The sequence below is a fragment of the Schistocerca americana genome, chromosome 2 (assembly GCF_021461395.2).
Source record: "Schistocerca americana isolate TAMUIC-IGC-003095 chromosome 2, iqSchAmer2.1, whole genome shotgun sequence".
Lineage (NCBI taxonomy): Eukaryota > Metazoa > Arthropoda > Insecta > Orthoptera > Acrididae > Schistocerca > Schistocerca americana.
In genome coordinates, this window is record NC_060120.1 from 488619359 (window position 1) to 488691447 (window position 72089).

Sequence of the window (72089 nt, forward strand, 5' to 3'; positions counted from 1 at the left end):
TCGTCTTAATACATGCTTCATTTGTTCTCTTGAATGAGATGAAATGCATATTCCTGTCACGAAAAGGTATGAAAAATCAGTCATTGCACAACATATGTTGGAAACGAAACATGTCATCAACAATCTATACAACAATTTGGTAGTATTACATAAAGAAGCCAATGGTAAGACCCTAAATCTGTTAGAACAACTGGAGATATACCTACACAAAATCAAAAAACCAGAATTGATGTTAAATGAACCAACAGATTTCGCAAGCCACAGCTATTTCAGTAGTTTCATAAATCTGTTCCAAAGTTATTTCCTGTGTATGTCAGTTGTTTCCTGAATATGTCGATTGTTAATAATTATATCTTTAGCACTATGAAAAATTCATCTTTGACCACACCATGTACAAAAACATCTGTGAAGTGTTTACAAATATGCGTTTGCGAATGTGCCTCTTGAATGAAGTGATATGTTTGAAAACGATGGAAGAAAAAACTTATGCTGTCACTAAAGCGTTAAAAACGCTTCTCTTGGATTATTTGGTAAGTTTACACTATTCATCTTTTCCACTATTTCGCACATATTTTCCGCGTCTGACTTAAGAAATTCTTAACTTAACATCAAGCCTTTTTGTGACGGGGATATGCATTTCATCTCATTCAAGAGAACAAATAAAGCATGTATTAAGACAAATTACACCTGAGATGGACCCACAGGGTCCGAAATGCATCGTGTACTGAATAAAACACGAAAAATTGTGACTGAAGGCGTTTTTTAATTCATACCTCGAGTGTACTGAGCACAGTCACGTTTGAAATTGCAAGATATGGATAAAATTAAACTAATTCTTTTGTTTGTTTGCAAACAGCTGCGAAATAACGATGTACCACCTTTGCTACCGTTATTTTACTAGCAGTTCTTCGTAATGGATAGAATTTATCATATTCAGAACCTACCTGCAACACTACCAGAGCTTGGGTAAAATTTTCCGTGCTTTTAGCAAAAGCCTCAGTAAGTTAACAGGAACCATATATTTAATTCCCTTCGCTAAAATCGACCGCATTTTCCTTTATGTCTGGCTGTCGCTGTCACAAGTATGATATACCTTTCACATCTACCAAGTCTTGTCAAAAAATTTCTTTCAGTTTTTCATTGTGCTTATCAGTGCTAAAATTTACGTTGATTAACTGGGTGTGCCAGATTAATTTTTCTATCTCACGCTCAGTAATATACACTTGCAACTCTTCTTTTTTTACTCATCCAAGTTTCAGTACAAAATGTGAAGCATGAAATAGTTTTTGAGCAGGTTCTCCTCGCCTGTACGTCAATATTTGGTTCTAGCAAGTTTCAGTGCTGGATCCAGATTTTGTTGACGTCATGAGTTCTTTAATACGCTTCTCACATAAGCTTCCTAAGGCACACCTTTATTGCGTTGATTCTCAACTCATTTCCTTTTGGTTCACTCACGTTAATAGTTCCAGTACCTGGTGCATCCTTAAGAAAGTGTTTAGGATGGTGTTTTGAATTCTCTCATTATACATTGCATGTTCAATAAATTCTGAGACTGATTTTATTCCTGGCGTATATTACTGTAATGGATAAACGGTAATGGGTATGAATTACTAACTTCTGTCTGTCTTTAGTCAAAAAACAAAAACAAATTTTATAAATGATCAGCATGGAGGCATATTTAAAAAAAAAAATATGTTAATACAAAATGACCCGTTCCACATCATAACAATTTTTCGTGCAAATTATACATGGAGCATGAAATTAGCTATTGGTATATTGGCATTGGCTTATATTCTCTGAAAACTTCAAAATGAAATTCAAAAGTAAAATCAAACAGATGATCAGAGTAGACATACCAATTGTGGTATGTTTGTTGTTCCTAAAAAACTGACAGCCTTACTGGCGAGAAATATTCCGGTAAAAGAAGCAAATGGGTTACTGTTGGAAAGGTCGGCCTACTTGTTACGCAGTTCAGCCTATCGTTACTAAAAATAATGACTTACATATATATTGAAGCAAAATATCCATTTTACAGGGTCTTCAGATTTTGAGACAATTCCCTTAATCACATTTATATAACTGCACAATGCTGAAACATGTTTAAAAAATTATATCGTTTTTTTAACCTATAAATAGCTGTTATTGGCCACACACTGAATGACGCAACATAGCTAAAATTTCAAAGTCTGAAAATGGGTAAACTTTAGTTAGAGTAATGCGGTGACAGTCTAATAAAACAAGAACTCTATTCTGCATGGTGATATACCCCTATGCAGTTCTGTTTCTTTAACATTTCAATAAACGTTCACTTTGTTGACATGCACGAGATACGGTAGCATACCTTGCTTCTTTCGTCATTGCACGCATTTATGGACTAACAAAGAATACGTAGTTAATTTTTTTGCAAACGTGAACATGAAAAATGTACCTCTTACAAGTTGAAAGCTGTAAATTTGATGAACAAGAAGCAGTACCAATAATAAATAGGCACTGGTTTTGGAGTTTCAGCTTCATTTTCTATCGATAAAAATACAGCAAAAGTGGAAGAAAATGCTTTGCGAAAGTATCCATTTCACCTCGTATCCGTCTCTTCTTGGTTATTCGAAATATATCAACAAAAAACAAGTTACTTTACCGAGGCCAAATGCGTCGTATTATTACAGCAAAAACGCATTCAGGAAAGGAAAAACGCTCGAAATTGCCTTTCTGAAACTATGTTATTCATTTAACCACTGTAATTTTAGTATTTAAAACAGCTCTTTCGTGCACGTGACGGGAATAAGTTGGAGTTCCAGCTTCATTTTCTATCGATAAAAATACAGCAAAAGTGGAAGAAAATGCTTTGCGAAAGTATCCATTTCACCTCATACCCTTCTCTTCTTGGTTATTCGAAATATATCAACAAAAAACAAGTTACTTTACCGAGGCCAAATGCGTCGTACTATTACAGCAAAAACGCATTTAGGAAAGGAAAAACGTTCGAAATTGCCTTTCTGAAACTATGCTATTCATCTAAACACTGTAATTTTAGTATTTAAAACAGCTCTTTCGTGCACACAACAGAAATAATGAACATCAAGGAATTGTAAACAGTAGTCTGCTAATGTTTTGAGCTATTTAAGATGGCAGCAGGTCCCTCCCACGTACAACTCCTGCCAGCCACTTGTCCTGCAGTACATATACAGGATGGAGACCGAGCGAGGTGGCGCAGTGGTTAGACACTGGACTCGCATTCGGGAGGACGACGGTTCAATTCCGCGTCCGGCCATCCTGATTTAGGTTTTCCGTGATTTCCCTAAATCACTCCAGGCAAATGCCGGGATGGTTCCTCTGAAAGGGCACGGCCGACTTCCTTCCCCATCCTTCCCTAATCCGATGAGACCGATGACCACGCTGTCTGGTCTCCTTCCCCAAACCAACCACCCAACCAACAGGATGGAGAAAAATTCGCTCACTCGGACTTCGCAGCACGATTCCTCACATATTAGCAATTCAAAAATGTCTTTCACAAAATGTCGTCCTGCTCATTTTTCGGGAAATAATTTGACGTTAAAGACTGGCAATCTGGCAACACTGTTATCACGTTTACGGTATTATAAACTATAGAGTGCAGCAATCAGTCGTCCTTTTATAGATTTTATTACGCAAATCCAGATTTCGGCTAGTGGATAATCATTCTCAATGCACTATTTTCTCATCTCGATACTTGTAAGTCCCTGCTGTTCGGGCGTCAGTCACATTTCTTTGAATACTATACCCAGAAAACGACCTTGTACCCCGAAAGGTTTACCAATAGCTATGTAATCCAGTCGTAAAAGCCTTCAGTCTGTGCGTGGGCGCCTGATATGACTAGATTGAAATATATGATGTAGACAATTCTTTTCTGGAACAAATCATCATGAGTGATGAAACTTGGTTTTATCAGTAAAAACCTATCGCAGAAAAGACAAAGTGCACAAATTCACATGAAGGGTCAACGCTTTGGTGACATAACCAAAATTCAAGTCAATGCGATTCGCGATCTGAACAACATCATTCATTCATAAAAATGTTTAGGCGATTGTTCTAGTCTTTGTGGTCTGTGGTCTGTCTCGTTGTGGCAGTATTATTCTGTGTACTGGTCAGGCAGGTATCTAATGCCACTGTGACATCACCATTCTTCTTCTCTGTAATGTTGTACTGTCATCTTGATGTTTCTATAATTCCTATCTTTACCATTTTCTTTGTTTCTATATCTACATCTTCTCGTCTTGCCTTTGAAACTGATTAAGGTCGTACAAAAAATGGTTCGTCCTTCGTTACTTCTAGTTTACGTTCTGTTGATTTAATTATGCCTCCTTCACTTGAAAACACTCGACTGTGCTTCTTTAGCATGTGGATGAGACTTTATTTTCTTCATGATTAGCTTGCTCTGTTGATACCATTTTCTCCATGGCAGTTCATGGTTTTCGGTTTTAATTTGGTTTTCCCATCTCCTCTCCTTCTTGTTCAGTGCTGTAGTATATGCTCTGTGTAATTATTGCTGTAGAATCTACACTGAAGCGCCAAAGAAACTGGTATAGGCATGTGTATTCAAATACAAAGATATGTAAACAGGCAGAATACGGCGCTACGGTCGGCAACGCCTGTATAAGAAAACAAGTTGTCTAGATTTAGGCGAATTTGAACTTGGTGTTATAGTTGGCGCAGTAGCGATAGGACACAGCATCTCAGAGGTAGCGATGAAGTGGGGATTTTCCCGGATGGTCATTTAACGAGCCTACCGTGAATATCAGGAATTCTATAAAACATCAAATCTCCGACGCCGCTGCGGCCGGAAAAATGTCCTGCAAGAATGGGACCAACGACGACTGAGAGAATCGTTCAGCGTGACGGAAGTGCATCCCATCCGCAAATTGCAGATTTCAATGCTGGGCCATCAACAAGTGTCAACGTGCGAACCATTCAACGAAACATCATCGACATGGGCTTTCGCAGCCGAAGGCCCGCTCGTGTACCCTTGATGACTGCACGACACAAAGTTTTACGCCTCGCCTGGGTCTGTCAGTACCGACAATGGACTGTTGATGACTGGAAACATGTTGCCTGTTAGGATGAGTCTCCTTTCAAATTGTATCGAGCGGATGGATGTGTATGGGCATGGAGACAACCCCATGGATCTATGAACCCTGAATCTCAGGAGGGAACTGTTCTAGCTGGTGGAGGCTCTGTAATGGTGTAGGCCATGTGCAGCTGAAGTGATATGGGACCTGTGATACGTCTAGATGACACATAAGCATCCTATCTAATCACCTGCATCCATTCATGTTCGTTGTGCATTCCGACGGACTTGGGCAATTCCAACAGGACAATTCAACACATCTCACAGCCAGAATTGCTACAGAGTCGCTCCAGAAATACTCTTCTGAGTTTACACACTTCCTCTGGCCACCAAATTCCCCAGACATGACTGTTATTGAGCGTATCTGGGATGCCTTGCAATGTGCTGTTCACAAGAGATCTCCATCCCCTCGTACTCTTAAGGATTTATCGACAGCTCTGCAGGATTCATGGTGTCAGTTCCCTCCGGCACTACTTCAGAAATTATTCGTGTCCGTGCCACGTCGTGTAGGGGCAATTTTGTGGGCTCGGGGGAGGGGGGGCACACGATATCTGGCAGGTGTACCAGTTTCTTTGACTCTTCAGCGCATTATTCCATATTATAGCATAACCTTGTCGCTTCCATTGATTTCCGTGTGGTCACTACACCCATAGATGCGATAACATCTTCTTATTTATTTACAACATTTTAACTCCCACTACAAAAATGTATGTATCTGTGCTGATTCGCTAACTTGTCCATATTTTAAACTATGGGCAATCACGGACAAGGCACTACCAGTGCCGCAGTATTATAAACCCCCCCTCAATCCTCATAACGACTAAAATTTTATCTTTCACAGCTTTACTCTTCGTTCCTGCGGCACCAGTAATGTAGACTCCATTCACTGGAAGAGTTGGTGTAACATTACATGAGTATGTCCGATATAGTCGGATCTACTTTGCGTCACGTAAGTGTAGGGGAGTCGAAACAAGTAGTGACCCATGACGTCATATCAACTTTAGATCTTTTTGTAGATGTATTTCATTTCTATATTTTATTGATTATTTGCAGAGTAAAAAATTTAATTATGTACAACATTTAATAGGTTATGAGTTTTAATGAGATAGATTTGATTTTACATAGCAAATAACCTTGTTGCATTATGCATGATAAGTTTTTTCTTTGTAAGAAGAAAAACTTCCGTGTTGCTCGAGAGAGCGATCAATTAGTCGTCGAGTGCGGATCTTCTGTAACTTTCACGAGTGGGAACAGAATTGCTAATTTACAACCTGTAGTTGATTTAAAAATTATTCTAGGGAACCACGGCCCGACTTTGGTGCAAAAAAATCGCGCTCGAATTCTCAAATATCGGATCGGAGTTTTAAGATACGCGACTGCATATCGGACTTATCGTCGCGTGTAGGATTCAATAACATTAACCGCATTTTACGGACATTAGCTTGATAATAACTAGCAAAGACTTACATGAGCTGCGTAGTAATCGTCTTCATGCTTAAAGCAAGCGAGAGGCGATTTACTGTCTGGATACGACAAATATTAATCATTGCATAGTCAGCTTGATCATACGTTGCTTCCGGGTTCGATTCCCGGCGGGGTCAGGGATTTTCTCTGCCTCGTGATGACTGGGTGTTGTGTGATGTCCTTAGGTTAGTTAGGTTTAAGTAGTTCTAAGTTCTAGGGGACTGATGACCATAGATGTTAAGTCCCATAGTTCTCAGAGCCATACGTTGCTTAGCAACTCATAAACGGACAGTGATAGAATTACTGAAACGATCTTTTAAGTATCAATGACCACTACACACACATCAGAAACTAGTTACTCTAACTGTGACTTCTGGATTGGATTAGTTTTTTTTCTATTTCAGCTAATTGGTATTAATAAACTTCTTTCGAGGTTGAAACTTCATCAATGGTGTTGCGCTCATTCAGTTTAGTAGAGTGATAGACAGTACTAGCCACGCTACTATTTATAATTTTAAAAGAAATGAGAGCAGATACGTGTTTTTCTTTTGAAACATGTTCGTACTTCAGTCATCAGTATTCTCAAACCAGACGCACGGGTGACGCTCCCTCACAGCACTACGATATCGTGAACCACCACACACATGTGCCCCCTTCTCACTACATTTCTGCATTGAAAATCGTGAGATATAGCCGCGGTACGAAGAAGGAAGAAAGAAGAGGAAAGACCAGCGAAACAAACGGAGCAAAGAGAGAAAGGGAGGTCACACTGGTATTTCCTTTGGTAGCTCCAACTACTTCGTATATGATTCTCGTGGTATCTCCTTAACAGGACTCTCTTAAGTCTAGTAAAATGTCAACCTCCATATCAAAAACATCGCTCTCTGTAAAGGACTGGAAATTCCTTCAGGCTCTCTTCCATTTTCGCACAGTAAACCATCCACTAAGATCATCCACTTTCTATCTTCTTCACATGTTACCAACATTAGTGGTCCTGTTTCCATAATTTCCCGTCCGACTTCATTTTCAGTTTTCCTCGTGCTACTTCTGCTGCTCAACGTCTGTCTCCTCTTCAAGTCAGTTCACTCACTTCTGTTGCGTCGCGCCCAGCGTTTTAGTGAACGAAGCCGCCATCTCTATCTCTTCAGCCGCTGTTTCTTCCTCAGAAACCATCACCACGTGCTCCTCTGTTATTGCCATTCCATCTTTGGGTTACTGTTCCTTCTACTTTCGTTCGGTATCTCTTCCATGTTCCTGACATTGTCCCTTTATTGTCGTCTATGTTTTTTCGGATTCTGCGTCTTTCCGTCTTCCTTTCAACGTACCCAGCTGATATAATGCTGCCTTAATAGATTCTAGTTGTCCTTTGAGACAAAAAATGTTCAAATGGCTTTGAGCACTATGGGACTTAACATCTGAGGTCATGAGTCCCTTAAACCTAACTAACCTAAGGACATCACACATATCCATGCCCGAGGTAGGATTCGAACCTGCGACCGTAGCAGTCGCGCGGTTCCGGACTGAAGCGCCTATAACCGCTCGACCACCGCGGCAGGCCCTTTGAGACAGTTATAAGTTTCTCATGTACTGGCACTGGCAGTTTGCGTGTTGAAACTTCCTGGCAGATTAATACTGTGTGCCGGCAGTGAGATAAAACGGTCTCCAGAGCAGGGGAGGATCAACAACGTCCCATTTATTGAGAGTGCGGAAGAGTTAAAGGGCAGGGTAGACCGAGCCCCATACCGGAGAAAGGCTGTCCGTCTACTGGAAAAAAACCATAAGTAAAAATTACGCGGTCTTCCAGGATGGAGCTTGGGGCATCTGGCCTACATCCCGTCACCTATAAAATAAATACAAGGCAAAATTTCACGTTAAAATAGCTTCGGATAAACGGGTTGGTCTTTTTGATAAACGAAACTTGGCATGGACAAGGACAATGAATATCGATACGCAGAATATCCAAGGAATTGCACTAAAATTGAGGAAATATTTCATGAAATAAAGAAATATAACATGGACGTGATGGACGTGGAAGCTTTAACTCAAACGTAGAAAAAGGGCAAAGGTAAGGAAGAGCGGAATGGTTATATCCATTTCTACAGGGGGTACCTAAAGAGGAGATCCACAAGTGGCTATTAGGAAGAAACAAAAATAAGATATAAAACCCTGGGATCAGATTAGTGGAAATAAAATTTTGAGCCACTCAGTCGTGAACATGACATTGTATGCCCCAAATGACGACGTGAAGTCATTGGAAAAAGAAACATTTTGTGCCAAACTGACGGGATCACTGTAGAAGATAATCGAAAAGAAATGTTAGTTGTTGGTGAGGACTTGAATGCACGTACTGGATGGAGAACTAATGAACCCATTGTTGGTTAGTATGGGTAAAACGTGTTAAATGACAATGGGGATAGGCTGATAGACTTACGTCAACAAAATGTTTTGAAGACGATGAGCGCATGGTTTAGGCATAAGTCAATGCATCAATATACGTGTGAACAACGGCCTTGTAAGTTAAGGAGGACGACGGTTTAAACCTGCGTCTGACCATTTAGATTTAAGTTTTCCGTGACTTCCCTAAATTGCTCGCCGGCCGGAGTGGCCCTGCGGGTCTGGGCGCTACAGTCTGGAACCGAGCGACCAATACGGTCGCCGGTTCGAATCCTGCCTCGGGCATGGATGTGTGTGATGTCCTTAGGTTAGTTAGGTTTAATTAGTTCTAAGTTCTAGGCGACTGATGACCTCAGCAGTTAAGTCGCATAGTGCTCAGAGCCATTTGAACCTAAATTGCTCCAGGCAAAAGTCGTGATGGTTCCTTTGAAACGGCAAGGCCGATTTCCTTCCCCCTCCCTGACATGATCCGAGCTTGTGCTCCGTCTATAATGATCTCGATGTTGATGGGACGTTAAACTCGATCTTCCTTCCATAGCAAGTTAAGATCAATGATACTACATGATAACACGTCAGAAAACAAGGCTGTTTATTAAGTGTATGAGGATTTTATGGGGCTCCGAATGTGGATCAGACCATTACGTAATGGTTTCAAAATCCTACTTCCCCTTTCGACGAAAAGAAGTATTAGGTGAAGAGTTGGCAAGTGTGATGTCTTCGGAGGTTCGGCATAAACTGTTAAGTTTTCAGTAGGATACGACACACTTCCTCTATCAACTTAGACTGACAGCGAAGGGATCACATATCAAGGGCTGTAGCGAATAACAATTAGTTAAGGCTCTGGGGTAAAAATCAACACTGGGTAGAGAGAACTGTGGAATGAGGAAGCAGAGAAATTGCTGAAGATGAAAAAGCACTCTCTGTTCTGTCCAACTTCTTGCACACTGAGGTGGTTAGTAATAATAAAGTTAATTAGAACACTCTAAATAACGCATTATTAATTACAGCAAAACATATCTTTGCTCGCCAGGCTCGTTTGTAGCTACGAAACTGCACACGTGCACTTGCAGTTCAGAACACACTTACTGAGCCATGAACCAGGAGTGGCGTATTGGTACGAGTTCAAAATGGCCGTATTGTGGCTTCACTACAGTCGCTAGAAAACACAAGTTTTGAGATACGTGTTTACACATTTCAGAAAGCGTTGGAATATAGGCACAGTTCACAGGAGACGGAAGTCTCTTCACTCCCCGACAGTTGACACGGGCTGTGTCACGGCGAGTAGGCAGCACAACGACGTTACTTTCACAGGAACTTCCTGGTAGTGGGTAGGATCCGACCTCGAACAGATCTGCCCTCCTGGCTTCTGGCGACGCTGTTTCAGGGCAGAGGCTCACCGATGGTGCCTCGGAACTACAGGAGCAACGGCTTCTTCCTAGCATCTCATTGGCGCCTCGTGATTGCGCTTTGCTATGTAGTATCTCTGAGTTTGTCGATACGTTTTGCCCCGCTCTCGATACTCGACGACACTTCATACCTCTCACCCCCAAACATCCGCTTGGCGTCGTGTACGGAGATTGGAGAGCGGGGAGCGGGAGAGGGGGGAAAGTACGGAGCTCCGACGCAATTGCGGAGGTAGGTGCCGAGAAATTTATAAAGTCGTGAAGTATACGAAAAATATGAAATCACTGGGTCCAGGTGGAATAAACATAGAATAAATAAAAGCAGCTCCTATGGTAGTGTGTGGTATCTTGGCCCAGTTGTATAATAAATGTTGAGAAGAGGACTGGGTACCAAGAAGTAGAAAAAGTCTATTACTACTTCAATCTATAAGAAGGGGGATAAGCAGGACCGTGGAAAACAACGGAACATTAGTGTCACACCATCACTAGTACAATTATGTGAGAGAATCTTAAAAGATGGAAAAGAGATGGAATTTTGAACAAAACTGTTTAAGACCAGGACACTCATGTATTCATGGAATATTCACATTACGGTATGTAATAGAGAAACAAATTGCCAGAGGGATAAAGACCTATTTACTCACAGTGGATTTGGATGATATGATACCACAAAACAATCTGTGGATGAATATGAAGAATAGTGGCGTCTCAACTACTTAGATCAAAACAGTAAAACAGTTCTGTACGGACTGTGTGAGTAGCGTCAAAAGTAGAAAATTCCGTTTTATCGGAGTTCCATGTTACAAAAGGACAACTTCAAGGGTGTGGTACAGCATCGAAGCCATTTAAAAGCCATGTGGAGAAAGCACTTAAATCCTGGAAGAGCAAATGCATAGACATGGGAGTCCATGTGGGAGACAAAATCTTGTACACGCTTCGCTGATGACCAGGTCATTGTAGCAGCAGTACAGGATGGTGCCGAGTACATGCTTGAGAAGGTAAAGGTGGAATATGATAGACGGGACTTCTTATCTTTATTTCATTTAACTCATGATAATTATTATTAAAATCTCAAGAAATATAAAAGGCTAGTATACATACATGAGAACAGACAAGGATGAATAATCGCAAATGATTTTATTAAACAGTATAACACAAAATCTCCAATTTTTGCAGGGAGGAACTGAAGTACTATAACTTACGAATATTAACAATATATAACAATATCAGAGTAAAATATATCAGTAAAATTGTCAAAGAATGACACATTTTACTCTGATATTGTCTTATATGGTTCATATTCGTAAGTTATAGTACTCCTTCTGTTCCCCCTGGAAAAATTGGAGATTTGTGAGATTTGTGTTCTACTTTTTAATATGATCGCTTTCTGATCATTCAATGTTGTCTGTTATTATGCATTTGTATTTATTGATAATTTTATTGCTACATTTTATTTTGATACCATTATATATGGCTTATATTGAAAAGTTATTATACCTCTTCGTGCCCTCCGGTAGAATATGAGATTTTATATTTATTCTACTTAACAGAATTGCTTTGTGATGGCTAGATGGCATACTGGAGTTGAGGTACTTTTGTCTTTGTTGTGATGGTTTCCCGTCATCATAGCGCAGAAATATATATTAGTTATTTAAGAATGCTAACGAGTAGTAATAGTTTAAAATTAATTACATTTTTTTTAAATGCACAGGCACTTTCCAAAAAATCTACTGCTTAAGTTATTCATCTTTTGTTCAAATGTCTCATTCCATTCAACGCAATGTTCAGTTACCTGATGCAGTTGACCCTGATTCTCCTCTGTTTTTAGTATATTTTATAAGCTCATATGCTCTTTATCTCATGTTCCATGTTGGCTGTACACATTTTGAGACTGTGTATTGGTCCCTCTTGGGACTATAAGTTGAATGCCATGTGCTACAATATTTTGGCCACACACGTGGACATGAAATAAGGCTTTTATTGACAGGTCTCCTGCATGTTATCACTAAGCTACCTCTTATTAAAATATTGAGTGTAAACACTATGTACCTTGCATTGCTTAACCCTGGTTGGTTTTTCTTATCTCCAAGTTGATGTAGCTTTTCAATAATTTACTGGGAACATTAATCTTAACCATTTGTTCCTGCGCCCCTGTCTGTTGCGACATGTGATACACTCAATTGTAAATTGCAGTCACAATTCGGCACTTTCGTTTCAGTTATGTTTCAAAGATTTTTGTCACAAGTTACACTATTTACGTTAATATCATGTAACGCCTATAAACCGATAGTACACTGTGATGTGCATATACATTAATTGTATTTAAAAAATGAAAATATTTGTGATAATTCATGATTGTGATTTTTGTACAAGTATTACTTACGACTGTACAGCAATTGTTGTAATTACGGTTCTTTTTCATCTTAAAATAATCATTATGTGTCTTGATTTATATCTATTAGAAATTTTTTGTGATATTACCTTTGAAGATACAGATAATTTGTCTACTCTTGCTAGGCCCAGGATACATATTTCCAATTCCCTATTATGTGAGCATGACAGGGAAAATGCTATAATATTTATTTACAATGAACACATTACTGCACTGAAATTGTACAGAAGTTATATTGTACTTATATACAAATAAGTTGGTTTTACTGAGAAATTCATCAATGGAGTAGAAGGAGTTGGCCACCAATAAATCCTTTAGGCTTCTCTTAAACTGAATTTAATTGGTTGTTAAGTTTTTTATGGCTGCTGGCAAGCTATTGAAAATGTGTGTTCCTGAATAATGCACACCTTTTTGTACAAGACTAAGTGACTTTAAATCCTTGTTAAGATCATTCTTATTTCTAGTACTAATCCCATGAATTGAGCTGTTGGTTTGAAAAAGTGGTATATTTTTGATGTCAAATTTCATTAGGGAATAAATATATTTGGGAGCAGTAGTTAGTATCCCTAGTTCCCTAAACAGGTTTCTGCAGGATGTTCTTGAGTTCACACCACATATAACTCTTACTGCACGTTTTTGTGCCTGGAAATCTTTAGCTTGGCTTGATGAATTACCCCAAAAAATAATCCCATATGACGTTATGGAATGAAAGTAAGCATAGTAAGCCAGTTTTTTCATTTTTATATCCCCTATGTCTGACACAATTCGCATTGCAAATAGAGATTTCTTAAGACGCTTCAGCAGTTCTGTGGTGTGCTCCTCCCAGTTGAATTTATTATCAAGCTGTAATCCCAAGAATTTTACACTGTCCACTTCTTCTATCTGCTTGTCATCATATCTTAGGCATATACTCGTGGAACACCCCTTACAAGTTCTCAACTGCATGTAGTGTGTTTTTTCAAAGTTTAGTGACAAAGAATTGGCTAGGAACCAGCGATTAATGTCCACAAATATTTTATTAGCTGATCTTTCTAAGACTACACTTGATTTGCTATTTATTGCAATGTTTGTATCATCGGCAAACAAAACGAACTTGGCATCTGGTAATGTTATTGATGAAAGGTCAGAGATATACATAAGAAAAAGTGTTGTTGTTGTTGTTGTTGTCTTCAGTCCTGAGACTGGTTTGATGCAGCTCTCCATGCTACTCTATCCTGTGCAAGCTTCTTCATCTCCCAGAACCTACTGCAGCCTACATCTTTCTGAATCTGCTTACCATATTCATGTCTTGATCTCCCTCTACGATTTTTACCCTCCACGCTGCCCTCCAGTACTAAATTGGTGATCCCTTGATGCCTCAGAACATGTCCTACCAACCGATCCCTTCTTCTAGTCAAGTTGTGCCACAAACTCCTCTTCTCCCCAATTCTGTTCAATACCTCCTCATTAGTTATGTGATCTATCCATCTAATCTTCAGCATTCTTCTGTCTAAACTATTTATCGTCAACGTTTCGGTTCCATACATGGCTACACTGCATACAAATACTTTCAGAAACGACTTCCTGACACTTAAATCTATACTCGATGTTAACAAATTTCTCTTCTTCAGAAACGCTTTCCTTGCCATTGCCAGTCTACATTTTATATCCTCTCTACTTCGACCATCATCAGTTATTTTGTTGATGTTCATCTTATACCCTCCTTTCAAGACACTGTCCATTCCGTTCAACTGCTCTTCCAAGTCCTTTGCTGTCTCTGACAGAATTACAATGTCATCGGCAAACTCAAAGTTTTTATTTCTTCTCCACGGATTTTAATACCTACTCCGAACTTTTCTTTTGTTTCCTTTACTACTTGCTCAGTACACAGACCGAGCGAGGTGGCGCAGTGGTTAGACACTGGACTCGCATTCGGGAGGACGATGGTTCAACCCCGCGTCCGGCTATCCTGATTTACGTTTTCCGTGATTTCCCTAAATCACTCCAGGCAAATGCCGGGATGGTTCCTCTGAAAGGACACGGCCGACTTCCTTCCCCATCCTTCCCTAATCCGATAAGACCAATGACCACGCTGTCTGGTCTCCTTCCCCAAACAACCAACTAACCAATTAGTATACAGATTGAATAGCATCGGGGAGAGGCTACAACCCTGTCTCACTCCCTTCCCAACCACTGCTTCCCTTTCATGTCCCTCGACTCTTATAACTGCCATCTGGTTTCTGTACAAATTGTAAATAGTATTTCGCACCCTGTATTTTACCCCTGCCACCTTCAGAATTTGAAAGAGAGTATTCCAGTCAACATTGTCAAAAGCTTTCTCTAAATCTACAAATGCTAGAAACGTAGGTTTGCCTTTCCTTAATCTTTCTTCTAAGAGAAGTCGTAGAGTCAGTATTGCTCACATGTTGCAACATTTCTATGGAATCCAAAATGATCTTCCCCAAGGTCAGCTTCTACCAGTTTTCCCATTCGTCTGTAAAGAATTCGCGTTAGTATTTTGCAGCTGTGACTTATTAAACTGATAGTTCGGTAATTTTCGCATCTGTCAACACCTGCTTTCTTCGGGATTGGAATTACTATATCCTTCTTGAAGTCTGAGGGAATTTTGCCTGTCTCATCCATCTTGCTCACCAGATGGTAGAGTTTTGTCAGGACTGGCTCTCCCAAAGCTGTCAGTAGTTCAAAGAAAAAGTAAAGGCCCCAAAATGGAACCTTGTGGGACCCCACATGTAATTAGTTCCCAGTTGGATGATGCCTGATAGCTTGATACATGTCTCTTTCCTAATAACACCCTTTGTTTCCTGCCAGCGATATAAGATTTGAACCATTTTGCAGCATTTCCTGTTACACTATAATATTCTAATGTACGTAAAAGGACATTGCGATTTACACAGTCAAATGCTTTTGACAGATCACAAAATATACCAGTTGCCTGCAATTTTTTGTCTAATGAATTAAGCACATTTTCACTGTAAGTGTAGATAGCCTTCTCAATATCAGAACCCTTTAGAAATCCAAACTGTGACTTGGACAGTATGTTATTTGAGATAAGATGGTTATAAAGCCGAATGTACATTACTTTTTCTAAAATTTTTGAGAATGCTGGCAACAGTGAAATTGGACAGAAATTTGATGCTATTTCTTTATCTCCCTTCTTAAACAGTGGCTTAACTTCAGCATATTTCAACCATTCACGAAATATTCCACTGATAAACGACTGGTTACACAGATAGCTTAATATGTTACTTAGCTCAGAATCGCATTCTTTAGTTAACTTTGTTGATATTTCATCATATCCACTAGATGTTTTTGTTTTTAAAGATTTTGTGATGGACATTATTTCTGCTGGGGCAGTGAGGGTCAAATTCATATTGTGGAAGTTACTTGAAATGTCTGGTCTGAGGTATTCCACAGCAGCATCTACCGAACCTAACAACCTCATCTTTTCAGTAATAGTTATAAAATGTTTGTTAAAAAATTCTGCAACACTGTACACATCTGTCACTAACGTATCATTTACTCTTAATGCTATTTGTTCCTCTTCATGTCTGGTTCTACTGGTCTCCTCCTTCAGTATATCCCATACTGTCTTTATTTTGTTATCTGGTATGACTATCTTTTCCTTGTAATATATTTGCTTTGATGTTCGTATTACAGTCTTTCATATTTTGCAGTATTTCTTGTAATGTGCTATAGCATCAACATCAGAACTGTTTCGGATTGACGGATACAGTTTCCTTTTTGTTTTACAAGATACCCCTATTCCTTCAGTAATCCATGGCTTCTTTGTAGACTTTGATCTTACCTTGGTAAGTTTTTGGTGGAAAACAGTTTGAGCCGGCCGGGGTGGCCGAGCGGTTCTAGGCGCTACAGTCTGGTACCGCGCGACCGCTACGGTCGCAGGTTCGAATCCTGCCTCGGGCATGGATGTGTGTGATGTCCTTAGGTTAATTAGGTTTAAGTAGTTCTAAGTTCTAGGGGACTGATGACCTCAGAAGTTAAGTCCTATAGTGCTCAGAGCCATTTGAACCATTTTTGAAAACTGTTTAAATAAGGTAAGCACTTTATTAGCAAAAGTGTTATATTTTTCATTCATGCCATGAACATTGTAAACAGCAGCCCGGTTTGACAGCTAATGCGATATTATGGTTCAACATGATTGACATGCGAAGGGCTTATTTCAGTTGTGGTACAAGTGTATTCTTGTTCATTCTGAGATACAGAGTCTTAAAGTTAAATGAGCGCTGAAAAATCTGCAGTTGAGATACCAGAAATATTCAAGTATATATACTTGAAACTGCAGATTTTTCAGCGCTCATTTGACTCTAGGACTCTGTATCTCAGAACGAACAAAAATGGACTTGTACCTACTATTGAAATAAGCCCTTCATGTGTCTTGCATGATCCAATTTTTCGTAAGTTACGTTTTGTATTTTCGTGTCTTTATGACGTTATGTACATTGAGGTTTTGTTGTCATTTCAATTTTTTATTGTGGATTCAGGTGCTAGATGACGGCCGCTGACCGGAACTGATAGCAAATTAATAAATAATTCAAATTCAGTGAAGTGTTATGAGTTTCCTGAAACACATATCCGCTGCTGACAATTGCCTTAAGAAAATCCTTCATGCACTGAAGCGCTAAAGAAACTGATATAGGCGTGAGTATTCAAATACAGAGATATGTAAACAGGCAGAATACGGCGCTGCGATCAGCAACGCCTATATAAGACAACAAGTGTCTGGCGCAGTTGTTAGATCGGTTACTGCTGCTACAGTGGCAGGTTATCAAGACTTAAGTGCGGGCTCGGGGGGCGGGGGCACACGATATCTGGCAGGTGTACCAGTTTCTTTGGCTCTTCAGTGTAATTAGGTTGGCAAAACCGGCGTATCTGAGTGTTAGTGACAGTACCATAGTTGACCCGAGGTTGAAACTTATAGTAGCGAGGGACGTAAGTCTTGTAAATATCTGGACAAAAAGGACCAAACAAATGATATATCGCTCAGTTGCTGAAAACATTGCTACGTACTGAGCAGAAGCATGGGAAGCAAACAAGCGTCAGATGAACAAGTTGCTTGAAATTGATATGGACGTTTGGAGGCGACGCTGTGGCATCTTCAACATGGACCATGTATCAAATATTAAGCTAATCAAAGGTATGCGCGTCGATAAATCGGAAATAGACATGGCAAAGAAGGACTACAAAAAGCAGATTAATGATAGCAGATAGTGGAAAATGGGAAGCGAGAAGCGGCGAAAGCTGTAGAATACTCGCAATCTGATTATGATGATTACACTGGGGTGATAAAACCCAAGGATACCTCCTAACATTGTGTCGGAGCTCCTTCTACACGGCGCAATGCAACGACTCGACGTGGGATGGATTCAAAAAGTCGTTTGAAGTCCCCTTGCAGAAATATTGAGCCTTACTGCCTCTATAGCAGTCCGTAATTGCGCAATTGTTGCCGGTGCTGTAGTATTTTGTGCACGAACTGATATCACAGTTATGTTCCACAAATGTTCGCTGGGATTCATATCAAGCACTCGATTTGTCCAGAATGTTCTTCAAACTAATCGCGAACAATTGTGGCCGAATGAAATGGCTCATTGGGAATATGAACTCCGTGGGTGGCTGAAAATGGTCCCCAGAAAGCCTAACATAATCAGGGGACCCAGTCCATTCCATGTAAACACAGCCCACACTATTATGTAGCCACCACCAGCTTGCACAGTGCCTTGTTGACAACCTGGAGACTGTGCCACACTCGAACCCTACCATCAGCTCTTACCAACTCAAGTCGGGACTCTTCTGTCCAGCCACTGTTTTCCAGTTATCTAGAGTCCAACCGATATGGTCAACAGCTATGGGCGATGTCGTGCTGTCACCAAAGGCACTCCTGTCGGTCGTCTGCTGACATGACCAATTAACGCCAAATTTCGCCACACCCTCGTAAAGGATACGTCTGTCGTACGTCAACATTGATTTCGGGGGTTATTTCCCGCAGTGTTGCTTGTCTGTTAGCACTGAAAACTCTGCACAAACGCCGCTGCTCTCAGCCGTTAAGTGAAGGCCGTCGTCCACTACGATGTCCGTGGTTAGAGGCAATGCTTGAAATGTAGTATTCTGGGCACACTCTTGATACTGTGGATCTCGCAATAGCGAATTCCCTAAAGATTTCCGAAACCCAGGGATAACTGGATGTCCCATGTGTATAGCTCCAATTATCATTTTGCATTCAAAGTCTGTTAACTCCCGTCCTGTGGCCACAATCACATCGAAAACCTTTTCATATCAGTCACCTGAATACAAATGACAGCTCCACCTCTCCTCTATCTTTGTATCTTGTGTACGCGATACTACCATCATCTATGTATATGGGCATACCGCTGTCTCATGACTTTTGTCACCTTAGTATGTACCACAACCATGGTTCTCATAACGCCTGCTTTCGACAAGATAGCGTGTTCATTTACCATTCAGAAATGTTCAATATCCCCTTCATCCAGACAATAGTCAAACTAGCATCACACTTTTGCGAGCACTTCTAGAGTTACTGCATTCACTTCTCTTGCTGTGCAGCAGCGCATTTTACACAAAGTTGTTGATAGGTGTGACACGTAGACGGAGAGTCTCACAAACTCTCACATGAAACTTGCATATCATGAGATCACACGATTGTGGAGTCTAGTAAAACTGCTGCTCGAACGCTTTGTGCTGTAGGGCGTACGTGCCGTACTCTCGACGAAAATCACGCCGCACAGTTCTAACTCAATTGCACTTGTTGAAACTGAAAACACAAAACATCTTTTTGTTGGTTTGTTATCGCCATTTGGACTCGATGCTTATTGAGTAATGAAAGAGTGAGGAAGCTGCACAGGGGAAAACTCTACCGGTAACCACAACAGCGAGCAGCTTACAACTCTTTGTTTCGATGCATAACAAGCTCCTTTTATCAACCATGAATAGTCTTGTGAAATGGGATGAATCTTTTTTAAACAGGCTATGTTCAGTAACGACCTTCCATCGATAATTTTGACGTTAAACATACTGAGTGCCCTAGATAAGAGGGATATAAAGTAGGTGCGAAATGGCAAATCGCTGGTGCAAAGAAAACTATTGTAATGGGCGAACAAATTCAATTTTTGCGCTGTTAGTTATGGCACAGAGTGCGTTGCTAGGGTAGCGAGGAGTAGACTGCACCGCTCGGCTACGCAGGACCACTCTCCACACTTTGGCCACGCACACGCACGCACACAGGCGGCCCTCTCCGCCCGTTTCAATACCGGGCCGCCTGCAGCGTGATTTAAACTGAGCCGGCCCAGCCCGGCGCGCAGCTGCCTGCGTTTGACATGTGGTACGTGCTAGCACGGGCAGGCCACAGCGTGTGATGGAGCAGACGGCGAGGCTGCGCGGGTTGCCTGCCGCTCACGGGTTGGCCTCTGACCAGAATAGAGTGATTACCGTGAGCTGAAACTGTAAACGTGCCGTATGGTGAGCTGTGTAATCCAGCTGCGGCGACAGCTTCTGCAGGCCACGGGGTTAACCACCACTGCATGAAAGACGCAATTAATTCATTGTGTATTCTGCACTGTGTGTGTTATGACTGGTATCAGTTACAGCTGTATTTAATACCGCAGGAGAAACGGTATGGAAGTTATTAAATTGTGTCTTGTCACCATTAAATTGTGAACGTGATCCTCCACTGGTCGGGTACTAATATTAAGTTACGTCGAGTGGAAGGTCAATATATTCTGAAATGTGCCGACTGGAAGCTGTATAACATTTTTTAATTATAATGAGAAGACATAGAACGAAAAGAAAGTTTCAGGAGTGATATCAAAATTCAGGGAGGAAAAGGATACCAATGATAAAATACGCGTATGACATTACTGCCCTTAGTGAAAGCAAACAAAAATTGCAGGATGTGATGATACACGTTATTTTGCTGTATCATTATGAGTCTGATTGTACCAACCATGTATGATAAGTATTAGTATTTGCCTAGTAAATTATGTATGAAGCACCAAATGACATTTTTCTGAAACTATAAAACGTGTGTATTTTTTTAATGTGTTGGCTTTTGGGACGTGCTCAGACAGCCATCTCAACACAGGAAATATGATTCTACAGTTTGTTTTGACAGTGCAGAGTATACATTAGTTTAAGTCGTTCACTGGTATGAAGTTATATAGGCTTAAAAAAGAACAGAGTCCTCCATAAAACAAATTTTATATCCACAGTGTACTGAAGCGAGTAAACAAGAAGAAAATGTAACACAGGATACACAGAGGTGGTATGCTTTAAAAGTCGTGCTGGTAACACAATAAAAACTGATAAAACGCCGTTGGTACACATTTTGGATATTTACTGTTGAATCTATTTTAATTACTATGCATCTAAATTAATAATAAAATGTTTTCATGTACTTGAAGGATTGTTTCAAAAGTTGCTGACAGATAATTGAAAAGTCTAAAAGTACCATCTACACAGAACACGAGAACTGTATACAATAACCTGATTAGAATAGTATAGCCATACGTGAAGTTACTCCTATATTCAGACACATACATGTTGGTGGAATATAGTGACATTCATGTATGAGCTGAGTGTTCCGCATCCTGCCGAGTAGAACGTGGAAAAAAAGTCATTTTTTGTGCTTTGGTCTTCTACTGGCATTTTAATTACTAAGAGCATTAGATTAGCAGAGCAGGCAGCTATTTTTGGATATTGGCACTGTTAACGAACTCGTACAGTATTTTATACGTTGCTGTATCGTTCGATGCTAAAAAGGCTCGAAAGCTGCTTCGGAACTGATGACAAAGCGTCTGAAGATTACTTGTAAGGATGTTGATGCGATACATTTTCCGACAACATTGTAGGAACATATGCTTTGGATCTTGTTCCTCTCCGCAAACACAGAGGGGCAGGGCTTAGGTTGAGCCGATGCAGATGTTTGTTGAACACCTAGTGAATAAATTTCAGTGTGCTCTAACTGTCGCGAAGCTCCTCGGTGTTTGCGTCTTATTACAACATGGTGTTCTTGGAACCGTGGCATGAATTAGTGGGAAGTTACTGCCTTTGATTTTAGATGTCCTTGACCAATCTTCTTGGCAGTCCGATGACAACCGCTTTCTGAGCATGGATATCATTTCGGTCAGAGGGAGTTAATAATATTTTACAGCTCCGCTCCATGTAGAGATTCTTGCTTTGCTAGAACATCTGTCTGCTCATTTCCAGGTATCCCAGATTGGCCTTTCATCCATAAGATTAGATTAGATTAGATTAGATTTACTTTCATTCCAATTGATCCGTAGTGAGGAGGTCCTCCAGGATGTGGAACATGTCAGAAAAACAACAATACATGACAAATATTTAAACTAAAACAAATAAGCTAATGTACCATTCCACAGGTCCCAAGTGGAATGATCGTCATTTTTTAATGAACACTAAGAGTCATTTTACAAATACTATTGCACTGAATTTAAAATAAAAAAGTTTTATATTTATTTATAAGGTAAGAAACATGTAATACAACTACTGTAATACTTATTTACAATGAATACATTACTGCACTGAAATGGTGCAGAAGTTAGATTATACTTACACACACACACACAAATTTTCAGTGAACACATTACTGCACTGAAATTGTGCAGAAGTTATGTTGTACTTATAAACAAATCAGTTGGTTTTCCTCAGAAATTCATCAATGGAGTAGAAGGAGTTGGCCACCAATAAATCCTTTAGGCTTCTCTTAAACTGAATTTCATTGGTTGTTAAGCTTTTTATGGCTGCTGGCAAGTTATTGAAAATGTGTGTTCCTGAATAATGCACACCTTTTTGTACAAGACTAAGTGACTTTAAATCCTTGTGAAGATTATTCTTATTTCTAGTATTGATTCCATGAATTGAGCTGTTGGTTTGAAAAAGTGATATATTTTTAATGACAAATTTCATTAAGGAATAAATATATTGGGAAGCTGTAGTTAGTATCCCTAGTTCCCTAAACAGGCTTCTGCAGGATGTTCTTGAGTTCACACCACATATAATTCTTACTGCACGTTTTTGTGCCCGGAAAACTTTAGCTTGGCTTGATGAATTACCCCATCAACATCACGATGTTGCGATAGTTCCGCTGCACCCAAAATACAACGTCGACAATTGCTCAATATGGAATTGGTACAGCCATTACGGTGGTTTCTGATCATCTGCAGGGCTGACGCAGTATCAGAGATTATTACTGTTTTGTCTGCTGTGGTCGTCTATGCGAATAGCAGGACTTCCAGAATGACTATCAGTTCGATTGTCATAACAGTGTAATGTGGATCCAGCTTGTATAGGTCTTGTCGTCTGCTTCAGGGCACCCAACAGGCACTAACGGCGCGGCCGCTGGACGTCGACCCATCTGTATATGCATTGTGATAGTGAGACAGGAATTCCTCGCCCATTGCGTTATTTGGTTCCCGGTTTGCAAACGTTAAACTGGTCCTGGCATCAGTCTGCAGAGTCGATATTGTTCAGAGTCGATGTTTCGTATGGCCTGTTTTAAGGCGATATGAGAGGTATCTTCCACGCCTTGTGCCTTAATGTCTACATCTTCATATATTCAGACGTGACGAAAGGAAGTTGCTCCTTAATCCATTGTAATCAGCTCGCACAGTAGGATATTAATTCCCTGATTTTGTCATCGAGGAACTCATATTTGTTGAGAAAGAATTTCTTGCGGCCGATTTCTCGTACCACCTTTAAAGGTGGTCCATTCGCTTCAACCAGTAATGCGTTGGTTGGGGTTGATATAAACGCTTCAGTAGCACATGTGTCCATAGTCGAAGTGTGACCTTAGGAGAGAATGCTATAAGGTCATCTCGTCAACGAGTCAGAGCCTCACCATACTCCGGTCGTGGCTCTGGTGAGAATCCATACCTCTTCACCTCTAGTAATGATATGCTGGACATGATGCGCCCATCTTAGTTTATCGTCGACAATCCTCCCAAGATACTGTGTCGTTTTCGCAACCGGAAAATTGCGTTGTCCCAGTCGCATTGTTTGGGGAAGTCGAATCCCGTGGCGAGTAAAGATCATTAGAGTAGACGTGCTATCAGATATTTCGAGACCACGTTCAGTACGTCACTCATGCAGACGTATGAGAAAGGTGTGCATTTTCGGTCAATAGGACTGAAGAGTATTGTCTCAGGAATAGATGCATACGGCGTTTCCGTATTGCAATATTTGGATGTCGCTCCCAAAGAAGTCATGAAGGTCTGCAGTATGAAGATTGAATAATAACAGAGCTAAGACTTATCCCGGCGGGAGTCCTCTGCTAGTTCCTCTGGGTCCTAGTGTATTTCCGTGTTTCAAAATGATTGCCTTCTTATTGCTGAGGATGTCTAAAATGTTAGCAACGAGTGGTTCTGGACTCTGCAGTTTCTCCAATTTTTTTCTTAAGACTGACAAGATGACAATGTCGTATGCTTTCGTCAAGTCTGTGAAAGCAACTATCACATGATTATTTCGGGAGAAATTTACCAGTACGTCAGTTACTAAGCTGTTTTTCTGGTAAAATTTTCTTTTTTTCAGAACAACAGTCCATGCGCCTTTTGATAAGGTGATAGGCCGATACGACTCAGCTTTACATGCTTTTCCCGATTTGCTGATAGGGACCACACGACTTTTTTCAGCCAGTCGATTTGTATCTTTTGAGCCCATATGATATAGTAAATTTTGAGCAGCATCGGTATCCCTTTGCGTGGAATGTGTGGTAGCATTGGGAAGTCGATATAACTTGGGCTAGGTGAAGTATCCATCCCTTGGGAGTGCGAAGTATTCAGTTCTACCAGTGAAACGGGTTGTCTAATCACGCTGTTGTCCTCTTCTTATTCCGCCTCGTCTTACTTGTCCATTACGTCAGACGAGGCTGCCATACACAAGATCGATTCTAAAAGTTCATAGAGGAGGCCTGTGACATCGGCGGTGAATCCACTGGAGACACCGTTCCTGACGGCTGCAACATTGTCGTCGTGGCACGCGTTGGTTGCTGCTGAATGCAGATGATACTGTTCAAATTAAGCCTCTATCGAGTCGCAAGCGGGAGGAATTTTTTACCTTGTCTCGTAATGTTTGGGTGAGAAAAACCTGTATTTGCGTAAGGCCTGTTTTAAAACATAGCTGCTGCTTCTCGGAAGGTAATATTATTGAGAGACATAATTCTGTTAATTTCCATGTGTTTTAGATACATTGGACAGGTTCGAGATAGGGCACTGTGACCACCGGTACAATGAATACATGTTGGTTGGTTGACCCTCCCACAGGTATCACTTCGGTGTGGATCTCTACAACATACACATCTTGTGTTACTTGTGCACTGTTTGCTACCATGTCCAAATTGTAAACAATTATAGCATTATAAGTCAGAGTGTATATATAGGTCCGCTGGACATCCAGCTCTATGAATATAAACAAACTGTGGGAGACGCTGTGATATTCAGATATTCCAGCTATGTATGAATGCGATATCTATGTTACGCTATGCGCTGAAGGCGGCATTGGTGCGGCATTACTCCTATGGGAGGGGATCGTCGTCGACGATGTGGTTTATCTGCCTTTGGTAAAACCATCAATGGAAAAACGACGAGAATGGTCGCGGTTTTATTTGGAAGAGGTCGCGCCTTCTTTGCAGGCCACTGCGATCATTCTATTCTTGGCGGAGACTTCAACTGTATGATATCCTAGAAGAATCAAAAAATGGTTCAAATGGCTCTGAGCACTATGGAACTTGACTTCTGAGGTCATCAGTCCCCTATAACTTAGAACTACTTAAACCTAACTAACCTAAGGACACCACACACATCCATGCCCGAGGCAGGATTCGAACCTGCGACCGTAGCGGTCGGGCGGTTCCAGACTGTAGCGCCTAAAACCGCTCGGCCACACCGGCCGGCCCTAAAAGAATCATTTTCTCCTTTATACCCCATGTTAGGAACTACAACAACTGGCGCAGGACTTGAATCTCGCTGAAAGTGGGAACATGAGCACGGTGATCGAAGTGGATATATCTATGTTACGAACATTCGGCGAATCGCCTTGATCGTGTCTATGTTTCCCACGGTCTCACAGCTGTGGCAGTTGACAATGAGCTGTGCCTATAGCCTTCTCTGGACACATCGTGTACATATGCACTGTCTATATTCAACGGCAGAGAGTGCGGCGCAGTCGAGGCACGTGGAAGTTGAATGTCAGACTTCTCCGGGATCCGGAGTGCAGGCAGTTAATAGAGGCAACATAGACCACCTGCGAAACACGCCTTCCAACATACCCTTCAACGCTTTAGTGACGGCTCGAATGTGCTAAGCCTGCATTGAGTCACACAATTATATAATACGGTAGATAAAAGATATATTGACATCGAAATACGATGGGATTTTATTTCACACTGCCACTGGAGCTCTCTGGCCAAGCACCATCTCTTGATCGACAGGTTGAAATTCAAAGGGTAGAGGTGCAGTTTATTTCGCTTACACATCGCCGCCTTGAGGGAACAATGATGTGGGGAACCCCGTCAATGCACTACACTGCCAGAGAGAAACAGCAGTGTCGGAGAGTACTGATGCGTACCTTTGACAGGGTAGATGGTCGGCAGTTGAAGTCCCAAAGAGATATTGGTTCAAATGGCTCTAAGCACTATGGGACCTAACGTCTGAGGTCATCAGTCCCCTAGACTTAGAACTACTTAAACCAAACTAACCTAAGGGCCTCACATACATCCATGCCTGAGGCAGGATTCGAACCTGCGACCGCAGCAGCGCGGTTCCGGACTGAAGAGCCTAGAACCATTCGGCCACAGCGGCCGGCGAAAGAGATATTGCGAGCACCTTCGTGTTCTACTATTTAACAGTAGAGGCTAAAACCTATAGTGAAGACAGACATTGGGATACATCCAGCAGATGATTGGGGGTGTATGTTGGAATTGAAGTTCTGAGATGAAAACTTTGACACAGAAGAGGAATTCATAATGAGTCGCATCAACCAGTCAGAAGACTGAAGACTCAAACATAATGGTGCTGTTCTATGTTGAACTAGACTAGGATGCTACGACAAGGGATATGTTCTGCAGTCTTTGCCTGATGTTCTTGGTGGAATGCTGTAGGGATCCTTATGGCTGTGGTTACGGCTGTTGTTACAGCTGTGGTTACGACTGATGACTTCAAGGACACTCTCCATAAGAGAGCACTAAAAAAGTCCCCGCGTCCAGTTGGTTTCCCGCTGGAGTTTTATCGTGCTTTCCACCACATAATGGCTCCTTGTTGAGTTGCTGTGTACCAAGAACTGACGTTCCACTCCCTCCTGTCTTTGTGGAAGAACTGATTACTCCAGTCCGTAAGCTATCTGGGAGACGAGGGGTTGAGCGTTATCAGCCAGCGTTATCAGCAACAGATAAATGTGTGGGGCTGAAATTTTTGCTCTCTGCTAGATCCATTTTTTTTTTTTTTTTTTTTTTTTGAGTAATCAGTCATCTGACTGGTTTGATGCGGCCCGCCACGAATTCCTTTCCTGTGCTAACCTCTTCATCTCAGAGTAGCACTTGCAACCTACGTCCTCAATTATTTGCTTGACGTATTCCAATCTCTGTCTTCCTCTACAGTTTTTGCCCTCTACAGCTCCCTCTAGTACCATGACAGTCATTCCCTCATGCCTTAGCAGACGTCCTATCATCCTGTCCCTTCTCCTTATCAGTGTTTTCCACATTTTCCTTTCCTCTCCGATTCTGCGTAGAACCTCCTTATTCCTTACCTTATCAGTCCACCTAATTTTCAACATTCGTCTATAGCACCACATCTCAAATGCTTCGATTCTCTTCTGTTCCGGTTTTCCCACAGTCCATGCTGTACTCCAGACGTACATGCTCAGAAATTTCTTCCTCAAATTAAGGCCGGTATTTGATATTAGTAGACTTCTCTTGGCCAGAAATGCCTTTTGTGCCATAGCGAGTCTGCTTTTGATGTCCTCCTTGCTCCGTCCGTCATTGGTTATTTTACTGCCTAGGTAGCAGAATTCCTTAACTTCATTGACTTCGTAACCATCAATACTGATGTTAAGTTTCTCGCTGTTCTCATTTCTACTACTTCTCATTACCTTCGTCTTTCTCCGGTTTACTCTCAAACCATACTGTGTACTCATTAGACTGTTCATTCCGTTCAGCAGATCATTTAATTCTTCTTCACTTTCACTCAGGATAGCAATGGCATCAGCGAATCGTATCATTGATATTCTTTCACCTTGTATTTTAATTCCACTCCTGAACCTTTCTTTTATTTCCATCATTGCTTCCTCGATGTACAGATTGAAGAGTAGGGGCGAAAGGCTACAGCCTTGTCTTACACCCTTCTTAATACGAGCACTTCGTTCTTGATCGTCCACTCTTATTATTCCCTCTTGGTTGTTGTACATATTGTATATGACCCGTCTCTCCCTATAGCTTACCCCTACTTTTTTCAGAATCTCGAACATCTTGCACCATTTTATATTGTCGAACGCTTTTTCCAGGTCGACAAATCCTATGAAAGTGTCTTGATTTTTCTTTAGCCTTGCTTCCATTATTAGCCGTAACGTCAGAATTGCCTCTCTCGTCCCTTAACTTTTCCTAAAGCCAAACTGATCGTCACCTAGCGCATTCTCAATTTTGTTTTCCATTCTTCTGTATATCATTCTTGTAATCAGCTTCGATGCATGAGCTGTTAAGCTGATTGTGCGATAATTCTCGCACTTGTCAGCTCTTGCCGTCTTCGGAATTGTGTGGATGATGCTTTTCCGGAAGTCAGATGGTATATCGCCAGACTCATATATTCTACACACCAACGTGAATAGTCGTTTTGTTGCCACTTCCCCCAATGATTTTAGAAATTCTGATGGAATGTTATCTATCCCTTCTGCCTTATTTGACCGTAAGTCCTCCAAAGCTCTTTTAAATTCCGATTCTAATACTGGATCCCCTATCTCTTCTAAATCGACTCCTGTTTCTTCTTCTATCACATCAGACATATCTTCACCCTCATAGAGGCTTTCAATGTATTCTTTCCACCTATCTGCTCTCTCCTCTGCATTTAACAGTGGAATTCCCGTTGCATTCTTAATGTTACCACCGTTGCTTTTAATGTCACCAAAGGTTGTTTTGACTTTCCTGTATGCTGAGTCTGTCCTTCCGACAATCATGTCTTTTTCGATGTCTTCACATTTTTCCTGCAGCCATTTCGTCTTAGCTTCCCTGCACTCCCTATTTATTTCACTCCTCAGTGACTTGTATTTCTGTATTCCTGATTTTCCCGGAACATGTTTGTACTTCCTCCTTTCATCAATCAACTGAAGTATTTCTTCTGTTACCCATGGTTTCTTCGCAGCTGCCTTCTTTGTACCTATGTTTTCCTACCCAACTTCTGTGATGGCCCTTTTTAGAGATGTCCATTCCTCTTCAACTGTACTGCCTACTGCGCTATTCCTTATTGCTGTATCTATAGCGTTAGAGAACTTCAAACGTATCTCGTCATTCCTTAGTACTTCCGTATCCCACTTCTTTGCGTATTGATTCTTCCTGACTAATGTCTTGAACTTCAGCCTACTCTTCATCACTACTATATTGTGATCTGAGTCTATATCTGCTCCTGGGTACGCCTTACAATCCAGTATCTGATTTCGGAATCTCTGTCTGACCATGATGTAATCTAATTGAAATCTTCCCGTATCTGCAGGCCTTTTCCAAGTATACCTCCTCCTCTTGTGATTCTTGAATAGAGTATTCGCTATTACTAGCTGAAACTTGTTACAGAACTCAATTAGTCTTTCTCCTCTTTCATTCCTTGTCCCAAGCCCATATTCTCCTGTAACCTTTTCATCTACTCCTTCCCCTACAACTGCATTCCAGTCGCCCATGACTATTAGATTTTCGTCCCCCCTTACATGCTGCATTACCCTTTCAATATCCTCATACACTTTCTCTATCTGTTCATCTTCAGCTTGCGACGTCGGCATGTATACCTGAACTGTCGTTGTCGGTGTTGGTCTGCTGTCGTTCTGATTAGAACAACCCGGTCAATGAACTGTTCACAGTAACACACCCTCTGCCCTACCTTCCTATTCATAACGAATCCTACACCTGTTATACCATTTTCTGCTGCTGTTGATATTACTCGATACTCATCTGACCAGAAATCCTGGTCTTCCTTCCACTTCACTTCACTGACCCTTACTATATCTAGATTGAGCCTTTGCCTTTCCCTTTTCAGATTTTCTAGTTTCCCTACCACGTTCAAGCTTCTGACATTCCACGCCCCGACTCGTAGAACGTTATCCTTTCGTTGATTATTCAATCTTTTTCTCATGGTAACCTCCCCCTTGACAGTCCCCTCCCGGAGATCCGAATGGGGGACTATTCCGGAATCTTTGGCCAATGGAGAGATCATCATGACACTTTTCAAACACAGGCCACATGTCCTGTGGATACACGTTACGTGTCTTTAATGCAGTGGTTTCTGTTGCCTTCTGCAGCCTCATGTCGTTGATCATTGCTGATTCTTCCGCCTTTAGGGGCAATTTCCCACCCCTAGGACAAGAGAGTGCCCTGAACCTCTATCCGCTCCTCCGCCCTGTTTGACAAGGCCGTTGGCAGAATCAGGCTGACTTCTTATGCCGGAAGTCTTCGGCCGCCAATGCTGATTATTTATCAAAATTTAGGTAGTGGCGGGGATCTAACCCGCGACCGAAGACGTTTTGATTATGAATCAATGACGCTACCCCTAGACCACGGCCATTTGCCATACTTAATTGTGATTTCAGGATTTCCACCCGGCTCCTCGCAGGTCACCTCAAGTGCATCCTTGCACGGTCCGGCAGGTATGTCCATTGCCGATGATCCTTTTAGCCATTACTCTTGAGCATTGCGGAGTCGATTAACTGGACTCACAATGAGGAAACATTCATTCATCTGTCGAGTCTGCGGATGACGTGGTCTTTTTTGGCTCAGTCGACAGATGAGGCGCATGTTATGCTGGAACGGATCACTTGATGTAGAACTGCTGCTGGCACTCTTATGAACTGGGCGAAGTCTAGTGCTTAGAACATTGTCAGCGACCTTCTGGAAGGGAGTCTGCCTCCGATGTGGTCGATGGGCACGCCCAAACCTGTGGAAATTATCTTCACACACGACACATAGACAACGATAGAAGCTAACTAAAACCCTGATTCAAGTCATCCGAGCGTCGGCAGTAATCTACTGCGAACTTTGGACATTGCACAAAGGGTTGATTTTGTTAACTGTCATTTGGCGTCCAAAACACCGTATTTGTCTCACATCTTACCAATGGCGATGGCGAACAGGCTGTCGGCAGCATTTGGCTATTTCGTGAATGCGGGTCTTATCTATAAAGTTCGGTATGACACACTTACTTTTCCCCGTAGGGAAGATGGCCTTGGTCTTGTCAAGGTACGTTTTAGAATGGCTCCCCTCTATGCCTGAACGATGGTTAAATTGGGGACCCTCCATCAGACCGGTTTGTGGGAGCTCTGGTTCGTGAATTTGCTGCTCTTTGTGGAGTACTGCAGTAGCATGTATTTCTACTTCTATTTCGCACCTCAAGAACTTTTCATCGAATACAGTTATGTCCTTGCAAACTTGCCACGTACTAGAAGTCCTATGGCATGTGACATATCATATAATGATGAGGAGTCACACCCAGAACATAGTGGAGAGCCAGCATTCAGAGATCGCATGGTCCATGGTGTGGTGTTCCATGCACTACGTCCTTCTCGCCGCGGAACCTCATGTGATCTGGTGTCTGATTGTCAACGAAAAAGACATACGCTTGACGCGGATGAACATCGACTTGTGTTTTTGACTTGTTCAGAGATGTGGCTGCTGATATGGAAAACAATTGTTTTTCTTCTTTCGAGCTGCTCCACACGCTGTTGTACCGCACTCGTTTTTGATCCCTGATGCCTCCTTTCTCCCCTGCAGAAAGACAAACGCAGTGACTTGGATCAAAAGCCTGCCAGTTCATTATTTGTCTCATGATGGTAGCGAAAGGGTCATTGATTTTTGGGTTTTTCTCCAAGATCGCCACTTCTCTTTAATGAGTCACTCGAGATATCATCAATATTATGCCAGTTTTTTTGGTAGTGCTTTCATGGATCCTCCACACAGCTCGGGTGTACCGGATACGAGAAGGTGAAATCTTATTTTGTGTTTCTTCTGGAACCTGAACCATGAGATAGGACTATGGAATATTCTGCGAGAAGAGATGCCTGAATCACGCTTGCTGGGACTTGAGGATCAACGTGAAACTGCTCATCTCTCGTTGGTATGCAGTCATTGTTTCGTTTTGTTTCCACAGTAGGGCGTTCGTATGTTAACTTTTGTTGATTGTTATTTTGATGGTGTTTCTTGAATGAAGCTATTGTATGTTGGTACACTACTTTAAAAAGAAACCTTATATTGTTAATGAAATTGTAATTAAATTTAGTAGTATCAATCATTCGTAGCTAGTAATTGTTTAAATATGGTAGAAATTATACTTACTTTTTCTTTAATTTTCATTATTGATATGTAATGCACCAATGTAAAAAAAATAACAGTATGTCAGGGCCTATGGAAGTATGGCAAATACCGGTATGAACTTTCACTGTTTGCGTGAACACTAGTCGAGCAGAAAGAGTTCACACCAGCGCAGCGGCGGCTAAGATTTCGGCTCAAGGGCCATGCCTGGTGCCAAATGCCAAAGTGTTCCGCCTGCCTGCCACTTTTTCCCCTCTTCCACGCCACGCCATCTCACCTCGAGAAGGGGGAGGAGGGAAATCTGTGAATGCGCCGCATTTAAATGGCAATGCGGTCGCACTGCACACGACTGTTTTACATTTCAAGTTTCTCAACAACGTAGATCACAAACAAAACAAATTTTCAAAAGTGTTTAATTATTTTTAACGCGCTGAAGACATAATATAATTTTTATTTGATACAAACCGTCGGCATACGGACAGTCGTAGAAACTTTCGTTGAGTTATGCACTCAAGTTGCCACATAAGTGTGACTTCTTTGGTTTCTTTCACGCATATATGTAGATCGAAATATTGTAGCTCTTTTGCAAGTTCATTATGGTCACTCTACCTGAGGAAAGAAATGTAGACGTCCTGGACAGTTTTAACGCAAAAGGATTTGTCATTAAAACTGGAATTGCCTTGCCTGTGAGTCAGTTACATTTGCACATGCACAGGGGAGCTTTCAATTGAAACGGCAAACGGTCTCGAAAACAGGTTGAAAATAGATGCAAGATTGACAGTGTCCTCAAAACCTTTATAAAATTATAATCGTAATTCTTTCAAGGCCACAATGAATTCTTGAAGCCTCGCCGTTTCTTTAAAGCCAGTCAGCTTAGGGAATCTTTTTTTTAAATTCGAACCCATCAAATCGGAAGTTACAAATCGGAAGTTACTTTGTCGTGCCTTACTGTGGGCTGTGTTCAGTAAAGTCCACTTAAAATGCGAAGTCTGGAATCTATTCTGGATGTTCTAATTTTCGTTCCTGCACTCCTTTTTCCTTCATAAATTCAACAATAGTGAGTTTTAAATCGAAAAATCGTTCCACGCATGGTTCTTGGTTTAACCAATATACTTCTAGTAATGCATGAAGTCTCCATACTCCTCGTTCAGTTCCACCGAAAACTGTTGCACATGACAATGAAATAATTTGCGCGACTTCAGAAATTTTACTATTCGTATCACCAATTTCTTAACGTGCTCCTTGGCTGCAAATTTAGCACAAAGTTCTTCTTGATCCGCAGATAATGAATCCCACCTGTTGGTCGCTGTAATTTTTGCTCTTTTAATGTCAACTAAATCTTCAAATTCTTTCTGTGTTGTATATATATTGGCCACGACATCTTGGTAGATGATTGTTGCAGTGTCTGTGTGTTTATGGGTTGCATTGGCTTCTGTGTGGTACTGTAATGTCATTTCATAGAATATATGCAGTATCCGTCCCTTATGCGAACTGAGTAATCTCATCCTCCTCTTCTGTCATTCCCATTAATCTTAAAAGATTGTGACGTTAGGTCACTAGATTGACGCTTTTTGTTCAAATAGCCACTGGAACTGTGAACATTCTTCATACTACGAACAAATAGCGAAGGATAAACAGCGATGACACCACGATTCAGCCGAACTAAGCGGCAACCAAAGGTGATCTTCATCCATAAACAAGACTTACTCTTCATCGAGCTGGTGGTTGCAGGAAGGAAGAAATGTCGGATACTACACTTATTTGCTATGTCCACTCTCTTTCTGAACAATGTAAACTTATGAAAAATGTAATATGTAATGGAATTATTCTGTCTGTACTGAATGTTACATTACGTGTACGTAATGTATGTTGCTTTTTTTGGCATTTGAGGTATTCTGTGGCGGAAATATATCAGATTGAAGTTGTTGTGATGACGAAAGATACAGGGTGATTATAATTACACTTTCAAACTGCTGTAGAAATAACACCAGTGGTCGACTACAAATGAATCATACAACAATGCCTAAGGTGTACGTTTGACGTTAAGCTGTACTACTCAGTGTGCATGGGTGTACAGGTGTGATAGTGTTAGTTACGTAAGCCATCCACTACGGCAAGGTCATACACAACGGACAGGAAAAAATCGGTTTTTAATTTTCCTGAGGCCACATATCGCATAAAAAGCATCATTCACATCGGTTTTTAATTGTCCTGAGGCCAGAAACAGCATAAAAAGCATCAATCATATCGGTTTATAATTGTCATGATGCCAAAAACCGCATAAAATGCATGAATCAAAATCATATCGGATTATTAATTTCCGTGTGACTGGAGCAAAACATATTCAACATGCTGTCCACCGTTTTCTGCAACAAGTTGAAATCGATTAACATGTTCCAGCTGAGTGTTTCTGGGGTCACGTTCAGAATGTGTTGCGCAATGTGTGCCTTCAGTGCAGCTAAGTTTGCAATCGGAACACTGAACACCACACCTTTCAGGTACCCCCACAGCCAAAAGTCACACGGATGAAGATCAGGTGATCGGGACGACCAGGCTGTAGGGAAATGGCGGCTGATAATTCTAGCATTTCCGAAATGGCGCTTCAGCAGCTGCTTATCTGGATTTGCAATGTGCGGAGGTGCGCCATCTTGCATAAATATGATCCCATCCACACTATTGGAGAGTTGGAATGACATGATTGTGCAAAAGATACTCATAGCACTTACCAGTGACGGTACAGGTAACAGGACCGGAAGCACCTGTCTCTTCGAAAAAATATGGCCTTATGATAAATGATGCCGTAAACCTGCACCACACAGTGACCTTTTCAGGATGAAGTCTTACTGCTTGATTTGAATGTGGATTTTCCGTTGCCCATATTTCACAATTCCGTATATCGACGTATCGTGACAGATAGAAGTAGACTTAGTCTGCCCACAAAATCTTCCACAGCCAATCATTGTCCACTTCCATGCGAGCAAGAAATTCTGAAGCAGAGGTCTCTCTTGCTGGTAGGTCAACAGGAAGCAACTCGTGCACATCGGTAGCTTTGGATGGATAGCAAAGAAGGATGTTTCGTAGGATTTTACGCACTGTGCACACCGGTATGTCCAATGTTCAGGCAATTCTCCGTGCACTACATGTTTGCACACTACCACTCGTCTCCTCCTGCATTGCTGTGGCCACTGCTTCCACTGACGTCGAATCAATTTGTTTCCTCCTCCTACCAGGTTGCACACTCTTTTCGAATTTCCAAATCATTTTCTCCAGACCCACGGCAGTCATCGGACCAACGCCTTTTTTCAAACCCTTCAGTGTCCGGGACTTCTGCAGAGCGACGTGTGAACAGTCATCATTCTTGTAATACAGCTTTACAAGGAGAGCGCGATCCTGCATTGAGACAGTCATGGCGCACGTCGCAGACGCGAAAGGAGGAAAAGCCGTGTGCTCGGCGTGTATATAACATCTTCAATGAGTCGTACGCATGATAGGAGTTTTCATTTACGTATTTTGACACATGCAATTTTCAATTTTCACACTATTTTTTTTCTTCTGCTATACGTTTTCCCCCTTCTGCAATAATATTCCGTTACAGTTTGATGTCATTCTGACCAGTGGTGTTATTTCTACAGCGTTTTGAAAGTTTAACTTTAATTATAATCACCCTATATTATTGGTCTTTCGAATTTTTGAAAGTAGATAACATTCAGAACCATTATTTTCATTTGTGCTATTGTGATTATTTAAATGAAGATCGATCATTTTGAAACTATAAGTGGTTCAAAAAATTCAGTTTTACGGAAGTGCACAAGTACGAATATCTCTGGTTGTACTTTTACTACGAAGTAAATTTATTAGTTAAAATTTCCAGTCTGAGAGGCCTTGGTCGATCTGTAGAACTTCTTCTTCCTGACGTTTCGTTGCCACCTACAGGCAACATTTTCTGAGGTTATGCAACTCGGAAGATGTTACCCACAGTTGGCAACGAAACGTCAGGAAGAAGTTTTACATATCGACCACGGGCTCTCAGCCCGGAAGATTTAACTAATGGAGACGCCGGCCGTGAAAGCCTACACGGGAAGTAAACTTACGACAGAGTATTTGATATTTCCTAACAGGGACGAGTTTATAAGTGGTCTAATGTTCTGAAATATAATACTTACTACTGACTTGCATCCAGAGGCTAACACTATACGCTGTGCGGCAGTGTTGTATGATCTCTGGTTCCTATGGTGACAGAATCAACTGAGCTCAATAATCGTTGCATGTTACGTGATTACAACCGAATACATTTCGGTAGTACAGATACGAATTAGCTAGAGAACAATGATCCTACGTTAATAGACGAGGACGAGCTGAAAAATAGTGCCTCTGAATTTTTTGTGTGAAAACTGTTAATGCTTTTTAAATAAGACAAACGTTACTAGCGTTCTGCATCTTTATTCTCCGTATCTTCATGTTTATTTCTCAACGTAATCACCCTGGCGACGAACTCGTTTCTCCCAATGACAGACCAGTTTTTTTATATCTTTACTGTAGAATGTTTGACTTCGTTGACCGAGACACAACCTCACCCTGCTTGCACCACTTCGTCACTGCCAAAGTGATGTCCTTGAAGGTGTTATTTGAGTTTTGGAAAGAAATTGGATGGGGCCAGGTTGGGAATGTGTGGAGGATGATCTATGATAGTGAATCCAATGTGATGGACTGTTGCAGATGTCGCAGCGCTCGTGTGTGGTCCGGCAGTGTCATGCTGAAGGAGAGGGTGTCCCATGTGTGAACGAACTCTTTGAAACGTAACTCGGTTACAGCACACTGTTTCTCATAGAAAGACATATTCAGGTTACACACTGCCCTGTTACACACTACAATTCGGAGCCCTCCAATGGCAGAGGGCTTCAAATATGTAGACATTAAGAATAAAGATCTAGAATGTTAATAACGTTTGTTTTATTTTAAAAGTTTTAAGATTATTCACACAAAATGTCCGAAGGCATTACTTTTCAGGTGTGACGGGCGTAAGACAGATATTTATATCGGTGACTGAGAACCGTAGACTAAATAATACTACAGCATTATTTACGCCATTCGTACACTAATAATTACGTCCATTTGTTGGTTGGTTAGGACCTCCAGGTACATGTGGTAAGAACGAGCCATTAGTGTTTATCTTCCGCTGGGCAACAGGTCAGGTGTTGAAGTGTGGACGCGTGGACGCAAACTGGTTAGTTTATACTGACAGGCGTAGTCCACTTAGTGGTGCCGTACAGCCGTGCAGAAAACATCATCGTCGTTAAGTTTGTGAAGTGATTCTGGGAAGACAGTTCGACGCAGAGAAAAAACAACCTTCACACTGATGTGTGTACATACTAAGCTACTACATATAAAAATATCTGCCCTTGTTACACACTGTATATCTGAATCACGGAGACCAGTTAGGCGCGAGTAGCATAATTCAATCTAAAATCGGCAGTAAGTAAGGCACATAGTGACAAATCATTAAATGCGCAACTGTCCCAAACTATGTCATGCGCTGGACCACAAGGACCTGTTGAACGGACTGAACAGTCTAACATGTAACATGGATTGAGAGTAAACTGAAGGAAGACTAAAGTAATGAGGAATAGCAGAAACGAGATTAGCAGTATCCATAATTTCAAAACTGGTTACCAGAAACTAGATGAAGCGAAAGAATTCTGCTGTTATGGAAGCAAAATGACACATGACGGACTGTTGTGTTTCTCAAGTATAGCAGAAAGTGAACCCCTTACCACTGAAAGTAGTTGCTGTTACGAGAGGTCTTGCATTCGTCACAGCACCAAATAAGGTTGGGCACCTACAGGAAAAATTCTAGCGATACAGATTAGCAACAGTTCACAATAACTTATTAATTGAAATTTTACACTGCTTAACTTCAGTATGAAGATGGTGTGTGGCAACAGTTCAACATTCACTTGTACTAGTCCATCTTTGAACACTGGTGTAGTTTTGAATCCAGTAACGATTATTACGATCAGTTGTAGAATGTCCAGTTGACTCTTCTTGGTGGCAACTGTAGATAAGTCATATGTTACTTGCTAGAGTGCTGTCCTGATGCTAACTTGAGGTACTATGCTGATACTGTATGGAGTGGAGCCGTGCACTTGCTTATATCCGCATTTGGTGGATGACTGTCCATTTGGGAACTATTTGTATGTTGAAGGAGGAAGAGTAGTGTAGTCCTCTTTCGAGTACAGCCTCTGGGGAGGCTAGCCTTCTCCCAGTTACGCCTGCATCATAGGCATCTCTGCGATGTTCTACGTATGGCTGTATTCCCCCTTGGGATTGGGGTGGGTGTTGGAGGAAACTTTCTTCATCAGCTTCTGCCATTTCTCTAATTATGATAAGTGCACTTTTGTTGCTCTCCCTGGCATTTACCGCAGTACCCAAAGCCCGGGGACTCTGCATTAAATTTCCGAGCTGTTTTATCAGTTTGGCAGGTACCCATGGTTACCTCCCATTTTTGAATATGGTAATGCGTGCTTCATCACTGAATTTCAAAAACTTTTGCTCGACTTTTGTGTCTGCTCGATCTGTGGATGTACAGGAGGCTTTACGATTGACATTAGTATATGGTGCACTCTAATATGCGCTATTTCTGCTGCGGAAATTTTATCTTTTGGAGTGAAAGAAAAGTTAATGAAGCATTACCCTTGTTGTACTGCTGTGGCAACTTTTTCATATGAGATTTCACTGTGGTTACAGATATTTCAGCCAGTCCGTTTGCTTCATGGTGAAATGGTGCAGTCTTGAAATTTGTTGTTCCATTACAGAAAAGCTTGAACTCCTGCGAAGACAACTGAGTGTCGCTGTCTGTATCTACTGATCTCGGAGGCCCTTCGATGGAGAAAATTCTCGACAAAGCTTGGTTTGTTTTCATAAAAGTTGGAGACGACATTTTCACCACATATGGAAATTTTTAAATGTATCTATGACAATCAGCCAGTAGCTTCCCAGAAATGGTCCAGCATTGTTCCTGTGCAAACGTCACCAACGATCTGACGCATGTGGCCAAGGACAATGTTGCCATTGTGGAGCCGTCTGGTATTTTCGGCGTAAGTGGCATTTTGCCACCATCATTTCTTTGTCTTTATCCATATTTTTCCAATAGAAATGTTCTCTAGCGATGCCTTTGGTACATACAACGCCCCAGTGGCATTGACGTAGCATTTGGAGCACTTCCATTTGTAACACTTCTTGACCTGATCCTGGATGCAGCAGAATAATACCTTTTCATACAGTAAGAGCACATATCATGAGCCCAAATGATTTACTTGATGGTTACATTGTTTAATTTTGCACAACACTGGATTATTTGGCACGAGTTTTGCTATGGAGCTGACATTTAGTGGAAAATGTTCAACAGTTAAAGCGAAACATACATCTGCTGGAGAATCTACATCTACATCTACATCTACATCTATACTCCGCGAGCCACCTTGCGGTGTGTGGCGGAGGGTACTTATTGTACCACTATCTGATCCCCCCTTCCCTGTTCCATTCACGAATTGTGCTTGGGAAGAACGACTGCTTGTAAGTCTCCGTATTTGCTCTAATTTCTCGGATCTTTTCGTTGTGATCATTACGCGAGATATATGTGGGCGGTAGTAATATGTTGCCCATCTCTTCCCGGAATGTGCTCTCTCGTAATTTCGATAATAAACCTCTCCGTATTGCGTAACGCCTTTCTTGAAGTGTCCGCCACTGGAGCTTGTTCAGCATCTCCGTAACGCTCTCGCGCTGACTAAATGTCCCCATGACGAATCGCGCTGCTTTTCGCTGGATCATGTCTATCTCTTCTATTAATCCAACCTGGTAAGGGTCCCATACTGATGAGCAATACTCAAGAATCGGACGAACAAGCGTTTTGTAAGCTACTTCTTTCGTCGATGAGTCACATTTTCTTAGAATTCTTCCTATGAATCTCAACCTGGCGCCTGCTTTTCCCACTATTTGTTTTATGTGATCATTCCACTTCAGATCGCTCCGGATAGTAACTCCTAAGTATTTTACGGTCGTTACCGCTTCCAATGATTTACCACCTATGGCATAATCGTACTGGAATGGATTTCTGCCCCTATGTATGCGCATTATATTACATTTATCTACGTTTAGGGAAAGCTGCCAGCTGTCGCACCATGCATTAATCCTCTGCAGGTCCTCCTGGAGTACGTACGAGTCTTCTGATGTTGCTACTTTCTTGTAGACAACCGTGTCATCTGCAAATAGCCTCACGGAGCTACCGATGTTGTCAACTAAGTCATTTATGTATATTGTAAACAATAAAGGTCCTATCACGCTTCCCTGCGGTACTCCCGAAATTACCTCTACATCTGCAGATTTTGAACCGTTAAGAATGACATGTTGTGTTCTTTCTTCTAGGAAATCCTGAATCCAATCACAAACCTGGTCCGATATTCCGTAAGCTCGTATTTTTTTCACTAAACGTAAGTGCGGAACCGTATCAAATGCCTTCCTGAAGTCCAGGAATACGGCATCAATCTGCTCGCCAGTGTCTACGGCACTGTGAATTTCTTGGGCAAATAGGGCGAGCTGAGTTTCACATGATCTCTGTTTGCGGAATCCATGTTGGTTATGATGAAGGAGATTTGTATTATCTAAGAACATCATAATACGAGAACACAAAACATGTTCCATTATTCTACAACAGATTGACGTAAGCGAAATAGGCCTATAATTATTCGCATCTGATTTATGACCCTTCTTGAAAATGGGAACGACCTGCGCTTTCTTCCAGTCGCTAGGTACTTTACGTTCTTCCAGCGATCTACGATAAATTGCTGATAGAAAGGGGGCAAGTTCTTTAGCATAATCACTGTAGAATCTTAAGGGTATCTCGTCTGGTCCGGATGCTTTTCCGCTACTAAGTGATAGCAGTTGTTTTTCAATTCCGATATCGTTTATTTCAATATTTTCCATTTTGGCGTCCGTGCGACGGCTGAAGTCAGGGACCGTGTTACGATTTTCCGCAGTGAAACAGTTTCGGAACACTGAATTCAGTATTTCTGCCTTTCTTCGGTCGTCCTCTGTTTCGGTGCCATCGTGGTCAACGAGTGACTGAATAGGGGATTTAGATCCGCTTACCGATTTTACATATGACCAAAACTTTTTAGGGTTCTTCTTTAGATTGTCTGCCAATGTTTTATGTTCGAATTCGTTGAATGCTTCTCTCATTGCTCTCTTTACGCTCTTTTTCGCTTCGTTCAGCTTTTCCTTATCAGCTATGATTCGACTACTCTTAAACCTATGATGAAGTTTTCTTTGTTTCCGTAGTACCTTTCGTACATGATTGTTATACCACGGTGGATCTTTCCCCTCGCTTTGGACCTTAGTCGGTACGAACTTATCTAAGGCGTACTGGACGATGTTTCTGAATTTTTTCCATTTTTGTTCCACATCCTCTTCCTCAGAAATGAACGTTTGATGGTGGTCACTCAGATATTCTGCGATTTGTGCCCTATCACTCTTGTTAAGCAAATATATCTAAATGTTTATCCTTCACTGTTGGCAGTTGTGATTCACCCGGTGAGTTGTGGATCTGTGAACTATTCCATAAGCATAGTTTGATAAAATCAGTGGCCATTGCTGTAAGTTTTGTGCCGTTCGAGATTGAACAGTATTATTGTGTCAAATATAGTCGCCAATGGATTCTGATCAGTATGCCATAAATGTACTCATGGAACTTTTTGGGAGCAAAGACGATAGTGAAACCTTCCTTTCTTTCAGTTTAACTATAATTCATCTGAACAAATTTCAGTGTTTTCGATATGAATGCAGTTGGCTTTTCTAAATCATGTTGTTACGTATATTAGCAGACTGCGCCAATTACGTATTCCGAAGCACTGCTGCAATACTTAATAGTTTAACTGGATCGTTTGTGACGAGACTTTTGACGTCCACCAAATTTTGTTTTCATTTATAGAATGACCCTTGCATTCATTTTTCTAGATCCAATTTATACTTTTTCGTTAATAGGTTTGCTTATGGATGCTCCTTGTGGAATCAATTTCAGGTATTAATTGAATTGGCCAAGAATAGCATGTAACTGCTTAAGATTTTTGGGAGCTGGAAGGTTCTTAATTGCTTCAATGTGTTGTAGGGTTGATCTGATGCCTTCTTATGAAAAAATGTTTCCTAAATAATGAACTTTTCGGTGGAAGAATATGTACTTTACCCAAATTAGCTCCACGTACAATCTTAAATATACATTCCAAATCACTCAGTAGTTCTCTGGAGTTTCCCTTGAGACTATGACATCATCCAGGTCGTTCGTAGCATTAGGAGTTCTCCTTCGTGATCATTCTGAGTACTGCTGGAACAAACTTGGTGCATTGGCAAGCCCAAATGGTAATATGTTGTGTTGATATAGTCCAGAGAACTTACGAATCTCTGTTTCCTTATCCACAGGTCGTTGTAAGTAGGCCTGTATCAAATCCAGTTTTGCAAAGTATCTGCTGTCAGCTGATATAGACATTAATTCTTAAATGTCATAAATTCCTAACGGATATTTAGGTGTTTGTACCACAATAATTGGCTTTGCCCATTGGCTACTGGTTCTGCAATGCCGTTCTGGTGCACATCTGATATCAAATTGATACACTATTTAATTAAATTGATCAATTAAATAACCCCTCTCTCTCCCCTTATCCAGTAGTTCTGCTAAGTGGTTTATGACTCCTGGGGGTACCTACAGTTATGTTAACTGATTTATGACCCACTGGGGATCAACCATCCTTCTGAGAAATCCCCCACTACTCTAGGAAATCCATAGGTCTTAAAAAATACAGTTCTTGAAAAATACACCAGAAAGGAGTAACTAACTACGCCAATAGATCGGTTTTTTCCTATCGCACAAGGAATACCATCGCAAAATCAACCTCAGTACAAAACACTCACCACATGTATTGAACTGTTACAAATCGCGCTAAACACTCCTCTCAAAATTCCTCCCAATCGCGACTCTGTGTGAGCCAAACAGCACTACACATGCCAGACTACCAGCAATCCTTTAAGTCCGAACACCGGACTGGGAAGCCAAGCCGTCTGCAGTGGAATACTTGATACTGGATTTCAGGTTTCTTTGAAATTTGATACCACACTCACTTCCTCTTTTGCTCCCAAACACACACCTTCCACACCAGGTCAGTTGGATCAGCAGCTCTATGCGCTACCACTACTATGTAGATACTGACTAAGTCAGTTCTCAATATCACCAGCAGAGGACCCTGGGAGAAGCAACCTACCCACCCCCTCCCTTCAATTCCCTCCTCCCATCACCCATTCACCTTGGACAAGGCATCAGGTGATGGCAGCTGTTTGATACTGATGCCTGGGAAATTCCTGTCGAAATTCATGCTCTCTCTCTCTCTCTCTCTCTCTCTCTCTCTCCCTCCCTCCCTCTCGGTCTACCTCTCTCTCTCTCTCTCTCTCTCTCTCTCTCTCTCTCTCTCTCTGTCTGTCTCAGTCTACCTCTCTCTCTCTCAATAGGTTACTTCCTGACCAGCGAGCGTCTGCTGCATGCCACCAGAAACCACACTAACCCCCACTCAATCAAATTGATTGATAATTAATTAAATTGATACCCTCTCTGTGGAACATTACTTCCTTGCTTCGTATTAATGAATACTAGGAGCAGTATATTTGGTTGGAAACTGTAGGGCTATCCAGGATTTGCTCCCACAGCCGCACAGTTTTCAAACCCTGCTCTTCCCCTTTCTGCGTATTCCTTGTCTGCCATTCGTAGATACAGGCACAGTTAGGTCATCTGGCGGGAAATCGATTATGTTGGAGGTAGATGAAAACGGTAGTAAGAATTTCAAATTTCAGCCGCAGTTGCGTTGTCTTCAAACAATTTGCAGGAGATAGGGCGGAGCTTTGACTGAAGTGTGCTCACAATACCGCTATTGGAAACAGTAAACTGATCAATCGGGAATTTGGCATTTTTCGATTGGAAGGCTGTGCTATATAAAATGATAAGTATAACTCCATATTTCGACAGGAATTAATACCATCAGAGCTGTGTAGTTCCTGACCATATACAGAATTACTAAGTGTACTTCTCAGAGCACTATTCATCTTTCCACTGCAAGGCAGAGTCCATTGGGATGTACTGAGAAGCACTCAACGACACACACAGCAGCTGTCACCACATGGACATGGCACTTTGTAAACACATACACTTAAACCATGATACATAATATAGTAGCTGTTACAGCTAGATATCGGAAACCACAGAAATTTTTGTAAACCCCCAGGAGTCACTGCCACCTGTTGGCCACGCCAGAGCTACACACTCACCTCCCAGCATCCATATGCTGGCCATACCAGACGCTCAGAGGTCAAGACTGCCTCAGTGGCTGCCCAGCCGTCTACTGATCAACTTATATTGAAGATGGATGGGTTACTATCCAGCACAAACACTTGCCATATTGCATCTTCTTAAATTTCCATATAAACATCACAGAATACTCGCAACACACATGACCACAAAGGCTCCCCAAAACATACTGAGTATTAGTTCGCCATTCAGCCGCCCAACAGGCGACATGGCTGGGTCAAATGCTTGAGTCGTTTGGGAGACTCAGTGGCAGCTTGCATCTTAAGCTGGAAATGTCCATTCATTCCGGCCACCAGCTACCTCCACCATGCACCTGGACACCAAGTGGTGTCGCCCTGGGAAACCAGCCACATATTTATCACCTTAATGCAGTTAAATATTACAATTGCAGCACCAGGATGGTGACATTCGACAATGAGTGAAGTATGGGAAACAGCTCCTCCTGATGTTTCTGGCTTTGGAAGTATCAATTTCCTACGTAAATGTCTATCCTCCTTATGACTGAACATAATTTTCCAGGCAAAATCTTTCGTACCCCTTATGCCTATCCATGCACTGAAATCGTAGTTTTCAAGATCAAATCTATACCCCCCTTATGACCAGGCATGGTCCCACCCACATCATTTTCTTTGCACATGTCGGAACATTGACCACAGTAACTTTACTCCTCAGCACATACACATTTCAGATAAGCAGTGCGATTATCATTTATATAGTATAGTATCAAAAAAATTATGCCCTGTCCACATACACACACCTAGGTGTTTCCTTTCTCCTCAGTTCTAGCAAATTACTTAATATTTAGGTCTTCCAGCCAATCAGATCCTAGAACAGACTGCAGTATTTTCAGTCAGAAGGATCTGCATCCCAGAAAGACTCTCTCAAGTTTTATAAAGCACAAGCGTCGAGGACTCTGTGATAATCAACAGCGCTCCAGGGGATGAAAGAGTTGGAAAGACATCACTGATTTGGATTGGTGTACTGCAATGAACTTCACAGTCGATAGTGCAACAAAGAACATGTGAGAATATTCTTAGGGCACCTGATAAGAGAACGTTCCACGTATAGATGATACTATAGCCAACTGCATGCCCTGTTTCTACACTATAGCAGATCCAGTTGAACACTTGCATTGGTATATTGAGCAGGTGTTTAGAAAATCAATCTATCACCGCTTGTGTTAGGATGTACCCGTCAGTACTTCGAAATCACAAGTCCCCATGTCAAATCTATCCTCCTCTTACGGCTACATGTACATAACTTTTTACAGGACTAGTAGTCTGATCACTTCCCACACACGTCTGCTGATTTGTTGAAACACTAACCACAGTAAGGTTACGTTCCAACAGCATAACATTTCCGACAAGTAGCATGATAATCATTTATAGGTGTACAGCGTTCGAAAAATTGTGGTATATCCACACTCATATCGGCTGGGTGTCGTTTTCCACAGCCTACGATAGCTTCCCAGTAGCAAACCCCCTCGCACCACATCATCTTTATCAGATATATGTCGATGAATAAAGGGATTAATTACAATTAAAAAGCCCTTGAGGCTTTTATTTATAATGTCACATTTCTGGACACTATAAAATCTATGAGATGGTTATCGATAACTTTGCTCACACCTGGGATTGTGATTTTACATATAAATTTGTTATATACCTGTACTCTACAGTTGGAGGTCACCCACATTTAACAGTCTATTCCTACTCTCATAGCGTTGTCGACAATTACACCTACGCTTCCTTGGCGGTTTCCTTCCATGCAGAAGTCATGATCTGCTATTTGATAGTGGCGCATCTCGATTTAATTAAAAATCACGGCGAAATCTTGTTTTATGTCCAAATCCGAAAGTTAATAGTTATCTACGCGGAGCTGTTGCAATATTCCCTGCAGCTCCTCCTTTAGAACATGAACTTTAACGTAGCTACTGCCACTTTATAAGGTATAGCCACAGGATATTTATGTTTTTTGGAAATGGTTCCCAGTGCTTCCTTGCCGATTTTACGTAATATTCTCTTGTTGTCACACTGTCACTCCCGTGTAGAAGAAATGGTAGCTTCGCCTTGACACCATGTCTTGCAGTGATGAACCTATAGAATTTACTACGTAGATAATGGTTGAACGAGCCAAACATGTCCATCTTTAACGTTACACATCGACCCTTCTCTAACTGGTCCTGACTGTCCACTTGATCACAGATTTTGACTATCACAATCTTATCGTAAAACGGTTTGTAATAGACGTAAGCATATTCAAATTCTTCATGCTAAGGAATGTACCATTTTCAGTGTAATTTACAGTTACCAATGTCAGAAACAAGATTGTTCAGGTTCTCCAGTAGTAATCATAAACAAAAGCGTTCGTCAGTTGGTCTCGTTATCCTCCCTACTTGCTCAGGCGCTTTGAAGGAATCCATTTTGACACTTTCAACTACCACAGAAGATTGATCGGTTGCAGCTGTCAAGCTTCCTTTTACACTCTAAAGATCTAAGATGGCGGCACTTCCGGTCACGTGATCTTCTGGTCATACATTCTAAATTTGGTTGTACTCGTAATCCAATTGTGATCTCCTATGCCAGTTGCGCTATTTTGTATGCAAGGTGTCCATGGGAGGGAGAGAGACTGCCCCTCGCGACTACCACCCTTATGTTACTCTTCCTGCTCTGGCATAGGCCAGGTAACCCACAAGAATGTACGTAACATAGATATAAGATTCAGGGTCTTTTTAATTGTAATTACGAACTTTATAGCTGGACAAATATCTGATAACGACGGCGCCGCGGGAGGGGTTTGCTACTCGGAAGCTATGGTAGACTGTGCGAAACGACACCCAGCTAATGTGAGTGTGGACATACCATAGATACCATAGTTTTTCGGACGCTGAACACCTACAAATGATGATCGCGCTATTTGTCGGGAATATTATGCTGTTGGAACGTCACGTTACTGTGGTTTGTGTTCCAACAAATCAGCGGATATGTGTGGGAAGTAATCAGACTGCTATTCCTGTAAAAACGTATGTACATGTAGCTGTAAGGAGAGGATAGATTTGACATTGATGTCTGGAGATGAGCGTGTAGCTGCCGGTGCAACCAACACGCAACAGTGGCGCCCGGAGGCCTACGAAAGTTTCTGCGATCTCCGACATCGCGCGGCTCCCCCCGTCGGAGGTTCGAGTACTCCCTCGGGCATGGGTGTGTGTGTATCGTCCTTACCGTAAGTTAGTATAAGTTAGATTAAATTGTGTGTAAGCTTAGGGACCGATGACCTCAGCAGTTTGGTCCCATAAGTTCTTACCACAAATTTCCAATTTTTTTCCGAAATCTAGCCATGACAGCTACTATGTAAGTGTATGTGTTTACAAAGTGCCCTGCCCATGTGGTGATAGCTGCTGCGTGTGCGTTGAGCACTTCTCAATACATTCCATTGGACTCTGTCATGCAGCGGAAAGGTGGAATGCTATTTGTTTAAATAAAAGTGAATTTGTCGTTGTTAGTAACCTACCACACAGCAGACCCTTTCCCCTCCTTCCTCTTCCTGATGCAGCAGAGCGAACCATCTTCGGAATCATGCAGTGCTTTAAAAAATACACTTAGAAGTGTAACAGTTCTGTCACTAAATGTAATTGGATTTTCTCTTTTGATGCTAGTCAGTTGTCAGGATGAGCATTACTGCAAAGGGCATTTGAATCTAAAGCATTATGTCAGGATGAAAATACTAAATAAATAATTTTTTCTCTCTTAACAACATGTGGACAGGGTGGGTTCTTCCTTGGCTCAGGTATGAGGTAGAATGAAACAGCATTTTTACATAAGATAACTTTTATTGGAAGTTTTGTACAACTGTTTCCTTACTCGAAGTTCTGGCTCAGAGAGCGGCAGCTGTGTCGTTTGCGAAGCTTTCTGCTGCGGCAGCGGCGGCGTCTGATTACGCCTGGCGGTGTGTATCTCGTGTCGCCGTCTCGCCCAGATGACTGGAGACGCGCCTCGTGCGGTGGCCCGTTTAATTATTGAGAGCGAAGTCGTGCATCGGATGGTGATACCTTGGATGTGGCGTCCCAGAGGTGAACGAGTTAACGGTCATTGCCTCTTCTGTCAAGTTGAAAAGCTTCTCGAAGAATCTTCTTAACGTTGGTCATTGGCTCTTGGAATGTAGGCGAGGGCCATTGCTCACATGTGACAACTGAGAAACACGTGAGTCAGTCGGGCGATGCCCTGACGGCTGAATCGACGGCATCTGCTTATGTGGGGAGGGCGATGGCTTCTGAACTTGCTGACTTCACGGTCATTGTCTCTTCTGCTCTACTGCTCTGCCCACGGTTTGCCAGCGAGTAATTCTTCTAAACTAAACTAAGTTTTTCATTTATTTTCTAATTTCTACTTCACTTTGATCTCACTAATTTATTTACTTAAGTACCACTCAACATTCCTCCACCCTTCGGAGAAATTCACCCTCGAATTTACCACTCAACATTCCTCTACTCTTCACACGGCAAAAGCACTAACACAAGCAATGAAAACTCTCGACTTGACGATTACATGTGCTGCACATTAAGTATGTTGAAAATACTTTATCACTTTACTAAAGCACTGTGCGCTCATGAATCACATAGTTCACACATAAGGTATTGTAATAAGTGTAACAAATCTTGATGACAATGAATAAACAAAAATAGATTTTTCACTTAGAAAATTACATGCAAGAATGTCCATTCTACAGTATTGTTTATTTTAACATGAGACTGTTTAATAAAGCCTGAAGTACAATAAAAAGAATTAATACACTAATGCTCAAAAGTAACCACTGAAGTACACTAGTTAAGAGTGTGGTATCCAATTAACAGGGATTTGATGAAGTGGTATATTATTATTTGGCTTATTTTTTCATCTTAAATAAAAGAAAACTGTACAAAGCAGAAACACCAACACAAAGGTTCCAGATATACCCGTACCTAGCATTATAATTTTAATTTTGTGTTCACTTTTTAATTTTAAGACATGTTGCATCATAACATTGGCATCAACTTTGCCTTGCTGTTAGTTTATGAACATATCTAATGACTTCAGGAGGGAACTGTCAAAGGAGTCATTGAGGTAGGACAGGTTTTGGGTAGGAAATGCTTGCATGGCGTTTTCTGGCCAATAAATTAGAGGGAAGGATGAATTAACATTAGTTGTACCAGTGATTGTTGTGGGTAAATGAAAATTCGCTCCTGAGATGGAACAAAACAAAAACAAAACAAAAACTACAAGATCTACAAGTTTCTACGTTCAACTTTTTTTATATAAACCACTATCATTTATTAATTATTTACATTTGGATACTATCCACAGTCTACTAAGATTCAACTAGGACACTCGCACCCTTGGTCGAAGATTGTATGGTGCCATGTCTGTAAGTTGTGCTGGCGTCGCCACTATTTTTCCTCTTCGGGAACTTCCTCCACCCTTCGGAAAAGCAGACACTATTGTTAAAGGAATTACATCTGGAGTGCCCTTAAAAGGTTTTAAACGACTTGCATGGACAATAGTAGTTCGGGTGGGCAGTTGCAGTTTAACCTTGACTGGTGACGTGATCTCAATAATTTGATAAGGACCTCTGTAGTTTGTTACAAATTTCTTCGTTTTTCCTTTCGCAATGTATGGGGTTGACAGCATCACCCACTGACCGATTTTGTAATTTGGATATTTAGCTTGGGCATTACCTAATCTTTCCTGTCGTTCCAAAGCCTTTGTATTAGATTTTTGAACCTTTTTCCATACATCCATCATCATTCCACTGAAATCTTTTACTGTTTCTCCGACTTTTCCGTTTTTCTGCCCGATTACATCAAAAGGGGACAGCATTTTTCTCCCATAGGCCACTTCATAAGGTGACATGCCAGTTGCTTCATGCGTTTTGGCGTTGTATACCGACACGATTATTGGTAAATACGTATCCCAATTAGAATGTTGTTCGTTAATATAATAACTAAGCATCTTGCCAATTGTCCGATGAACTCTTTCTGTGCGTCCGTTGCACTGAGGGCGTAACGGAGTTGTGCGTAATTTACGTATTTTCAGTAAGTGGCATAGCTGTTTCATTAATTCAGACATAAAATTAGATCCCTGATCTAAGAAATAGCTTCAGGTACGCCAAATTTAAGTATCCAGTTGTTAACCAAAGCTTGGGCAACTGTATTTGCTTCCTGATCTGGGAGACTCGCCATAGCTAGATAGCGTGAAAAGTGATCTATAATCGTAAGAACGTACTTATTACCAGCAGGTGTTTTATGAAATGGCCCGTATAGGTCCATTCCACAGATTTGAAATAGACATGAACCCTCGGGGAGCCTCTGTAAGGGTATTTTTAAACGAGAAAGTTCAGCTCGTTGGGCGCACGCAATGCAATTACGAACGTACTGCGCAACATCCCGCTTTCTGGTTTGCCACCAAAATCGCTATTCTACGCGTCTTTCGGTCGTCCGCTGTCCACCGCGTCCTGCAAGGATATGATCGCAGGCCTCTGCCTTTATATCTTGTCTAAGGTGTTGGGGAACAACAATTCGCGGTCCAAGTTTTGTTTTACGGCATAATACATCATCTTCAAAGCAAAATTGTTTTTGAGTTGCGTATTTTTTGCATTCTGTATCCCCATCTCGTGCCTTTCTCCAGTCCTCAGTATCTCGGCCTGTTGCTTCCAAAAGTGCTATTTTTTGACTTAGGCAATCTGCATTCATGTGTTTTTTACCTGGTTTATGGATAACTTCGAAATCCATTTCGGAAAGACATAGGGCCCAAAGGGTAAGACGACTAGATGGATCCTTTAATCCAAGAAACCATTTTAAAGCTTCATGGTCTGTAATAACCTTGAATTTTCTACCATACAAGTAGCGTTTAAAGTATTTGATGCCATAAATAACACTTAACAATTCCTTCTGTGTTGTGGAATAATTTCTTTCTGCCATTGTTAGTTGTCTCGAAGCGTAGGCTATTGGGTGTTCCGCGCCATTAATATTCTGACTCAAAACAATTCCTATTGAATGACCACTTGCGTCACAAGATAAAATAAATTCTTTATTATAATCTGGGTAGGCTAATACTGGACTGTGTTAACTTATCTTTAAGGGTTTGAAATGCTGATTCACAATCTTCAGACCAATGAAATTTTGCACCCTTTTTCAATAATTGGGTTAAGGGTTGGGCAATTTCAGCAAAATTTTGAACATATTTTCGGTAATACGATGCGAGACCAATGAAACTTTGTACTTCCTTAACCTGTTGTGGTGTTGAGAAGTCCTTAACTGCCGAAATTAATCGAGGATCTGTTTTAATTCCTTTTTCACTAATGACATGCCCTAGGTATGTAACCTCTGTCAATGCAAAACTACATTTTTCCATATTTAATGTTAATTTAGCTTTTCTAAGTCTCTGAAAAACGTTACGCAGACGCACAGCATGTTCATTAATGTCTTTGGAGAATACAATAATATCGTCTAGATATACACAACATTGCTGAGTTTTGAGTCCTCGCAATATTCCATCGAGTAGTCTTTGAAAAGTTGCTGGTGCATTTTTCAAACCGAAAGGCATTCTTTTAAATTGCCAGTGGCCGCCAGGGGTAGAAAATGCTGTTTTATGCCTATCTTAAGGTGCAACTTCCAATTGATGATATCCGCTACGTAAATCGATTGTTGAAAAGTATTTACTGTTACCCAAACTGTCAATGATATCTGTAATGTTTGGAAGAGGATAAACATCTGAGATAGTTTGTTTGTTAAGGTGTCTGTAGTCACAACAAAATCTATATCGTTTCGTACCGTCGGGAGACTTCTTTGGAATAATTACAATATTTGAATTATAAGGCGAATCAGAATATTCTATAATTCCATCTTTGAGATGCTGTTCTAAAAATTCATCCAGTACTGGCTGTAAGTGATGCGGAACTCTATAAGGCTTCCTATAAACTGGGCGGCTATTTCCTGTTGGGATCCTATGTTGTGTGATATCTGTTGCTGGTAGTGGACCTTCCGCATTAAATAAATCTTGGAACTAAACTAAAACAGCTTCTATCGTGTCTCTATCATTTCCTTTCAAATGCTCAATCTTCTGGCATAATGCGGTTTTATAGGCGTCTGATTTCTGACCATCAGTAATATCTGACCAAATGAAATCTTCTTCTTCCAAAGCACTGACTGTAGCTACTAATATTCCCTTATGCAACTCTTTGTCCTCCACTCCGGTACTTTTCTTTCTCCCTCAACGTCTTGAACCCGTACAACACTTCTACGTACAAAACAATGTGATACATCTAATTCCTTACTTTCCTCTAGTGGCTCTATTATACATATTGTATCTGTTGGTACCTCGGGGTCAACGGTCATCCAGAAACGTTTTCGTGAGCCAAATGGTATCTTATCCCGCAAATCAACCTTCAAGGACGTTGCACGCAGTGTAGTTGATATCACCTTCGGGTTGGGGAAATCTTGCGGCAGCGGGCCCTTTGCAGCGGTGTCACCTAGCTGAAACACTATTCCGCTAAGTTCTACAGTTTGCTGTCTGAGGTCGATTTTAGCGTGATGTTTATTCAGGAAATCCAGCCCTAGGATCGCGTCGTACCCGTCAGTTATCTTTGTTACCACTTCTACATCTTCTTGAAATTGTACACCGTGAATATAGAAAATCAATGATGTACATCCTAATGACTTCACTGTACCTCCTCCTACCCCACTAAATCTATGCCTTGGAGGATCATATTTCTTGTCTCCAATGCATTCATTACTCACTATTGATACGTTTGCACTTGTATCCACCAGTATCCTTGCCTCTTTATCCTGTATGGTAGCAGATAACCAGTATTCCGCCTTCACATTCGCCTTTATGGCATGAAATTTTATTGGGAACGCCTGGCGGCGGCTCCGACATTCCCGTTTGAGTTTAACTGATTTCTATTTCCAAAAACTTTCTTAGACCTGCATTCCTTGAATGTGTGACCTATTCTTTGACAATTAGTACATTGAGGTTGTCTGCAGTTTTATGCTATATGTCCCTGTCGATCGCACCTAAAACATCGTACTCCTGCTGAAAATACATTTCGCTTCTCCTTGTATCTGGTGGCAATGTCTATTTCTTCGAAAGCCGTCGCCACAGATACAGCTTCCGCTAAATTTTTAGGAAACTGTGCCCTGACACGACGGGACGTTTCAGGAGTTAACCCACGTAAAATGTATCCAGAGCTCTATCTTCTGCCTCTTGTAAAATAACTTTATTTGCTTCATCACTAGTTGTCAACTGTTAGGTGTTAATATTAACTTTTCTAATCCTATCTACAAAGCCGTAGACTCGTTCTGCCGCTGAGTGATAGTGTTTAATTTTTCCCTATAAAATCTACAGCTGTTCTGTTTTCGAAAACGTTTAAGTAATCCTTTCTTCAATTCCTCAAATGTTGGAGCATTCCGTAATTCTTCGTGGTATAATACGTGTGCTTTAGCCTCTCCTATCCATCTTAACATGTGGGCAGGGTGAGTTCTTCCTTGGCTCGGGGATGAGGTAGAATGAAACAGCATTTTTACATAAGATAACTTTTATTGGAAGTTTTGTACAACTGTATCTTACTGGATGTTCTGGCTCGGAGAGCGGCAGCTGTGTCGTTTGCGAAGCCTTCTGCTGTGACAGCGGCGGTGTCTGATTATGCCTGGTGGTGTGTGTCTCGTGTCGCCGTCTCGCCCAGATGACTGGAGACGCGCCTCGTGCGGTGGCCCGTTTAATTATTGAGAGCGAAGTCGTGCATCGGATTGTGATACCTTGGATGTGGCGTCCCAGTGTTTCTCTTCTCTAAGCGGCCGCGTGTGTCAGTGTTGTGCGTCGGCCAGCGGAGCGGCGCGGTGGGGGAAGGCCAGTGTCCCGGACTCGAACAACGGACTCCCGCTTGCCAGTCTTCGGCTGTCAGATCTTCATCCCAGCTCACAGGTGACTGTTGATGTGAGGCCGTCTCCTTCCCGTCCTCACGAGTCACCCGGGTACGTAAAAATCAGACTTCAAATACCTTTTAAATTCTGTCTTCTGGCGCTGAGGCTGCTGCTTGCTATTCCATTACAGCGGCGGACTTGGTGCGTCTGTGTATGATGTAGTCTCTTCTTGCATGGCGGTCTTCAGCACCAAAACTGACTGAAAACAACTGCTACTCTTCTCTTCTTCCTTCGTCTGTCGGGCCCACTGCGTCTTGCGTTTTTATTCACTTCAGTTTACTGGAGGTGAACGAGTTAACGGTCATTGCCTCTTCTGTCACGTTGAAAAGCTTCTCGAAGAATCTTCTTAACGTCGGTCATTGGCTCTTGGAATGTAGGCGAGGGCCTTTGCTCACATGTGACAACTGAGAAACACGTGAGCCGGTCGGGCGATGCCCTGACGGCTGAATCGACAGCGTCCGCTTATGTGGGGAGAGCGATGGCTTCTGAACTTGCTGACTTCACGGTCATTGTCTCTTCTGCTCTATTGCTCTGCCCGCTGTTTGCCAGCGTGTAAGTCTTCTAAACTAAACTAAGTTTTTCATTTATTTTCTAATTTCTACTTCACTTTGATTTCACTAATTTATTTACTTAAGTACCACTCAACATAAGCCCTTTAGGTGGTCAGGAATTACACAGCCATGATGGTATTAATTCCCATTGAAATATGACGAAGAACGAAGTGCTACTGTTCAGTTTATTTACCTCACAAGCAAAATGAGGGAAATAAAAGAAAGTTTCAGGAGTGGGATTAAAATTCAGGGAGATAAGACACAAGTAATAATATTCGCTGATGAAGTCTACATCCTCAGTGAGAGTGAACGAGAATTACGGGATATGTGGAATGGAATGAACAGTTTAATGAGAACAGAACATCGACTGAGAGCAGATCGGAGAAAGACGAAAGCAAGAAGAGCGAGAAACTTAACATAAATCTGAATGTCACCAAATAGACGAAGTTAAGAAAATCTGCTACCTAGACAGCACAATAGCCAATGACGGACGGAGCAAGTAGGATATCAAAATCAGACTAGCACCGGCAAATAGAGCATTCCTGGCCAAGTTAACTCTGCTAGTGTCAAACATAAGCCTTAATTGAGGAAGAAATTTCTGAGAATGTAGGTTTGGAGCACGGAATTGTATGGTAGTGGAATATGGACAATGGAGAAACTGGAATAGAAGAGAATCGATGCATTTGAGAGATGGTGCTACAGACTAGTGTTGAAAAATTCGGTGGACTGATAAGGAATGAGTAGAGTCTGCGCAGAATCAGAGAGGAAAGGAATGTATGGAAAACGCTGCAGCTGGAAGGGACAAGATGATACGACCTCTATTAAGACATCAGGGTCTTCCGTGGTACTAGATAGGGCTGTAGAGGGCAAAAACTGTAGAGAAAAACAGAGATTGGAATACATCCAGCAAAGAATTGAGGCTCCAAGTGCTACACTAAAATGAAGAGGTTAACACAAGAGAGGAATTCGTGGCGGGCCACATCAAACCAGTGAGGTGACTGATGACGCAAAAGAAAATGGGTTCCTGATGAGGAGGTGATGAGGAGAAATAGGTGATATGTGATATGAAGCTTTCCCGCTTTCATGAGGGATAAATTGACAGTTTTCAGACGAGTTATAGAATCACTGTTTTAATGATAAAGCGAACCTTCAAATGAGGTCAAAAGCACTGCCATGGTCGTAAACGTAGGCTTGCGCGGCCGTTGTCACAGTCAATAAAATTCTTATGGGTTTGTGACCCTATTGTCAACTATAAAATTCCGAAGCTTCGGCGACTATTGCAAGGCGTCTTCCTCAGGGTGTATTGCTAACTGCTGAATGGGTGCTAGTTTGATTAATTAAATACTATGGAGAAGTGCTGTCATTGGATATGAAGGTGAGGAGGAAGGGTAATGGGTGCTCTTTTATTGCTCTTTACATTGTGTGTTGACATTGGCGGAAATAGGTGTTTTCCATTGGAATTTACTTTACTGCTTGCCATTGGTGAAAATCGGCGAATAGGAAATTGAGCGGCAACTGCAGCGTAGCGCTGTTTACTAACTGCCTAGTATCGACTAGGGGCCGTCAGCACTCTGTATACCCTCCATCGCTTTGGCCTACCGCGCGCCTGTTGCTTTGCGAGAGCTGTCCTTCCGCAAAGCGGTCACTGCTGGCACCCAAGACGCTGGGAGTCGGTACCCGTCTTCTCTATTCATGTTGTCGGGTCACTGATCTTCCTTCTCAAGCTAAACGGCTGTTTCGCCAGTACGCGGGCCTCTCGATATTCAGTCAAGATCCTGCACTGCTCCTGGTGTTCTGCAACCGCTGATTCTTGTATTGTTTGAGACGAATGTATCTCAAAGTGTTCAGATAACCTTGTACTTATTAGACGCCCAGTCTCGCCTACATACACCAGTCCACATTCGTACCCGATTTCATGAACTCCGGCAACATGAAACTTGCCAATTGTATCTTTCGTCGAGCCCAGAACGTCTTTTATTTTGTTGTTGCTACGAAAATAGCCAAGCGACCCGTAAAATGAATAGAGAAGACGGGTACCGACTCCCAGCGTCTTGGCTGCCAGCAGTGACAGCTTTGCAGGACAGCTCTCGCAAAGCAACAGGCGCGCGGTAGGCCACAGCGGCGGAGGGTACACAGAGTGCTGACGCCCCCTAGTCGGTACTAAGCAGTTAGTGAACAACGCTACGCTGCAGTCACCGCTCAGTCTCCTATTCGCCGATTTTCACCAATGGTAACCAGTAAAGGAAATTCCAATGGAAAACGCCTGTTTCCGTCAATGACAACACGCAATGCAAAGAGCAATAATAGAACACCTAATACCATTCCTCCTCATCCTCATATACAATGACAACACTCCTCCATAGTATTTAAGTAATCAAACTAGCGCCCATTCAGCAGTTATCAATACACCCTGAGGAAGGCATCTTGGAATAGTCGCCGAAACGTCGAACTTTTATAGCTGACAATGCGGTCACAAACCCAGAAGAATTTTGACTGACACTGCCATGCTTCTTTAGTAGAAGGTCAAGACACTTGGTACCCGTATGATGAAGACACGCTTGTCACTCGTACACGCTAACCTCGCCAACGAAATTCCCTGACTGGTATCCGTGGTAACTTCGGAAAGTTATAACAGGAAACTTCAGAGAAAGTTTTCGGAAATAACATTTAGCCCGTAATACGTTTGTAACTAAAATTACGTATGGCATCCTCTTAGGTTCGTACCAGACAGGATGCACGGCCAATAGCCCTCGTTTTTCGTCAGTTTGTCGGTGTGATGGGCGATTCAGCTACAGGAGCTCGTGTGACGATAGTTTCAGGAGAGAAAGATACTGAACTGTTTCTCTATCAGTACACTCGGTAGCGTTTCTCTTTCACTACTGAGCGTGTTCTCATCAAAGTTACACTGAGTAAATGATTAACAGACAAATTATTTCTGTTTGTCAGATGGCTTCCCTAACATATTGTACGAACAGCGAGAGTTGAGACTTTGGACAGTCTTCGTTGTCACAGACGCTCGGGATCAGTATAGAATTCCATAAATCCCCAAAATCCTTCTTCACAAACTGGGAAACATTTTGCTTTTTTTTATCGTCCGCCAAAACTTCGTGTAAAACTGTAAGTTTCAGCAACACCATCTTTTATACTTGTTTTGTCCATTCGATATTCCCCAAACAGTCTGCACACCAACCGATTACCTTCTGCGTTGGATTTATTTTTTATGTTTCTCAAGATTGAGCGGGCTTCTTTATCATCAGGAACATCATGTACCTGTCCATGAAGATTTTGAAAGTTGCTACGCACTTATTTTATAATGCCTTCATAGTCTCTTATTCTTCCTTTTGTACTTTTATTATGACTGGTTCCGCTTCTTACTGTATATTGTAAGATGTTACTAAGACGTTTCTCCTTCCTCGATTCCGTTCATTATTTCTGGTCTTATTTAAGCTAATCACCTAACATATTGTAACTGCCCGACAACATGACGGTATGTTAGGTGAAGGTATTGGCATTTTGAGGTCAGGATCAGATTAGACGTCACGTTGTTACGTCCGACTTATGGCTAGTTCCACGCGGGGTGGCCGCGCGGGCTGAGGCGCCTTGCCACGGTTCGCGCGGCTTCCCCCGTCGGAGGTTCGAAGTTCGATTAAGTAGTGTGTAAACCTAGAGACCGATGACCTCAGTACCGAGTGAGGTGGTGCAGTGGTTAGCACACTGGACTCGCATTCGGAAGGACGACGGTTCAATCCCGTCTCCGGCCATCCTCATTTAGGTTTTCCGTGATTTCCCTAAATCGCTTCAGGTAAGTGCCGGGATGGTTCCTTTGAAAGGGCACAGCCGATTTACTTCCCCATCCTTCCCTCACCCGAGCTTGTGCTCCGTCTCTAATGACCTCGTTGTCGACGGGACGTTAAACAATAATCTCCTCCTCCTCCGATGACCTCAGTAGTTTGGTCCCATAGGAACTTACCACCATGGCTTGTTACTTCATTCCACCTGATCAACACAATGACGGAATCCTGCTCTCTGCTGCATGGGCGTTCCGAACTACCAGCTATTAAGGTGTTCAGCAACTACCTCCGTCCTGTGGCCGTATTACAAGTAACATCAACTGTCTCTGCTTGTTGGCGTTCCAGCCGGAGGTTGCGTATAGACTTGATTTGCTCGCCTCTTGCTTTGCGAAGGGAAAGGTACTAAAATTCTACTCCGTTCCCAAGTTTGTTGCGTTTCAGTTCACTAACGTAACAATTTTTCTACCATCGGACTTCGTTTTGGTTATAGTATTGAGTCAGACTCAACAATGAAACATGTGCAGGATCAAAACCAGAAGTTATTAACGATAAAAATGCACATTCTACACAGACAGCTTCACTCCCTTTTCCCGGTAGGCTGGGGACTGTAAACGCACGTACGAAACTCTCTGTGCTCCTTGCAACGGGCCGGGCTGTTAAAATCATTACGTTCACTCTCTCGGCCCTCCTTTTCTAGCCAACTTTTGGCCGTAGCGGATTAAACTGGCTCGTCGCAAAGAAAAACTTGCTACGTTCATACCACCCTACCACTTTAAGGGGAGGCTTCGCCTTAAAAACTTCAATTCTTTTTAAAAAATTTCAAAGGCTATTTCACACCTCTAGAGTGTTTACTCTTAGGTGCCAAAACGAATTACAGGGACTAGGTGAAGTGCCAGAACCTCACAGAGATAATACAATCATCTTAGTGCACATGTTGTGGACAAAATGATACTTCTCCGTCAGAGACTTGCACCTGATGCGCTGCTGGCAAGATGATCTGACGGCAAGGCACGAAATTCAAATGAAACTTCGCAGAGTGTCATTTGGTCCAAGTGTTTCAAAAAATTTTTTGTGAACAAAAGGAAGATATTTTTTCGGTCTTGTAGAAGCTGTTTCTCAGTTTAGAATGAGATGTTTGAAGACTAAGGGGAGCAGGAGTCCCAGTACTCCTTAATCATCCTCCCACAAGAAAATTAGCTTTTCTAGAGATCAACAAGGGATCACTGTATGCTGCCTAGAGAAGGAAAAATTCGTGAAAAAGGTTATCCTGGTCTTCAGCGAATTTTAAATGAATATGTGTCTTGTACTAGCATTCATTTTTCAATAAAATTTTAAAAGCTTTTATCCCATATGTTTGTTTTCCTAAGTTCGGCGTCAAATTTTTATCCTAAATATTAACCTATCTCAACGAAATTTTTGCTGGAAGAAGTCTTGAGGCATTTGCATACTTCTATGCATTAATACCATCAAAATCGTAGTTTGTCTGTTTTAATATCATATTTATGTACTGAGAATTAAAGAAAATTTAAGTCTGAAACTTGAAGAAATACTGAATGTAAATTAATAACATTTCTTATAAGATAAATGCATATAACTTTTGAATTCTGTCTTGTGGATGTACTTAAAAATTTAGAATGTGAATGTTGAAGTTGATTTGCAGGAATACCATTAAAATCATATTAAAAATTCAAAACTCGAAAAGCAATTTACTTCTGGATTTCAAAACGGCTATTGCTGCAGCTTTATATGTTAGACATGATTTTAAAATTTGTTTGAAACCTATAAAGTAGAGGGGAAGTTAAATTTTTGGGTGGAGTCTCTCTTAAACTGGGCTCTGAACACAATGCTTTGGCCAACAACACTGAAGGGCGATTCGCAGCTTCATTGAAGAGACCGAGCTCAATATGTACATCAATAAGATGAAAAATAAAAGTTTCTTACTAATTTTGCTGCTGAGACATTAATGAGAAAAATTATTGAGAGTCTGCAGTTCAACAATAAATTACAACACAGACACAGTTAATCAAACAAACGATAATTGAGGCAGTTACGTCTGATACTTCAAATTATGCTACAGTTCTGTGTAGTCGGAAAGTTCACGTACCTGAGACGTCTTCGTAGCACTAGATCAGCGGGATGATGATGGGCAGCTGTCTTCCTGTTCTGATATCGTTCATCGCTAAAGTTTCCGGAAGAAACATTTCCAACGGAGGCAGGATCAGTAATTTACAATGATTCAAGGAGAAAATAACTCAGAGCTTCAAATAACTTTTATGAATGATGTATTATTGGCAAACATGGAGGCTTATGTAAATGAAATTCTGAACCATCACTGCAGCGACGAGATCAATTAATAGAACATTTTTTCAGCAATCTTTGAAACTACGAAGATCTTTTTACAAGATGGTGTCGATCGCTTCCTTTAAGTGACGCAGAAAACGACAGCCATCTATATTTTTGAGAGTAGCCCAATCTACTACTTGCAGCCTAGACGTTACTAGCTGAGTTAGACCATAACTATGGGTGCACTCTCCGAGACGGCAGTGAATACGTCGTCTGTAGTGGCAGCACCAGGTGGGACTTGGGTGTTTCGTTCCTCCTTCTCCGGCCCGCGCCTATAGCTGCTTGGTGACTGCTATTGCAACACCGTATCTCACCCTCACACAGTGGCAAGCTACCGCCTCTGGCAACCATCTGACTGCTTCTATCACAAAGTGTCGTTCTCGCTACAGTCTGGAACCGCGCGACCGCTACGGTCGCAGGTTCGAATCCTGCCTCGGGCATGGATGTGTGTGATGTCCTTAGGTTAGTTAGGTTTAAGAAGTTCTAAGTTCTAGGAGACTGATGACCTCAGAAGTGAAGTCCCATAGTCCTCAGAGGCATTTGAACCATTTGTCATTCTCGCGTCTCTTCCACCAAGAAACATATTCTCAGTGGTCGTACTTCACCCTGTTTTGTTACGTTTATATTTTAAATCATTGCGTGGTTCAGAATAAGTTATAAATTTCATGAACATATTAATAGTAGGCCTTTACGGATCTACTTTTTTTTGTTTCTTTTTAACATTTTAATCCATTAAGATACTCAGTATCCTTCACGTTGCCAATTCTATCCGTTAGTCGAGTACGCTTGAGTAAATTGCCAGTTGTTTCCTGTAGGTCTTCTGTGAGCTGTGGTGTTGTCTTGCCATACAGCGTATGATAGTGGTTACAGAAGGCGCTCAGAGAAACATTCACTCCGCAATGGACGCTCGCAGAGGTCTCTTAAAGTTATTAAGAGCTGTCGTTCCCAGACGTCAGCCTTCCCCTCTTGCAATTGCAGTAATCAGTTTTACGCCTGATAAATTAATGGTTCAAGAGTGGAATTAAAATTCAATGTGTAAGGATATCAATGACAAGATTCACTGATAACACTGCTATCATCAGTGAAAGTGAAGAAGAGCTACAGGAGACGTTGAATCGAATGAACAATCTAATAAATACCAAATATTGATTGAGAGTAAATCGAAGAAAGACGAAAGTAATGAGAAGTAGCGGAAATGAGATCAGAGAGAACCTTAACATCAATATTGGTGATCACAAAATAGATCAAGTCAAGCAAATTCTGCTACCTAGCAGCAAGATAACCCATGACGGGAGAAGCAAGGATGACATAAAGTGCAGACTAGCTTTAGCGGAAAGGGCATTCCGGACCAAAAGAAGTCTATTAGTATCGAACATAGGCCGTAATTTGAGAAAAAATTCTGAGAATGCACATTTGGAGCATAGCATTCCATGGTAGTGAAACATGGACAGCCGGAAAACAGGAACAGATGAGAATCGAAGAATTTGAAAAGCAGTGCTACAGAAGCTTGTCGAAAATTAGGTAGACTGATAAGGTAAGGAATAAGGATGTTCTGCGCACAACCGGCGAGGAAAGGAGTAGATGACAAACGCTGACAAACGGAAGGGAGAGGATGATAGGACATCGGTTAAGACATCATGGAGTAACTTCTGTAGCACTAGAGGGAGCTCCAAAGCCTAAAAATTGTACAAGAAAATTGAGGACGTGGATTGCAAGAGCTACTCTGAGATGAAGAGATTGGCACGTGAGAGGATTCGAGTCGGGCCGCATGAAACCAGTCAAAGGACTGATGCCTTTAAAAAAAGGATAAGAAAAGAAAAGTTAACCAAGTGAAATGGCTGAGTGGTAAGTCAATGGACTCATTTTCGGGAGGACGACGGTTCGTATCAGGCGCTGATTAGGGTTTGCATTTCTAACAATACCACCACTTGCAAAGTAGGTAAGAAATCAGATTAATAATGTTGCGCACGCAGCATATGTTCGCTTTATCGAGCAACAACAAAGTTATTGACTGTGGATGGTATCGTCAGAATGGAAATAATGAAGTCACTGTAAAAAAGTCATTAATTTTGGTACTTATCTTGAATGGATTCCCACGTAGATTTCGTCGAAGTTGTTATGGCTCATCTTGTTGATTCTAGGGTGATTCCACTTTGGCTGCTAGAATGTCCAGGTCTGAATTTTAGGAATATTTGAAGACCTAACAAATGCATTTTTCAGGAAACTGTTAATGATCAAACAATCTCAGATCAGAACAATGGTATGGTAGAAATAATTTTTGACTTGGTGTTCAAGATCCACATTTTTTATTAAACTTCTTGTAATTTCACATATACTTCTTCTTAATTGTCACATCATCAAGAAAATAGTTTTGTATCAATCTTCATATATTTAATTTCCACTTTAACCAAACACAAGACTTGACTGTTCTTTTACAAAGCGTAATAACAACTTAACTTCTGCAAAGTGAAACAAAGATTGCTCTATGCGCATTCGCGCCAAAACGGTTACAAGTAAGTCAAAGATTATGACAGTCTCACAGAAATGAATACACACAAGAACCATATCACTGTAATATATCGATACATCGGAGTACCTATACATTAATAAAACCAAATGTGAATATTGTCACAAAAATATGTCTGTTACTACGCAGAAAAGTAGTACGATATTACTGGTATCGAGAACTGGGTTTGGAGTGCCGTAATGGTCACGTAAATAAAGAACCACTACAACGGGAAGGTGCCGCGGTTTGTTTACCTCGCTGTCACCGCCACTTTTAACAAGCCACAGCTGCCTAAGATTTTAAAACTAATAAACAATAAATTATTTCCATTGCATTAAAACATTTTTATAAATTGTTTCCATCAGTGGAAGGTACAACTCTTCTCTCTAACGACTTAACTAGTCTGATATTTCGTACGCTCGTATCTTGATCACTAGGGGACAGACCGGAACTGTACCGAACGCCTACTGCAAGTCAAGGAATACGGAATCAAGCTGGCCTCTGATATCAATTGCCTTCTGTTGAGGTGTTGACGTCTCGGGATAACTTGCAGAGACACCTCTGGGAATGAACGCCAGTTTGAGGAATTTGGTGACTGGAAGCGACTGCCAGTTGGACTTCGACTCTCGGGGAAGGGGAACAGGGGTATCGCAAATCGCCGTGGAGCGCTCTCGAAGCCGCGGCAGGCTGCCAGCGTGCCCTCGCCGCTTCTTTATGCGTGCTCACGACCCCGCTGGAGGGCCACACCACGGAGTTACGATACTGCGGCCATCCTGGAGCTACGCTCCAGTCCTGCCAACGCCGCAGCCCAATATTCTGGCAGCGAAAAAGAGGATTCCAGCTGCTGCTCAGTGTCACTCTCAAAACCGATGCTGACCGCTATAGCAACTCCGAGTATCACATTTCACTACCTCGCCCATTAGGCCATATCCAGCAAATCTCCATGTTATACGAGGGTAGCATTTTGCGGCTCGATTCAGTACAGTTCGCTAGTCCTATTAAGGCTGTCCGGAATTTAATGCACTCAGTCACAGTCGCATTACTATTCTCTGAACAACAAATGGATATAATAAATCGATTCCTATGTGCACTAGAGAACGCCAACAGCGAATGACGTGAAAAATGAGATGTGCACATACAGCATGAATCACCAGAAAAATAACGCCTCTACAGGCCCGCCCGGCTAGCCGCGCGATCTAACGCGCTGTTTTCCGAGCGGGATGGCGAGCCGGTCTCCCGGCACTAATCCGCCCGGCGGATTAGTGTCGAGGTCTGGTGTGCCGGCCAGCCTGTGGATTGATTTTAAGGCAGTTTTCCATCTGCCTCGGCGAATGCGTGCTGGTTCCCCTTATTCCGCCTCAGTTACACTATGTCGGCGATTGCGGCGCAAAAACTGTCTCCACGTATGCGTACACCATAATTATTCTACCACGCTAATACTTGGGGTTACACTCGTCTGGTATGAGACGTTCCCGGAGGGGAAGAGGGGGTGGGGTCCACTGGCGGCCGAAAAGCACAGTAACCCTGTGTTCGGTGTGGGGCGGCTGTGGATTGAATGCACTGCTGTGGCCTGTTGTGGGGTTGTGAACCACTGACTACGGCTTGACGAAGCCTGTCCGTCGTTTCTAGGTCCCCGGTTCAACAAACAATACACACACACACACACACACACACACACACACACACACACACATACACTACACCTCTACAAGAAAAAGACTGGTCAAAATATGTGTTTCAAAAAAATTCAGCCAATCTCACAAGATTATATCTTTGGCACGAATGTGGTTTTCAGTTTCAACTTGAAATTATTAGTCCGACTTTTTGCCTTTCCTGGTTTCTTTTTTTAATTCACACACATGTTCATTGACTATGTTTTGGTATGTATTTAGCCAAGTAAGGTAACATAAGCAGTAAGCAGTGGCGATAATTCTACATCAAGTTGGAAGATAAATGAGTTGCCATTACGCTCTTTTACATAGGCTACCAAAACTATTTGGGCAAAAACATTTGGTTTAGTACTGAATTGTAGAACTGAAAATAAACTACAAAAAAGTCTGCAAAAACATAAGTTTATCTTTTACACTTCAGTCGCTATCACTATTTTTCTGCTTTGCATGTGCTAAAACATGCGACTCCAAAACAGAAAACTCATCACTGTTGACCTAACGTAAAAGATAAACATACGTTCTTTCGAACTTTTATTTAGATCTTTTTGAGCGCTACAGTTTGGCACTACGTAATTTGATGTAGCTCGTATTTATTACGTAGTGTATATCAAGAGAGCACGCTGACGGAAAATATTTTTACTTAACTTAGTTGATGAAATTTAAACGGCTGAACAGACCTTCATGGAACCTAGCTAAGAACCATGCCGACTAAATCAGCTTTCAAATTAAAAAATAAATTTAAAAAAACTGCGTTAAAATCGGACATATCATTTGGGAGTTACGATGCCACAGAGAGATACAGACACGCACATCTTAAACTTATAACACCCCTCTGTTTGCGTCGTGGTTACAAATATAAAACCTTCCAGTAAAATTCTCTTGGGAGGTAGCTGCAAAGATGTTGGTTCGGTACCTGGTACCACGTGTTTTTTTTTTTTTTTTTTTTTTTTTTTTTTCGTCAAATGAGTCCTAGTTTGTGTGTGCAACATCACGATGGTCGCATCCGTACATGGGAGGATCTGTGGGGAAAGAACATTGCCAGATTGTATTCACTGTTACCATTAGGACCTGGCACAAGACATGATGGTACAGGGAACCAACGGGTACACAGCTCGACTGCGTGGGCCAGATACACTACGTGATCAAAACTATCCGGACATCTGGCTGAAAATGACTTTCAAGTTTGTGGCGCCCTCCATCGGTAATGCTGGAATTCAATATGGTGTTGGCCCACCCTTAGCCTTGATGACAGCTTCCACCCTCAGAGGCATACGTTCAGTCAGGTGCTGGAAGGTTTCTTGGGGAATGACAGCCCATTCTTTACGGAGTGCTGCACTGAGGAGAGGTATCGATGTCGGTAGGTAAGCCCTGGCACGAAGCCGGCGTTCCAAAACACCCCAGAGGTGTTCTATAGGATTCAGGTCAGGACTCTGTGCAGGGCTGTCCATTACAGAGATGTTACTGTAAGCATCCAGTCCGCCTCAGACCGTGCATTATGGACAGGTCAAGCGGTTAAAGGCGCTACAGTCTGGAACCGCGCGGCCGCTACGGTCGCAGGTTCGAATCCTGCCTCGGGCATGGATGTTTGTGATGACCTTAGGTTAGTTCGGTTTAAGTAGTTCTAAGTTCTAGGGGACTGATGACCTTAGGAGTTAAGTCCCATAGTGCTCAGAGCCATGGACAGGTGCTCGATTGTGTTGAAACATGCAATCGCCATCCCCGAATTGCTCTTCAGCAGTGGGAAGTAAGGAATGCGCTTAAAACATCAATGTAGGCCTGTAATATGATAGTGCCACGCAAGACAACAAGGGGTGCAAGCCCCCTTCATTAAAAACACGACCACACCGTAACACCACCGCTCCCGAATTATACTGTTGGTACACACTGGCATATGACATTCACCAGGCATTCGCCATACCCACACCCTGCCATCGGATCGCCATTATGTGTACCGTGATTCGTCACTCCATAAAACGTTTTTCCACTGTTCAATCGTCTAATGTTTACGCTCCTTACACCTATAGAGGCGTCGTTCGTCATTTACTGGCGAGATTTGTGGATTATGAGCAGACGCTCGACCATGAAATCCTAGTTTTCTAACGTCCCGCCGAACTGTCATAGTACTTGCAGTGGATCCTGATGCAGTTTGGAATTCCTGTGTGATAGTCTGGATAGATGTCTGCCTATTACACATTACGACCCTCTTCAACTGTCTGTCGGCCGTCCCTGTCAGTCAACAGACGAGATCGGCCTGTACGCTTTTGTGCTTTACCTGTCCCTTTACGTTTCCGATTCACTATCACATCGGAAACAGTGGACATAGGGATGTTTAGGAGTGTGGAAATCTCGCGTACAGACGTATGACACAAGTGACACACAATCACCTGACCACGTTCGAAGTCCGTGTGTTCAGCAGAGCGCCCCGTTCTGCTCTCTCACGCTATCTAATGACTACTGGGATTAGGTGGCAGCACAATGCACCTAATATGAGAAACTATGTTTTTGGGGGTGTCCGGATACTTTTGATCACATAATGTAGTTGGCAATTTGGATAGCAGTCCTACGATTCTTAATACGGTGCCTTATACCTCTTCCCGCTACATTTGGTGTTGCTGTTACATTCGGTGTCAGAAGTTGCCACTACAAGATATATGTCCCACTCTCAGTATCTCCAAAGCGTCATCTGTTAACAAGATAAGTCGAGAGAATATTTTGCCCTTGCTGTCCTGACCAACTTGGATGCAGAAGAGGTTCAACTGTTGCCCTGGCAAGCACGTTATCCAGGAAACAATCTGGATATGGTTTGCTGCGACACTAGTACCCTACCGTTCGTCAGCCACACGATACTGAAACCCGGTATTGAGTCAAAGACGCATCTTATAGATGCCTCTATCGGTCACCGAACATCAGTTCTACTCGGAGTCCAGTCGGGTAAGAGGCACTGCTGCAATGGGGATGTACATCATTTCGCAACCTGGAAACCACCACATCGCCTACAAATTTCTCCGTGTATTCTTCCACTATACTTATCAGCACAATAAGTAGAATTACATTGTCTGCTATCCTCCCAGGTGCTTGAACTTTAATGGCCAGCAGTGTAGAAGTAACGATAGACATTTAACAACGCCCATCAACAGGCCGCAATAGAACAGCCCTGACGATTTACCGAGTACTGAGGTAAAGCCCGGAGAATACAAGCGCGCGAAGGCGCAGTCTCTGTGGGAGCCTGTGGCGAGTCCTCCCGCCTTAAACCCACGCAGGCGTAACTTTTGTGTGCGCCGGCGAGAATGGATGCTGCAGGCGGGCGCGACCTGCCGCAAGCGGGCGAGGCGAATCCCAGCCGTGACAATAGCGCCGTAGCTCACCACCGTTAGCGGGCGCTGTGTAATGTACACAAAGCGCCCTCGCGGCGCGGTGGACGCCGAGTTTGTCCTCCCTCTTGTAGGCTGCCGTCTCTGTAGCCAGCTACGCGCCCTTTTTTCTTCCTTCCTTTCCAGCTAGCATCGTTTCCCCTCTTGGCTCACATCGGAAACGACTTTGGCGTAATAAAAGGGGAATAAAAGCGCGCGCGCGTGTGTTTTCTACTCGCGGGTGCATGGGGGCGGCGATAAATTCGGCCGGCGACCTCGCCCGAAGGACGCGTGGCCTTGCTGCCTAGTCACGTGACCGGAGGCCTCCCTCCGTCGTGAGGGTGCTGCGTTGTGGTCAACGATCTCGTCAGTACCTCCAACTCTGCAGATAAATTATGCGAGTATTATAACCGCACAGAGCCTAAGACATACGAGTCATCACAATATGTTCTACTCTTAACTGCTGGACGTCTATCATCATCGGATGCACAGCAATGACTGTTCTTTCAACATATACATAAATTTACATGTACGCATGTTTTGCACTTCGTTTCAATGACTCTCTCTCTCTCTCTCTCTCTCTCTCTCTCTCTCTGTCTCTAGTGAGCAGCCACCTTGCGTGTCAGCTCTTAGTATGAAGAACAATTCATGTCCTCCATTATATTTAATGTACTCCAGCCTGGGTCTTTCTGTGTAATCTCTGCCTGCTGTTCTTCCCTCAATATTTTTTTTTTCAATAGACAATCATCTCGGAGTATATGACCTGTCAACTGCGTCCTTCTTCTTAGTTATTTCAGGAAATATCTTTTTTCTCTTGCACTTGTGAAAACTTCTTCGTTCGTGATCATTTCTCTCCAGCTACTTTTCATGATTCTTCTGTAGCACCATGTTTCGAATGCAGCGAGTTTCCTTTTCTCTCTCACTCCAACAGCTTCGCTGTCGTATGTTGCAATGCTCCACACATATGTTTTCAACATTTATTTCCTTAGGTCAAGTCTTATATTCCTTGTAGTGAACATGTTTTTCCTGTTATTAAAAGCATTCTTGGCGTGTGCAGTTCTCCATACTAACTTCTTGTAGCTTCTTCCATCCAAAATGGTTCAAATGGCTCTGAGCACTTTGGGACTTAACTTCCGAGGTCGTCAGTCCCCTAGAACTTAGAACTACTTAAACCTAACTAACCTAAGGACATCACACACATCCACGCCCGAGGCAGGATTCGAACCTGCGACCGTAGCGGTCGCGCGGTTCCAGACTGTAGCCCCTAGAACCTCTCAGCCACCCCGGCCGGCCTTCTTCCATCACTCGTGATTTAATTTCCCAGGTAATTAAAATCCTTCACTTCCTCAGTTGTTTTATTTTTCAATTTAACCACATTCTTGCTTTCTTCGTCTCTACTTTAGACTAGAATTTTTGTTTTACGTGTTTTTATTCTCATATGGAGTTCCTCCATCATTACTCTATCCATCGTGTTCAGGATTTTTTGAACACCTCCGTCACTTACTGCAGTTAGTGGTATATCACTGTCAAATCTCACCATGGCTACCCTATCTCCATGAATTATTACATCTATTTTTACCTCTTCTCTCATCTGGTCGATTGCCCTCTGTATGAACTGATTAAATAAGTATGTGGATAGGGAGCAACTTTGCTGTATCCCTTTTTGAATTCTTCTTTCTGATTCTTCCTTATTATCATACCGAACTACTCAGATTTCACGTGTGTAGGCATTATATACGTCGTCTCTCTCTAAAGCTGATTCCTCATTGATGAAGGATGCTCAATACACATCCCAGTTGACATTGTCGAATGCTCTCTCCAGATTTAAAAATTTTGTGATTGTACTCTTGTCCTTCTTTCGCTGTTTCTGCGTCACTTGCTTCAGTGCCAATATTGCTTTTCTTGTTCCGACACCTTTTCTAAAATCGTACTGGCCCTCAGATAATTGTCGCTCTATTTGTTTTTCCATTCTTTTGAGAATAATTCTGGTAACTATTTTCGATGCGTGGCACACCAGACTCAATGTTCGATGCTGTTCACACGCCCTTGCATCTGGTCTTTTTGCTAATGGCACTATTATGCATCTAAAAAAGTCTTCTGGTAACTCCCCAGACTTGTAAATATCCCATACCAAGTCATATAGTGTCATCTTCGCTTTATTACCTAACTTTCTAAATAGTTCTCCCTGTATTCGATCAGTTGGCGGAGCTTTCCTTCCCCTAAGGTCCGTAGTGCTTTCTCATTCCCTTCGTTCATACTTTCGGTTTAAAATACAAATAGAAACAAAGTGATCAGTCACTAACTTTAAAGTTTCTTTTTGTACTTATGTCCCGTTTCGGATGTTTTGCTTTATCATCAGCTAACTGTTCCTTAGTTTAGGTCAGCTGCACGACGTCCCAATACCTACAGTCCTCTCTGTCTTTGTTGTTTAGGTTCCTACAGAGCTCTGCATTTGAACTTCTCACTGTAAGCAGTACTCCCCTCGTTAACGCACAACAGTTTGGCCTATACATTTTACAGACAGTTATCGTATACATTGTAACATTATATACAGGGTGTTACAAAAAGGCACGGCCAAACTTTCAGGAAACATTCCTCACACAGAAAGAAAGAAAATATGTTACGTGGACATGTGTCCAGAAACGCTTACTTTCCATGTTAGAGCTCATTTTATTACTTCTCTTCAAATCACATTAATCATGGAATGGAAACACACACCAACAGAACGAACCAGCGTGACTTCAAACACTTTGTTACAGGAAATGTTCAAAATGTCCTCCGTTAGCGAGGATACGTGCATCCACCCTCCGTCGCATGGAATCCCTGATGCGCTGATGCAGCCCTGGAGAATGGTGTATTGTATCACAGCCATCCACAATACGAGCACGAAGAGTCTCTACATTTGATACCGGGGTTGTGCAGACAAGAGCTTTCAAATGCCCCCATAAATGAAAGTCAAGAGGGTTGAGGTCAGGAGAGCGTGGAGGCCATGGAATTGGTCCGCCTCTACCAATCCATCGGTCACCGGATCTGTTGTTGAGAAGCGTACGAACACTTAGACTGAAATGTGCAGGAGCTCCATAGTGCATGAACCACATGTTGTGTCGTACTTGTAAAGGCACATGTTCTAGCAGCACAGGTAGACTATCCCGTATGAAAGCATGATAACGTCCTCCATTGAGCGTAGGTGGACTAAACTAAAATGAGCTCTAACATGGAAATTAAGCGTTTCCGGACA